The sequence below is a fragment of the Mya arenaria genome, chromosome 15 (assembly GCF_026914265.1).
Source record: "Mya arenaria isolate MELC-2E11 chromosome 15, ASM2691426v1".
In the NCBI taxonomy this organism is placed as follows: domain Eukaryota; kingdom Metazoa; phylum Mollusca; class Bivalvia; order Myida; family Myidae; genus Mya; species Mya arenaria.
The window spans coordinates 21,469,871-21,541,959 of record NC_069136.1 but is presented as its reverse complement, the minus strand read 5'-3'; the positions used below and the strand labels follow the sequence as shown (position 1 = coordinate 21,541,959).

The window sequence follows — 72,089 nt, the reverse complement described above, 5'->3', positions numbered from 1 at the left end:
ATCTTCATATTGATTCATTTCTTGGTGTTTTGTTGACGGAATGCCGTTAAGGCCATCGCCTATCAATGTGTTGATCTGAAACGCGATACTCGATACTACGATGTTGAAAACGTGAAATCACGAAACCACGATGGTGAAAACGCGACAGTTTGATGATGAAAACACGATAGTTTATAGCATTATCATCATCGTACTGTCGTATTATCGCGTTTTCATCATCGTACTGTCGCGTTTTCACCATCGTAATTTCTTGATTTTGCGTTTTCATCATCGTACTACCGGGTATCGCCTTTCAGATCAACACATTCACAGGCGATGGCCCTAATGGCATTCCGTAGTTGTTTGGTAAACACTCATCACATTAATGCAGGTTTGGCTTGTTGGTTGTTCAACACCGACATGAATAATCACACTTATCACTCTCTGGGTGTGTGTTTGGTAAAAATAATCACATGGATCCTACTCTTGGTGAGTCGGTAATTGGACGCCATTAAATGAATCCAAATCGTGGTATGTGATTACAATACAGGCGATTTCGAGTTCGTTGGATCAGAAGTTGTTGGTGATGTTTTTGGATGACAAGGGCATACAACAATGCACTGTGTTCGTGCCCTTTTCTATATGAGACAGATGCAGTGCAAGATAAACACTACTTCTACTTTTAAAAGTGATTATTTTCTCATAGACGTGGTCGCAATTGTGACCAAAGAAAGCACCCAAACGCGTTCGGTAACTCAAAACGGAATCATTGCAAAGCTTGATCGAGCACCCAATGACAATGTGTTGAACCCTCATCGGTACTGCGATCTTCAGGCCTAATACAAGTCTACCGTAAAGCCTCCTAATTTTTAATTAAGTTATTACTGTCTTGTACTAAGTCCGCGAGACGGTTAGCGAAAGTAAAACCTGTTCAAAGTGACATTAATAAAATACGGACATAGAACAGTTAAACCTTCACCCGTCAAACTGTAAACTTTAATGTGTTGGCAGGAGTTCGAGAATCACGACCATTCCTTTGGCGACGTGATGACCATACTTTCAAGCTTATGCGGTGTCAGTAGTAAAAGGGGGAGGGGGGCATGCATCGAATCCTCTGCTGATTCGTTCTTACCTTCCGATATGCTTTGGGTATCGATGTGATGCAAGAAACAATAACCGAAAGGACTTACGTTTACTCCTAGCAAGAGTTAATCCTCTTAGAAAGATATTCTTTTAAATGTAAAGTGTGTTTGAAAAAAAGAATGATTTGGTTCCCAGCATCGTAAAAGAAGCACAATGTGTGAGTGGATCACCAGATAGTATACAGCTCCAATTAAAGTTTAGTAGAGTTTAATTAACCTACCTAATAAGAGTCTAAGAAAATGGGTATCTTGGGACAACCTGCTATCGGCATAGTGAACTGATAGTACAGGTAACTGCTCTAAGCGTGAACGTTCGATGACTAAAGAGATAAAAAGAAGTGTAATTTGTCAAGTTTTGAGAAGAAAATGCTTCTCTCTCTATCTCCCCCTCCCTCCCTCCCTCCCTCCCTCCCTTCTCTCTCTCTCTCTCTCTCTCTCTCTCTCTCTCTCTGTGAATTGAGCTAGACCAAGACATGTGGTATTATAAATGTGACTGAAAGTCAAATATACCTTCATATGCAGTGATACAACCCAAGCTGTAGTGAATCGTCACCCTATCTACCGAAACAATCACTTTAACACCCAAATCTGTTATTTGTGAACTCCAACCTGAGACTGTAGATGAGACGGCTCTCGACAGGATTGATGAAGAAAGCAATAAGTATCTTACATGGCCGAGAGTGTAAGATAGGTTCATTCCGACCCGAGCGTAGGGTGTTTTGCGGAAACGAGGTTTACACAAGCGGCTATGGAAGATGCTTTTTCTCCCACCTCAGTTAAACAAAATTAAGTAAAGATGTATTTTTTGCTGGAACTCTTTTGTGCTTAGTGAAAATAATTGCGTATGGATATCCGATAATTCGCGGTTGTCATGGATATGCGCGCAGTGATTCAGATTATGTTTATAGTCAAATCGGTCTTTAAATAGTTCTGAGAAGAGTGAAGCATTAATTCTTGAAAGGTGCGTGAAAACTGTTCTATGGTGACATTTGAAGCGAGAAATAATTAGTTTGCGTTCTAAATATTGCCACAAGACAAGGTTTCGATGATGCTACAGACGACACTCTTCAACAAGGGAGGTAATTACAATGTGGTGACCATTAAAAAGGAGTTCCATACGGGCATTTTATCTTCAGCCGTGGGCAAGATAAGAATTTCTAGCGTGGTTAAATTATTGGATCTACTTATCTGTGGTGGGAAAAATAAGGATTCTCTGAATCAAGTTCACATTCATGTGGAAAAGAAGTTCGGCAAGGACAACTGCAACAGTAACTACAATGTGATAAAACAACAATCCGATTTATTTCCGAAAGATCGATAACCTTTCAAGTATGCGAATGGACGTATCCCACCACAAACGATTAATGAAACATTAGGTCACGTGCATCATGGACTTCGAACGACTTCTTGTACTGAAGAAAAAATGTGAATTGAAACTGTGTGACAATTATCAGACGTTAAATAATACAAGTGTCAAGGACGCTGCTGCCTTACCACAAATTGAGGAAGCTCTCGACCTTATCCGCGTCAGCAAGTTTTTCACCGCAATTGATACGAGACTTGAAATGTTTGAAATACCAAGTTCATGTCTGATTGAACTAGTTTGTTTTCAAGATTGGCTATTTAGTCTCTGTTGGAAACACATAGTGACACACATGTATGAATGCTACCGAAATGGAGTGCAAAAATTTAAAATAATTGAGTACAAACGATTGCACACCTCACCTATTTCTGCTGATACTGCACTGAAAATCATGCTAGTATAATGTATAAAAAATATTAGGTTTGTTGTATCCAAACGAAATGCAGGTAATTCCGTCCTTAAAACATTCAAGTTGTATAATTGTTCCAAGTCATCTTAATGACATCCTCGGCACCCAAGTCTATCATAACCTTAATGAAATATGTTATGAATACGCTTTGGAGCCGAGGATGATTTAATGAGTGCTGCGGCGAATGCTATTTTCAAGTACTTTGTGAACTGTTACGTCAGTCGGCAACCTTTCACAATGCTCCGACCGACCGCGTTATTTTATCTATCTTAAATGTTTTATTGTTTTACATATATGTGTAGCATATTTTGCCGATGAATTTACAGCCACCACGTATCTTATATCAGAACATTGTGCAGATAGTATATTTTAATCAAAGCGTGAAGGCGCTGAAAGACTATCTGCGGGAAAATATGTGAGAGTTGCAATTTTTATTTGAACAATGGGAATGGGTGAAGGACACATAGATAAAAGTGAAAACTGTGCCTAGGGCCAAGAGCGCTTGTGCCCAGATTGGGCGAGAAAACAAACATATCTGTATCTATTTTATGGCGCCTTGTGTCATTTTGTTTATGTTAACGTCACTTCAATCGTCGTAATCCCCCATCCCCGTGCATTTAATGTTATAACGCATACCCCTTTCAATCGTTTCCTTGCTTTGATTAGATATCTTACAATAGGAAAGTATATTACATCATAATTATATACCGTTTCCTTTTATGACCATACACGTTTTGTTTAAGGAAAATCATTTGTTAAAAACCAACTTCAGCAATAATTCCATTCAAAGTGCATAGCTTACACTTCAGTCGACGTATCCCCCATCCCCATGTATTTAAAGTTATAATGCATGCCTCTTTCAATCAGTTCTAAAGGTTTTTTGATTAGAAATCATACGTTAGGCAAGTTTTATGAACATAAACGTTTAAATTGTTTAAGGAAAATGATTTTATTTTACGAACAACTTTAGCAATAATTCCTTTCAAAATGCAGAGCTTATCAGATGGTCGTTTTCCCGCGATGAAGACAAACATGTGGTCAGTTAATGTAAGAAGAATCTATGTTTAGAATATCGGTCAGTTAATGTAGATGAAACTATTTTTAGATTATCGGAAATTGTTTGTGCTAAGAATGAGATTGAACATGATTGTGCTTTTCCAAGTTTTATTGATAATATGTTATTTGTGTTTTATGTAATTTAAGTATCTTTGAAGAAATAGTACTAGTGTTGTTATGAATGCTTCGCACTCTTTGGATTTTTTACAGGTTTTTTTTCGAACTACTTTGCTTCACCAAACGTATGCATAACTCACTGTCGTGTCAGGGCATGTGTGCTAATATAAATTAAAAGCCTACTGTCTAAAGCTTTGTCAAACACCGGAACAAAGCTTTTATGCAAAAAAATGTAATCATCTTAGTAATAATATAAACGCATAAAATCATAGAATGAATAGTTTTTTGTTATTGTGTAGCAGGCAAATCATAGTATTTGAAGCATTAGCAACGCGAAACCTGAGATACAACTATTTTGACACTCAGACAATCATTTTTGTTTCTTATCTCATAAAAGTTATATAAGATATGCACCATTACAAATAAACGTGCTTATGGGTCACGTCAGGTTAAAATAACAAACCCTGCAGGCGATTGGACACTTGCGGTCGGTAAAAATATCTGGAACATCTTTGGCTAAACTCAGATTGAATATCATTATGTATCCTTCATTCCAGAGCCTCCATTATTTTGACCCACATTAATCTGATAAATATAGCGATCTAAAAATAGTTTTATTCTGCTCAAAATAAAACGCCGGGATACAGAAATACAGCGCGGAAATAGCCGAACAAGCAAGAGCTCATACTCGGACTGCAATACAAGTAATCTATTTTTATGGTTTCGACGTCATTCTGCTAAACATAGAGCGCATTGAGACAAAAAAATGGTTTAAAATGACATGAATAGAAGTAGTTCTTTGGAGTTCGCGGTCTAAAGACTACCTGCGCGCATGCGAAGATAGTCTAAAAATCAATGGCATCAAGGCATTTTTGGACTAGGGCACTTGTGGCCTAGTTCATAGCGGTAAACACGCGATCTGCATTCTCAAGCCGTATCTGGGGGTTCACTGACGTAATGTATTCATGCGCTGTATTTTGATTGGATTGCCGTTAGCGAATTTGAATAATCAAAGTAGTACCAGAACTGATTGCAATGAAAACATCCAATAAAAATTGTTCTCCTAATAAGACAAGCTAATTGCATGTTCTTTTAATGAAGCACAAGAAATGGATACGTAGCGAGTGAGTTAATCGGGTTAACTGCATGAATGTTCTTGCGTACGGTCAGATTAAATGCAATAAGAATATGAACATATTGGAAAAGTGCTCATCGACATTTTTCCGTTCAATGCTGTTTATTGATAGACTGGTAGCCGCTTTCTCTTTTATCCGAAAAGAGACCAGTATCAGCTAACCACGGTGCCCGTCGCGCATTCGGAATGTCTTGTGGGTACGTAAACCGAAACAATCGTGCGGTGTAAGTAGTAAACAACCAGGATATTTGATTTAAAAAAAGTATTGTTATCCTTTGTATATAATGTTGGTATTAATTTAATAACAGGGCTGTCCTTTTCAATTTATGTCGAAAAAATGTTTCCGCGACATTTTCTTTTCAAATACAAAGTTTATTTTTTAACTAATCATTGCATGGCACTTAGCACTTTTTTAAATACAGCATGATTTTTGGTATTGATTTTTTAAAACTATTAATGTAAAATAAAAACCATATGCCGCGCACCTGTATAACGTTATAACTTGTGTTTTTGAGAAAAAGTAAATTCGGGTACCAGTCTACTGTATTGACTCATTCACTCTGATCAGCGGGGCCGAATGATTCACACATCCGTACATGTTATCACTACTTCCGGATGCTGATGATGTGAATTTTATACGTGTTTTATTGAAGAAATTTATCAATAAAGTCGCCATTGAATGCTTACCACCATCAAACGGATTTATTGTCATCTTACCGTGGGTAGCATGTTTAATTTGACACATAGAATTTCAAGCAATACAAGTTCGTTTGATAAAATCATGTGATTTCAATTTGGCAAAATGGCGATAAAGAAATATCAAATATGCGCATACTTATTGATTGAGTTTCATTCTAAATGAAGCCAAATGTATGAATATGTACACAGCATCTGGCTTATGAAAATGATGAGTGTTTACCTATGTGCATAGAAAAGTCGTGGAGCCATTCTCAGTGTAAGTACATTTTGTTCAATGACATTGTGATAAACCATCGCCATTTGTAAAACAATCTTGCTTGCTCACTTTTGATTTCCACTCTTATAATGCATCAGTCAATTGTTACCACACTCCCTCGGGGTATACTAGGGAAAAGGGCAGTGTTTTCACCTTTCAGGTGTCCTCGCAGTGCCTGATGATTGCGGTGGTATTGTCTTCCCGCAAAATATAGCGGGGAATTACCCTTACCTAAGATCCTTGGGGTGTGAGGTTATTTGGCAGGGATTTTACCACCAGTTCGTTCCCGCAGGGCAGGGCAGGGATTTTATAGGGGATTGGTTGGACTGAAAGTCAAAGTATTCCCCAGACCTGGGGGGGGGGGGGGTGCGTGGTTACATTTGACTGGTGCATAAATTACAAGTTCTTTTTCTGAAGACGCTTTTAGCTCACTTTTTGTTTCCTAGCCAAGAATAAAAATCAATAATCAGTCAGAGATACAGTATGATGATGCATTGTTGATAGATCAATATAAATTTGTTAAATATTTGAGGGAAAGGTATTTGGTTAAATAATTTACAAATGTAACTTTTGAGGAACAATGCAGTGCTGAAAATTGTGGATAAAGACTTGAACTTGTATAAATCATCTGGCTTGTGACATTAAGGGAACAAAATGAAAATCAACATATTCAATAAAGTTCCCTTATCACCCAATGTTGTGGCATATTGAAGTAATGAAGATTTAACCTCACAACAGTCTTTCTCAAATTCTGTCCAGGCTTTTTTTTATGCTTAAGAATAACTTACCTGGCGATGTCAGACCAGAAATCGTCTTGGCATGAGATTGGATCACTATGGATCAGTATGCACCAGTCAATTGTAACCACGGCCACCACATCCGGGGGTATACCGGGGAAATGGGCCGTGTTTTTACCTTTCAGATGGCCTCGCAGTGCCGGGTCTTCGTGGTAAAATACAGTGTGGATGTGGCTTAACCTAATGTCCCTTGGGTGCTGGGGGGATTTGGTGGGGACTTTGCCATCAGATCATCTCCGCAGGGCGGGGATTTTAGCTTGGGTTGGCTGGACCGAAAGTAAAAAGTCCCCGCTATTACCTGGACCAGGGGGTGGGGGGTGGAGGGTGCATGGTTAAAATTGACTTATGCATAAGCTTGCGTATACATTCAGATTCAGGGTTTTGGTGCGCAGTTGCCAAATTAACTAATTACTTATTAGAAGTTAAGAATATATATTTATTAATATAAGTTATACTTTGCAATCTAAATCATATATTTGAAAAAGGTAACCTGTATCATTAAATGCAATTATACATAAATAACTGTGCAAATCTTTATGAATCATCCAAGTATGAGTTTCTTGCAGGGTCAATTTTATTTTAATAAATTATACTAAGGGAGCTTTCAAGGTTAGCTTTCCAATCGCATACACAATGCAGTTTGAAACCTTGATAATTCAAACAAATCTTGGTTGCAGACCTTTACTATTAAATATTTGATAAGTCACAGACATTATAAGGTACATTTTAAAGGGGCTGTACTCAGTTAATAATGAAAAAAACAAACTTGTTTATTGTTTATCAGGAAAATGTTGAAATCTCATGTTTAGGACTATAGTGATCATACTTGATTGCTATGTTATTGCAAAAAATTTTATTCATTGCAATATTAATGTAACACATTTTTATGTTGACTTAAGTTTGTAGATAAGAACTAATGGTATAGGTGATGTGAGGATGATCTCCTAAGTCTTTAAAACCCCTTTTGGTATTGTTTTGGTTTTTTTTGCTCCAGTCTTGATCAGTTTAGCTTTTGAAGATTTTCAAAGTAACTGCAAAACAAGTCCAGCTGTCTAGAAGACTATGTCAAACCCTTGCCAGATAAAATTTCTAGTGTCTTCAAATTACCAACTTGGCAATGGTTTTATCATAACATATGATATTTATGCTATTGGTTTTAAAGAAAATGCTAGTGTTTTTGTATGTGGAATGATGAAAGCTTTTTTTAGATTTAGATACAAGGACGGGTAAAAGTATTTGTAGTAAAGCAAATGTACTGCAACACCTGAAACATGTTGCCTAGGAATCAAACAAATTCTAGGCACTCCAAATGTTACAGTTCTATTCAATTCGGAGTGCCTGAAATGAAAGCTTCTTGATTCTACATTCAACATCTTCTTTCTGTATGACCAATGACCAGGAGAATCATGAACCTACAACCATTTGCAACCATTGAGATAGGGAGCTATCAGGACAGAGACAGAAGACAATACAAGAATGGCCAACTGTTGCATTTATTGATGTCTTTTACAAATATTGTCCAAAGTATGGCCCTGTGGTTTAAAGCTCCCCTGAAAAAGAGGTGACAGGTTTTCTATATAGGATATAATTACATCATTGAAAATCTTCCCTGAAACTGCAAATAACAGACCTTTGATATAAAATGATTTGATCAAATTAAAGAAGTATGTGTACTTTGGTTAACATACGCCAACCACGTAAATTAATTTGTATAGGTCTGATTTAACGACATTGAGAAATTCAAAAGAACTATGACTCTATCTGATTAAATGCTTTAGTCCCCCCTCCCTCTACCCACACTTAACAAGACTTTTCAAATTTCCTTTGCAGCTTGCAAGCAGTTTTAGTCTAAAGTTTAAGCTAGCCCATTAAACAGTGACCCCTTGTGATGTGAGCCGATTTGTTTAATGCTTAGAACATGGTTATCAACATTCCCCTAAATGAAGCACTAGTCCATCAGTGCTTTCAGCACTTTGATTAATGAAAGCTACGACGGAATGCATTAACAATTCATGCTTGTATAATGAATAACAAACATAAGGGTATGTTGCATCCGAACTTAATACAGCTTATTTTGTTTGTAAAACATTGAATTTGGACCGTTCTTTCAATGGAATGGCATTTCTTGAACTGTTACCTCAGTTGGAAGTTTTCTACAGACAGACCGCAATTTTTGTTGTTGTTGTTTTTTTCTTCAATTTTTCATTGTTTTTCTTGCATGTAAAGCATATCTTGCCAATGAATAACAGCTTCCATGTGTCTTTTATACGAACATAATGCAGATAGTATTGTTTGATAAACATTGAATTTTGACAGGCATCAGGGAATATGCTATGGAAGCTACGATAAAATGCACTTACAATTAATTTTAGTAAACTCAATAACAAGTACCAGGTATGTTTTATTCGAACGAAAGGCATATAATCATTTGTAAAACATCATTTGGACCGTTCTTTCAAGTTGTTTAAATGTTTATTGTAAACAGAGCTACTGTGGAATGGTATTGTGTGAAATGTTACGTCAACTGGTAGTTTTCTAATAATGCTCGGACAGACCGCGTTTTTATTTTTCTTTAAAGTTTATATAATTTTTTTTTATTGTATTGCATGCATGTGTAGCATATCTTTCTAATAAAAAAAAGCTAACAGGGGCTTTGTATCCGACAACTATTCACCATCGTTGGGAAAACATTGAAAAACATCCAGGCGGCAGTCTTCTAAAAATGCTCCGACAGACCAAGTTTTTCTTTGTCTTTAATTGTTCGTTGTTTTGCATGTATATATAGCATAATTTGCCAATGAATAACCGCTACAAGGTGCATGTATCCGAACATATGCAAATTGTTTGAAAACATTGAATTTGGACCGGTGTCAGGGAATTTTTTTGGTGAAAGCTTCAACGGAATACGCTAACAATTCATTCTTGTATAATGAATAACAACTATCACGTATGTTGTATCCGTACAAAAGACAAACAATTCGATTTGTAAAGCATTGAACTGGGACCATTGCTCCAAGTTATTAAATGAGAGTTGCGGCGGGATGGTATTTTGTGAACTGCTAGATCATGCGTAAGTCGTCTAACAATGCTACGACAGACCCAGTTCTAATTTTGTTTGAATATTTTACAGTTTTGCATGCATGTTGCGCATATCTTGCCAATGAAAACATCGACCTAATGTCTTATATCCTAACATAATGCAGTTAGTTTTGTTCGAAAAACATTATAATAATAATAATAATAATAACAACTTTATTTAACGAAGGTTACATACTAAGTGTACAATCATTACAGACATACTACTTATTTCCAGCATGGCCTTCACACAAAAAGTATTACAAAAACACATGTACTATACATATTAAGCAACATACAAAACATACATTCACACTATCACTATCATACATTTCTTCGACAAACACAACTCAGTTTAATATGATGATTATAAATTGCAATAATTTCATACTGTAAATAATGTAGATATATTCAGTAAAACCACATTCAATCAATATATTTACATATTTGGTAGTATCCATTACAAGTTGTTGCAAGAATGTCATATACGTACATTAACACAATTCATGTAAACAATGAACTATTTATTATAATGTGATTTAAATAAAGTGTCAAGATTTTTTGTTCATGTTAATAATTGAATCTGAACCGACATAAAGGTTATGAAAGCTACGACGGAATGCTCTTAAATGTCTTGGTTGTATTATGTTTAATCAGGTATTCTGTAAACAAACAAAATAGCGATAATTATGTTTATAAAACATTGGATTTGGACCGTTGTTCAAATATTTTTTAATGAGAGCTGCGGCGGAAGGCTATTTTGTGGACTGTTACGTCAGGCGACAGTCTTCTAAGTATACTCCGACAAAACATGGTCTTATATTCCTTTAATTTTTCATTGTTTTGCATGCATGTGTAGCATATCTTGTCAATGAAAAACAGCTACCAGGTGCCTTGTATCCGAACATAATGCAGATTGAATCTGGACCGTTGTATCATATATTGAAATATAAGGCTGATACCACAGTTATTATTACTATATATTTCATGCAGAAACTAACCTGTCTGTTCACTTTAAAACAGTCCCAATTGAAAAACAAGCAACTGGCTGCTGTAGAACATCCAAGACCCAAATTTTAATCACTAGAATACATAAGGTTGACAAATGCAGTGCCTCACAAAATTTAATAGATATACATGATATTGAGGACAAAACGGGAAAAGGCTACAAACAACCACAGTTCCACAGGCAATAGTTTTTGATAACCATAATTTTTGTTTGAATGTAGTGTAAAATTATGCTAAGCTCTATGCAAAATGAACACCCGTTGCTTATCTTTCATTCATTTTTATTAACTTATTGATACTTTAACTCAATCACTCTTTTTTCTGTATTAACATTCGGATCTTGGTCAACAAGGGGGCAGATAACTGTTGTCTTGAGCCATGAGCTGCTGTATTCTGTGAATTGTTACGTCAGGCGGTAGCCTTCTAAGAATGCTCTGACAGACCGCGGTATTATTTTCTTGAATTTTGTATTGTTTTACATTTATGTGTAGCATAACTTGCCAATGAATAACAGCTACCAGGTGCCTTATACCCAAACATAATGAAAATCCTATTGTTTTGAATACATTCAATTTGTACTACCAAATATATTATTTGTATTAAGTATTTTGTAAAAAAACCCCAGTGTTATAGCGAAATAAGGGCGTTTCTTGTGCCATGTGAAGTAAAGTTTCTACAAAATATGAACTGTCGGATCATCAACAAACAGTGATGAAACTATTTATCAAGAGATGTTTGTTGACACCGAAACAATGCCAGACCGAGATTAAAACACATTCCAAGAAATACAGTGGTGGAAAAAGTCTATACATACATCTCTTGAGAATTATTTTCATCACTGGATCAGGGTAGAATCATAAACGATCATTTTATGGCATATTGCAAACAAATAAATATTGATAATGACGTTTTATCTGCACTCCTCTTCGAATTGTACATATGCTGTGAATACATTTAAAGCAAATATTGATGTAACAATCTTTATATACGGTACCAAAGTATATGTTTATAAATATTTTAATTTTACCTCCAAATATTGTCCAATCAGGCGCATATATTTCCAATAATAAAAATTATCTTACTAATGTGAATATGGTCAAGTTAACCGTTTAATTTCCTATTTGCTTTGCCTGCGTTAAATCAATAATTTAAGTCAATGTCAAAATAACAAAGAAACACACAAATGTTTTACTGGTGAAGAATCAAGTCCCATGGTTGAAAATATCTATTTATTTCATAAGCCACAGTAATGGAAAAGAAAACGGTTTTATTCAAAAGGGTTGGTAAACGTGGCCATTGAGGCATGCTTTGTGGACTCATACGATCAGTTTCATGTTAAACCGTTGGTGTTGTCCTTATCCAGGTCCATTTTGCAACGAACATTAAACATTGGTCATATAAGTGAACTTCTCAGCAACTAATTGATGTTTGCATTGAAACTTTTTCCCATGAAGTGCGATAACTCTGTCTTGCATATAATGTCAAGTATTGCTCTTTATCATTCGACTTAGAAATGCTGGTGAGGTTTTGCATGATGCACACCTAAGTAATTATCTCAGCAACTCCTCCATGTATTGGATTGGAACTTTGTAAAAGGATTTTCAACCATTCATCGTACCTTATTTATCGCTTAAAATATTATGCAATTTATGACCCTTTAATATTTGACAAGAAACAAAGTTTGCTGAATTCTCGAAAATAGCATGCTGTTGACTAACACGTATGAAGCACTGGTATATTGGTTACAAAATATTTTACCTAAAGCTACATTCAGTTGCTGTTATTTTGTGATTAAAATATCTGCCTATTAGAGACAGACTAAATTTACAAATGAAACAAACCCCCGTTAAAACACAGAGAAAGTGACCTGATTCTTAAAAACGTAATATCTACACAATACAAACTCGAATCTCAGTAAAATGTGTTTAGAATGAATTCAGCATAAGTAACGGAAATTCAGGCTTTTGAAAACGTTCAAGACAAAAATAACTTATTGACATTTATGAAAAAGCAATTTGATCAGCATAAATATATTGGTTAGTGCGGGGCACATCCATGTCTAACATTGGTCCTCAGTATATTAACACATACAATTAAAACAATAATTCTAGCCTTAAAAAAGAAAGGCCGTGTAAACAAGCGTTTATTTTATTGGTGTTTGGTATGGTTTAATTTATTATATTCAACATTTAATTAATAAATAAAGTTTGACTTTACTATAGAAACAAGAAATGTTATAAGAAATAAGCACACTCTTCGTTGGCAATTGTTTCAGACATGTACCATGTTGTTATATTCATTACTGAATTTATAATACAATTTTCATATTCCCTTGGCTTACTTTTAGAGAAACCAACCGTCCCCGGGAAAACCGTATAAAGGTGGTACGATCAGAGGACGTTTAGCTTGCTGAAGGAGGCCTTCAGGAGAGGACTGATGCCTACTGTTAGGAAACGGGACTGTTGGACTAGATGGCGTCTCACTCTATACTTCGCTTTAGGCGGACTTGAATGAGTGTCTGCTGTATACTGTTAGGGAAGATCGGACTGTTGGACTAGATGACGTCTCATTTTATAGTCCAGTGAAGGCATTTTATGGGCAGCTGATATGTAGAATGCTTTAGGCGGACTTGAGTGAGTCTGAAATTATCTGTTAGGTACGATAGAACTATTGAACTAGATGGCGTCTATAGGTATGTTAGGTATAGTGAGGGTCAGTTCATTTGTAGGGTGCTTTAAGCGGACTGTGCTGTTTGTGGAATTTTGTGCTGTTGTTTCATGTTTCTAGTTTGTGATTTTTCGTTTTTGTGTTCTATGTCTTTGGCGTTTACAAAGTGTGATTAAACGGGGTTTATGTTTAAACCTTTGGCAACTGAGCTTGTTTCTGTAGTTCTGTAGTATTGAAGATAGTCTGATCTTTACTCTTTGGAAAGACGGTTGTGTTTGACTTGATGGCGTCTCACTGTATGGCACAATATTGGTATAGTAAGGGTCAGCTGATATGTAGGATGCTGAAGATGAGGACTGATGTTTACTATTAGAAAATACGGGACTGTTGGACAATATGACGTCTTACTGTACAGTTCATTGTAAGTATAGTTATGGTCAGTTGATATATAGGTTGTTGAAGATAAGGACTGAAGTTTATTGTTAGAACAGCTATGTTTAATGTGTTTGGTGATGCAATCAATAGGGTCATGAAAAAGTATAATTTCGCAGAATACTAGTGAATTAGAGTAAGCAGGCATTTAGAAGAGGGATAATGTTTCACTGTACGTTTTGACAAAGGGATTATGTTGCACAAAATAGGAAATACCGAATATATCATAACCACATACTAACGTAGGAAACATGGAACAAAATAATAATTTTATAATGTGAACATATGAACAAGTTTTTTTCTGCATTTGAAACAAAGTTTTAATGATCCTGGAGCGCATTATGATTTTGACGACAGTCTAGCTACAAATGTGACCGTTAAATTCTCAAGGGGAAGAACATTGGAGAACATTGATAGGCACATAATTGTGCGTGAATGTGCTTTGTTTCTGTATAACTGAAGTTTTACCATTATTTTAGGCAGAGGCTGCCATTTCGATCGAACTACAATAAATACATACAGAAGGTGAAAACAGAACTGGCAGCCACAGGCATCACAGAGGCGGACATAGATCCGACAGAGAAGTTGGAAGGCAGCTTCTTTATTGATGGTCCGTAACATCCGTCGGTATTCTGTTTTTGTTATTCTTCCCGTCTGTGCACTTTAGTTTTAACATCTACATATTTATGAAGTCATATGATGATACTGCTATATATATGAAAAGGTTGGATATTTTAATGATTGCAAGTATAAGGGACCGGCTTTATAACAAATAACTTACTGTGAACTAGTTAAATAAGATAGGGATCTAGAAGACATGAGAAATAACACCAACAAGCAAACCGTGTAAATGTACTAGGGCATACTATATACGTTGAATGCTATCTAGTGTTGTGTAAATTTGTTATGGTAAGCGATGCAAGATTTTGGTCATACTATTCTTAGAGAGGTTACGAAACCCCATGTGTACGAGTAATTGTACGAGTGTGCTTCTCTGTGAGTAATCCTTCATCAACTTACATTTTACAAGTTAGGAATGATATTTACGTGAGAATACGCATGTCAGAAGTGAGTCTACTAGTTAAGACTTAAAATACGCAAACGACTTTTAAAATCCAATGACCCTTTTATATGTACGTGAAGCTGCACATAGAAGTACACATACATTTTTTGTTATGCCATTACTTTATAATCAGTTTTGGAATTTTAACTATAAACTTTATGATATTTTCTCTTTACATTCATTGAATGTATATATTATCATACAATGTTGATAGAGTTGTTGCAAATTGTGTAAATGTATTACCACTTGATGTCATGTTTGTATTTGTATCTAGCGATATACTCGGAATATAAAGCCCAAAATACCCTAACCATGTAAAACTTTAAAAAAATATAAATAATGGAATACGAGGAAAATGTTATATCTAGACTGTTGACCGTATTGTTAGGCCTAAAAAAAATATGTCTGTTTCGGGTAACCCGACCCTACCTATAAAAATGCGCCGACCCTGACTATTTTTTCCGTTTCTGATTAAAAAAAATAAATTAGTTAGCGAATAGAGAGTTACGAAGGGCGGATAAATGCAGATTTTAATCAGAATTATTGTTTATATGATAAAACAAAGTCAGGCAATGACAGTAATGTAGAAAAGACTGCAGTGTGCAAGAAAATACACTGAACTTACGACAGATTTTGAAGAAAAAAAAATATAAAAAATAAAAAAAATCCCTACCTACCCTACCTAGAAATTTTGGGAAGGTTACCCTAAACAATTTTTTTTGGGCCTTATAATGAATATCTTAACTGACGGCTCCATGCTTTCCTATAAAAAAATATTAGTAAGCGAATAGAGAGTTACGAAGGGCGGATAAATGCAGATTTTAATCAGAATTATTGTTTATATGATGAAACAAAGTCAGGCAATGGCAGTAATGTAGGAAAGACTGCCATGTGCAAGAAAACACTCTGAACTTACGACAGATTTTGAAGAAAAAAAAATATAAAAAATAAAAAAAAATCCCTACCTACCCTACCTAGAAATTTTGGGAAGGTTACCCTAAACAATTTTTTTGGGCCTTATAATGAATATCTTAACTGACGGCTCCATGCTTTCCTATAAAAAAATATTAGTTAGCGAATAGAGAGTTACGAAGGGGGGATAAATGCAGATTTTAATCAGAATTATTGTTTATATGATAAAACAAAGTCAGGCAATGGCAGTAATGTAGGAAAGACTGCCATGTGCAAGAAAACACTCTGAACTTACGACAGATTTTGAAGAATTTTTTTTATAAAAAATCAAAAAAATCCCTACCTACCCTACCTAGAAATTTTGGGAAGGTTACCCTAAACAATTTATTTTTGGCCTTATAATGAATATCTTAACTGACGGCTCCATGCTTTCCTATCAGACACTAGTCCGAATTTGTTTATATATAATATATTGTTGTTGTTAACTTTTGGTATTTCGTTTTATCACGTATGTATGTTATGAATAGTAACTGCCATTATCATATAAAAACAAGCTGTCAACTACATATATATATATATATGTGTTCTATTCTCTTACATAATAAATGAGGTGTTCATTTTTAATTTGTTTCCATTCATCCAACTGTTTATTGTCAATGCCTATTGTTCTCGTTGTTTGATCGAATTCAGTTAATTTGTAACTGAAAACGTGTGTTTTCAATGTGGTCATATGCGAATCCATAGACCGAAATGGATGTTTGGATACTATCGATTAATGTTCCAACAAATGTGAGATAGAGCCAGGGACCTTGTGGTAAACTGCATTCCAATATACATGGATAGGTAAGAGTTCCGGTGTCGGACTGCACTCTCACAGATTTACCGTTTTGACAGCTTTTTTCATATTTTGTATTTGAATGAGCCAATTTTGCGTAAATATCAGAAAACAAGTGATAAAAGACTGCTGACAAAAGATAAGATCGCAGTTTTTTCATATTTCTGTTCGAAAATTAATGATTTGAGGCTAAAAGCGTTACTTACGCTTTAAGAAAAATACAATAAACGTCGCTTTTTATCGTAACTATGAAAACTGTTTTCTGATTTTTTGTCAGCAGTCTAATATCACTGGATTCCATGCATTTTTACAAAAAAAATGGCTCGTTCCAAGACAAAAAGATATAAAAGTTGTCAAAACTATCTATCTGTGAGTGTTAAGCTTGAACTGAGGGATTTTTATCACGCAACAAATAATTAAAAGAAAACATTACAAATGCTTTTTATTGTACACAAATCAAAATGGCTTTTATCATTATCGGTAAAATGAGTTAAACATTATAATGCATTTTGCATTAATCGTAATAAAATAGTTTGAGCCTATAAACATTGGACAGTAAATTTCTTATTTAAACGCCCAATGCCAACTTACCGTGTAATGAACAATATAAGTCACAGTCATTTTAAAAGGAATGATCTCCTGTTTTGTTGTCATATGACATGTTAAACATTTAATTACATATAACCTAAGATTTTTTTTCAGATTTATCAAAGGGGTCACTCCTACCAACGATCTATCATAACATTACTATGAATTACTGCAGTTTTCAAATTTTGTCAGATAACCTTGAAAGGCTTAATTTGAAATAGCCTTCTGCCTCAATGCAAATATTATAGACGACGTTTTCATCAATACGAAAGTTGGCGAAAGCCACAGCGGGAATGTCTAATTGTTCTGCAAATAATAACAAGTTACTGATTAGGCAAAGGGCGTCCAAAAGCAGACGATAACAGTGAGGCGAACACAAACCGGTAGAGCTAAAATTTCTTTTTGATATTAAATATTTTAATATCTTATATAGACACATTAATACAAAACACACGTGCAGTTTAGAAGAACTTTGAAATAATTTTGATAATGTATATACACATATTAAATTTTGATGATGATGCTGGATAATAGTTTCTAACCGGCAGATAATCTGTACTTTCTTTTTAAATCAATTATTTTAATACCTTTAAAAGATATATTCACAAAAACGTTTTCATTTTGAAAAGTAAATTGCGTTTTCAATGATACAGTGTTAACATTAAATACAACATCTGATTAAAAAATACTCTAGACATTTCTGTATATGGAAATAAAAACTACATAAAATATGCCAGAATAAATTAAATTTCTGTCAGGAAGCTGCACAGAATGTTGAAAAGGAAATGTAAAACTCAATTATAGAACAATTAATATCAATCATAATACACGTTATTATTGCAAGTTATCTGAAATGAAGTCCTTTGTACAACATCCAAGAGCCGAGGACTGACCTTTGTCCAAACTACATTTGGTAGGTGTCTACTAACATTTTGCAATAATATTGAATGCTGATTACTCCGGGCCAAATTTCAATATGCCACTTCAGTTAATCTTATGGTCATACATGATTGATCTAATTCACTGTATATGCCCGTTATTCATATCGTGCAATCCGATTAGCTGTATCTTCTAGCATCCAGTCAAGATGTATATCGAATACGCAAGACATCTTTGTTGTGTATCTGCGCTTCATGAGAGTCCTCAGTGCGAGCAACAATGTTACGTGCAGAATCGACACGATATATGATAAGTCTTACAATATGTTTATTGAAACGAAGTACGACGCCAAACACGGTCTATCGCCTGGACAATTTCGATCTAAAATCGAACGATCTTAACTGAGACCATGGACCGTGACAAATCATTACTGTTCAAATTCCATCAAATGCGTTTTCATTCAATCATTTCACCAGGGAACAGGAAATTGCCGTCAACCCAACGTATCCAATAATCCGCGTATTATTAATTCAGAATCAAATTGGATTTGAATGGCAATTGATGGTTCGAGCGCAAAGTTCATTTCTTGCGTGATAAAAATGAAAATTATGTATAGGTTACAGTCATTTTAGATATCCATCTTCAAGTCAAGATAAACGATTATCTTTATATAGACATACAATTATAAGAATAACGTACATAATGTTTGATTTTTTTGTATTACCTCTTGTCGTCTTTTATCACTGGTCATATGCTTGCGTAAGAATCAGTAAATTAAATTTAAAGCGGCAAGTTAAAAGACTGCCATTTCTCACATAAAACCAAAGACAAACTATATGTAGTCAATACACGACCAATATCTTGGTGATTTAACCTACGTAACGCGACGGCCAATTAGACGTCGACCAACATGACAATTTAACGTTGAATAATTTAAAAAATACAGTCATCCCATTGTTTCATAAATGATTTAAACCATAATATATAATATGAATATGGAATTGCCAGTAAAGTCAGCAAAAACAAGAACACCATTTTACAAACATGACTTGATATTTAACATTTAAATACAGCTTTATTATTACAAGTAGGGTAACAATACATAAAGGGATAAGTTGCATTTACAATGAATCTTTAAAACAACTTAGTTATTAAGACGTCCGTGTTTTGGTTTAGTTTAGTTTAGTCATTGTATTGTATCTACTCATAATTGCTGTGTGAATATATAATAAAAAACACGCCACGATTTAACGCACACCGAACGTGCACACTCCTGTCCAATATGAGTAGGTTTAGTGATAGTTTCTAATTAGAATTGTTGAACGAGTAAATAATAATAATAATAATAATAATAATAATAATAATAATAATAATAATCACACAACGATTTAACGCACACAAAACGCGCAAATTCCTGTACAAGATGAGTAGGTTTAGTAATAGTTTCTAATTATAATTGTTAAACGAGTAAATAATACACAACGATTTAACGCACACAAATCGCGCAAACTCGTGTCCAATGTCTACATAAAGTTGTTTTTTATCAAGCCATTTACGACAATGTTTTTTTTTAACAAATGTATATTTCTTTCCTGTTTATTTTGCTCAAATATTATAAGACTTAAACATAAAGTATGTGGTTGACTTTTGCACTATTTTTTTCGTTGTAAAATATTGTTATTCTTCTGTAGTACATTTATCCATTTCCAATGATTACAACATAAAATGGGGTCACCAGGTCATCAACGTTTTACATCAACATCAAAAAAGCACTCTTACTCCCAAAAAAGATTAACCACAATTAATTCAATTGTTTTCATTTACCGAAAGGGGTGAATAAATATCGAAACAATGATTTTTCTTATGAAGCATACCGTGTTTAATTTGAAAGAAAGGTCCAGAAAACACGGTTTTTTTTACCTCATGAGACGGTAGTTGAACACGGTAATTCTTGAAGAACCCATCATTGAGTTAAATTTTTTTCGTTTTCAGGTATTGAATACACGGTTACAAACTCCTTATCAGTATTTAATATTTCCCACAAATGGATCATTCAGCTAACAGTTAAAGGATTATCACCTGAAATATATACATGTGTATGCATTTGTTTCAAATACGAGTGTCAATTTAAAACAATATTCCAGGATGAATGTTCATTAACATAAGTATGCCATAAATTGCTGAATGAGAGCTTGAAATGCCTTGTTGACTGGATGAATACCACTTGTCTCCAGGGTAACACTTGGTGACCACGTGTCAAGAAATGTCACGTGGTTGTGTAAAGGTGCAAACTCTTGAAACGCGATTTCCATGTAGGTAATGCTCATTTTGTTATCAAACCAATGAGTGTCATCGAACGTAAATGTCGGTCCTTTGAAGAATAACTGCGCTGATGGTTTAACTGTAAGAAGCCGGGTAAAAGACTTGACAAGTTTTCGGATACGCCCGCGATATACGGCCAATGGGTATAATTGGAAATGCGCATGGTAGCCAGCAATGATAATAATTTGAGAATCAGTTATGTTACTAGAAGCTATTGCTTCCAATTCGGTTACAAAGCCTGTGATTTCTTTAATTGGTGCATTATGATTCGTGAATGGCATTGCGTGTTTTAAGTAGACCACATTAATTCCGTATTTATAAAATGTTTTTCGAAAGTGGTATGTTCTGTCCGGCCCAAATCTGCGAAGGTCGATTCTGGGTTTATATTCAAGGACCGTGTTGATGAAGTATTCGGCGTACTGCCGAATGGTTGAATCACCCAAAATATACATCCTTTTACCATTCAAGCATTTTCTATAGGATACAGCTGAATGAAAAGAATTAGAGAAACAGCTGAAACAAATCCATGTTCCATTTATCCAAAATCCGCTTGGGAATTCATAGATATCACGCCACGTGTCACGTTTTGGCCTAGTTTTGCAGCTGTTGTTTTGTTGCCATGACACTTCCTTGACATTTGAAACATTCACTACAAATGATTCTTTCATATATGCCACCGTTGGGGACACAATTTTCTCGTGCTTTTCAACATGAGGCATAATTGGTATGAAACTCATAAATTGGCCAGAGTGAAAAGTAAAGATATCGTTACATGAAATCGACTTGTTTTCCGGTCGTCCACAGAACCACGACATACCGTCATTATTGTTTGTGTAATTACAGAAATCCCGTACCCCATACACGTAGGCGGAAGCACTACATGGCGTGTATTCTTCTAAACCAGGCGCTTTATATCTTCCTCGAATACCCCAAACATTTTTCATAACATACACAGAAAGGCCGTATTTTTCAATAGCACTATACCTTAAACAAGTGTTCTCAAACATAGCACCTATTTTAATCTTGACTCGAGTCTGTCCTGTCCACCATAATTCTAACTGACCGGTGTAAGATCCATTTTTGTGGTCCACAACTTTGCCTACAACCTTCCCATCGCCGTTTATTTGATATCCTAAAACAACGAGTAAATCACCGCCGTATGATTTAGTTGTATTTCTGGCATTAAACGTTCTTATGAGCAGATTTATCACATTGCTTGAACCAGATTCAGTTATCTTTATCCGCGAAAACCTGGCACTTGTCACAGGTTTTGCAATGCTTTTATTAGCAGTGTTGCCAATACAATCCTGCATTTGTGAATCAAGAAACACGGACATTTCCCCATTCAGAATTTCCTTCGAAGAAATAACGTTTTGATGTTCGGTAGGAGATCCGACATTTTGGTAAGTCAAAACGTATAGCGATAAGCAGGTAAGTGAAATGACGGTCACAATGCGTGTCGTATTCCAATGCTTTGATTCTAAATTACTCATAGTTTATCCATTGTCTTGCATATGAGATCACTTTAAATACTCATAGTTTATCAGTTATTAATTACATATGGTATCACTATCTAAGTACAAGAGCCGATCATGTGTTGATGCCGCCAATGATTGTCTGGAACTTCGTTTACACTATAGGTATCCATTTTATTATCATTTTGAGTCATTGTCGATATACAATTATCCTTTTCAAGAAAGAACGGCGGTCACTGATGTTAGGGACGTCTTTCACGACAATGAATTATACGATAATAGAATATTTACCCTCCTCCTTGATCAATTATACGGATATGAAAAAGCTTTTAATTCACCGATACGATCTATATCAAGCACAAGTTATAAAAGACCAATAGTCCAGAAACTGTACACTCGTGAGTACAGCCTTTCATGGAATAATATTTCAATGAAGTGTTCAACAAAGTAGACCGTTGTGCCAACCCAGGTGTGTACACACTATATACGTTCCATTTTCACTGAAATGTATGCCAGTAACCAACTATTTTTTCTTTGTTTTTGGTTTACACATGTTTTTCTTATTTCATAAATGTTGATATACATCTATGGAAGTACATCCAAACATCACGAATTTTTAGATTTATTTCGATCGCTTTATATGTTCCTTGAACTATCTAGTATTGAAAAGGTCTATAACGTTATGGCGTTATGATATCTCTAAAGTATCATACATTACGCGAATGCTCACTGAATATAGTTATGAGCGTACGTCAAACTAACAATATTCACGTTTTATTCGCGTCCTCTGTCAGGGACATCATCGTGGCTGTCAAGCGTTTAACATCTTTATATCATTCATTTTAATTTAGCTTTTGACAAAGGGAGAGAAGTAATAGTCGTTTAAGGTTATATATCTTAATGATGCACTCTTCTTCCCGAATAAGATTTACCAAAATCAAAACAATTGTTTTAGTATACCAAAAAAGATGAATAAACTTCGAAAACAATGGTTCTTATGAAGGATAACGAGTTTAATTTGAAATAGTTGCAGAAAACACAGTATTTCTTCCATGTGAGACTATAATAGAGCACAGTAAATATTTTAGCACTCACCAACCATTTAATAGTTGTGCGTTTAAGCAATCAAATACACGGTTACTTTCTTGTTATCAGTAAAATATTTTTTTTCCTATAAACCCATTATTTAGTTAGTAGTTAAAGGTTTATAACTCAAATTTATGTTTGTTATACATGTTTATGTATTAATTTTGAATAAAAGTGTCACTTTAAGCATTTGACAGCGTTGAGCGTTAAGCTATTCTGTTTATCATTGTTCATTGAAAATGATTGACTTAAATTTGATTAATTTAACTTTGTATTTCTCAAGGTCTGTTTCGTTACAGAGAACAATTTATGGGGAAACAGGGACGGCTCCATAATATTATTAATATTAAAAACAATTTGTATACATTTAAATGGGATAGCGAAAACAAATATCTATATACACAATCGCTTAATAGTGTGACATTTAAGACACTTATGGCAAATTTAGAAAATAATGTTGAACAGGCGTCTTCGGGAAATGATATTGATAGTAATTTAAATAAGTTTGTTACAGGTATTGATAGTATTTGCCAACCTTTATTTTCGAGAAAATCAAAATCTAGTGTGAACACTAACACATTTACTAAGAATAAGCAAGATACGCTGTTGTTTAATAATATATGTTCTGATGATAAAAATATGTTTTACCAAGCACTAAATAAATACAGAAGAAACAAGTCTCAAGAAAACAGGCGTCTAATGATTGAAGCTAGAAGTAAATATAAGGCTAGCGTTCGAAAGTTCAACTTTCAGAAAATGAAAGAGAACACTAATAAACTCTATAAAGCAAAACATAAAAAATGCAAAAGATTATTGGAAGCTATTAAAAGAAGGCACGACTCACCAAACACCAAAAAATATAAGCATGGACTCTTTTACGGAATACTTTCAGGCAATAAATGATCCCAATGATAGGTTTTTTCAAGCTGACGACGATGTAGTTTATTTTAACAATGAAGTAATGCAGACTGAATTAAATAGCATGTTTGTAGAATTGGACATTCCATTTACTTCAAACGAGTTACAAAAAGGTATTTCAAATCTCAATACTGGAAAGAGTGCAGGACCAGATCTAATGTTAAATGAATTTTTTTATCAACGGTAAAACTGAACTTTCACCTTTCTTGTTAAAACTGTGCAATAAAATACTTTTCCTTGGATATTTTCCGGATAAATGGACCGAAGGCTTTATTGTTCCAATACACAAAAAAGGGAGTATCAATGATCCAAACAATTTTAGAGGTATTACTTTGTTAAGCGTCCTTGGAAAATTATTTACAAATTTAATTAATAGTAGGCTTTCAAACTGGGCCGAAAATTACCGTGCATAACTAGAGGCACAGGCAGGATTTAGGGCAACTACCGACAATATTTTTGCTTTGCATGGACTAATAACTCATTTTATTAATCAAAACAAGCAATTATTCTGTACGTTTATTGATTTTACTAAAGCTTTTGACTACATTGTAAGGGAAAATCTTTGGTTTAAAATATATAGACTTGGTATTCAGGGTAGACTTTTTAAAGTTATAAAATCCATGTATAGTCATGCATATTATACAAGAGTTAAGCTTCAGAATGACATAGGTACTATATTCGAAAGTCATCTAGGGTTACGACAAGTTGAATGTCTTTCGCCAATATTGTTTTCTCTTTATATTAATGACTTGGAAGATACACTTTATCTTAAAGGGGCAAAAGGGGTGGATACTAATTTATTGAAATTTTTCTTACTTATGTATGCAGACGATATTGTAATTTTTGCAAATTCTGCGGAAGAACTCCAATTTAATCTTGATATACTAGGTGAGTACTGCAAACAATGGAAATTAAAAGTTAATATAAATAAAACAAAAGTGTTAATTTTTAGAAAAGGTGGAAGAGTGATTAGAAATCTGGAGATTTTATATGACGATGCCACCATTGAAATTGTAAATAATTTTACGTACTTAGGAATAGCTTTTACAACAGGAGGATCGTTTATGCAGGCCACAAAAACCTTAGCTGGTCAAGCGTAAAAGGCGATATACAAATTAAGAAAATATTTAAATAAATTCGTTAATATTACTCCAGACCATAAAATTGAGCTCTTCGATAAACTTATTAAGCCAATTTTGTTGTATGGGTCTGAAGTATGGGGATTTATTAAAAGAATTCATATAGAAAGGATACATACTTAATTTATCAAATATATACTATCTGTGAAAACTAGTACACAAAATGATTTTATCCTAGCAGAGACCGGTAGACTAGATATTCAGACACACAGCACTATAAGCATGATTAAGTACTGGTTTAAGGTTATTTGTTCTCCGGAACACAAATACATTAATCTTATTTATAAACTCATGTTAGATGATATTGAAATTCGTCCTTTAAAGCATAACATGTTAAAAGTGTTCTAAGCTCATTGGGTTTCTATCATGTCTGGTTAGCACAAGGTGTAGGAGACTACACGAGTTTTCATTTTTTAAACAAAGACTAACGGATAATTGTGTTCAAAACTTTCAGAGTAGGCTAATAGAATCTTCTAGAGCATTGTTTTATAGAAATATTTTTTACTTTAATTTTCAGTTTTATTTAAAATGCGTTAATATTGAAAAATATAGGATTGCTCTCAGCAAATTGAGGTTATCATCTCATAGATTAAGTATTGAAACCGGTCGATGGAACCGTACAGATATTGATAATAGGATATGTCCATCTTGTAACATTTTAGAAGATGAATTCCACTTTCTTTTTGAATATCCCATGTATGTCAATGTATTGCTAATAAACAATTATTACTTGTTGCTACCTTTTATACCCCACCCACACTCAACAGTCAGGGCTTTTTTTCACATTTAGGTGAAGCGGCCCTAGCCCTTTTGGAGGGAAAAAATCGCGCGTTTGTTTTTTTCTAATCTAAGACTCACGATGTCTATTTTTTTCATGTTCTTGAAATCCCCCACTTGATTGTTATGGTTCACAGTGGCAGATCCCGTAATTCATAACTGGGGAACACAAGTGGGTTGGAGGGCTGTTCTTCCATCCAAATGGATATTTTGTTTCAATGATGTATTGAAATTATACGTTTACACCATACATGCTTATTAAGATAGTAAATGTATAACATCAGACAAAACTAGGTGGATATCATTATGAGGTCCATCAAAAATTTCATGGGTTTGCTGGAGCAGGTTTTGAACAGGGACTTGCGCTAGAGGGGCGTTACTTAGGGGCACAACTTTTTGGACATGATCCCTCGAGTGGGCATGACATTAATATGTTTAAAATGTGGGAAGTGGGGTTTAGGGGTACTCCCCCTAGAATATTTTAAATATTTTTTTTTAGTCTGAATTGGTGCATTATGGCGTAATTAAGTACTTTTTTTCTGAGAAATATTGACAAAACAATTAACCTTTAAGTTTACGTGCGGGCCAACTGGAGGTGGGGGGTGGGACACAGGCCCTACAGCTCCCCCCACTTAACGACCCGCCCATGGTCCACTTGTAAATAAAATAAATGAACAATTTTTGCTTGCTTGTGTATATAAGTAAAAAAAAACTGACAGTGGCAGTATAAATCTGGGTCCGTGAGCTCAGCTCAGATACACCCAACTGCAATTGACTGAATAATATGGTGATTTATAACCCATTTAGGAACATTGATCGTCAAAATAAAATAAAAGATGAAGTTAATTTTAGTTTTTATTGTGAAATAAAGAGAGAGTACTCGGACTTACAACCGGGAATTTACAGGAAGAAGGCAAAGATGTTATTTCCCTTGCTTGATTCGACGGAAATAAACGAAAGAAAATCCAATTCGTTAGCTCCGCCCATTCACCTTCGTTTCTTTCGGTGACATTTACCATATAAGGTATAGGCGAAATCGTCTATCCTTGTAATTCTGAACTTGTCAATTCACTTTTGTAAACCTGGACTTGTTGGACTGCAAATGTTCATTTTACGAATGCGAGTGTCGACTGTAGAATTGCAGTTTTACATATGCATGATTCGGCTTTCTAAATTACATCATCATATTGTTAAAGGCAAGTTATACGTTCTATGTTTTAGTGAGTTTATACAGGGTAGATCTGACAAATATACATTTTGACTTCTATAATGACAAATGACAAATCAATACGGAAAAACTGACAAATAGAAACAACAAATAGCACGTCTACATTGACAAATGTAAGAGATATTTAGTACGATTAAGAAGCACATTGTGGGAATTACACGTCTGGACTTTTGGCAACGAATAGCCTCCATACAGGGGAGCATCCTCAGTGCTTTAGATTGCAACGATGTGTTCATTAGCTGTGTTAACGGGAATAAAATGTAGAGGGGGGGGGGGGGTAGGGAGGTGCAGCAGGCTAGAGAGGCTAGGGTGCAATTCAGTGCTCGTTCGCAATGTTGTGAGAAAATTGACTAACCTCAGTGCTCTAGAATGCAACTATGGGTGCAATAGCAGTAGAAACGGGAATAAAAAATAATCGCTGGGGGTTAAGCGCAGCGGCAGGTTAGGGTGAACATCAGTGCTCGGTGGCAATGCTGTGCGTGAACTGTCCAGGGGCTATGCTTAGTGCTTTAAAATACCACTGTGGGTGCATTAGCGTTGTAAACGAAAGAGAGACAAATATTTATATGTGTACCTATTTTGTTGCCAATAACAACATGCATTTACTTATGAACGTATAAGTGTTTATCGCTGTAATTTATCAGCACGATAGTAATTGCACGATAATCTCCATCTTCTTCTTGTCGTTCTGATTTGAGATTTGATGTATTGACGAAATATACTCTCAGACATAGTACAATTCATATTAAACGAACTTGCATTCATTGACGCCCGCTTTGTTTAAACTACATGTAGATTATAGTGTTTTATTTTTACTTTTTACAAATTGACTTAGCATTTTATGGTTTTGAAGCATTGAACAATTTTGGCTATAGCTCCGCCCCATTCCACCAAGCGAATTTCAAAACAATTACATGTTATATTGCTAGTCAAAAGTCTTCACACATCAGACAGATTCACTGCCAGAATAAGGGATTTTGGCGAATTCGTTTACGTTTTATAGCAAATTATATTTAATTTGGATTTATTTTCTATTTCTGAATAGTTTCAAGCAGTGTGTGTGCTTTACCTCAATATGGCCATTAACTGAACAAAAGCAGTTGAACGCTACTTCCTTTTTTGAAGAATTAATCAATTCTACTTTTTTGCTCTTAAACATATTTTATCAAAAGCTTTGTCCGAAAATGTCTAAATCAACAAAATACGTGAGAAAATGTAATTTTAGCGAAGTAAAATAATTTCTGTTTGTGTTCAATTCTAGTGCGTAGTTGAGTGAGTAATAAAGTAATAGCCGCTGTATGGTTGCGAGACCTGAGCCGGATCTAAACGGGTTATTTAATATATGCAAATATAAATCACGCTACCCGACCTGCAAACGGGTGAATAAATATAAGGTAACAAGTATTTATCACGATGTCACAAACATGGTTAACCATTAACATCAATAAGGTGTTTACTCCTTAATAAGATATTTTAGATATAGATATATTTTTTGAAGATACTTAATGTTACTAAAGTTTGAATATTTTTAAAGTTTTCAACGAGGGCTTTCTTATATAGATAGCAGGGGCGTAGCGTGGGCAAAATTGAGTTTACTCGAAATATGGAATTTGATTGCGGGGAGTCCGGGGGTCCTTCCCCGGGATTTTTTTTTAAAAGAACGCAAAATCAGGGGTTTAGGGGCTTAAATTGATTTCAATTGTATTGTTTTTTAAGCTGATTTTTTTGTATATTTTTTTCTATGACTAGCCAGACTTTTAACAAAACACGTTTTCATACGATCTAATATATCAAGGTTCAAATTCATGATCTACTTCAAATGTATAACAATCAGTCGTCATAGTTTGGTAAGTATAAATGACTACAGACGTTATATATAAGTTATATTTAATTGATCTATTCTTCTTTTTCATTGTTTAAACACGAAAGATAATAGCTCGTCTTCTGCTCTTGCGCCTAGCAAAGATGTCGACCACTCTCTCGAAACTGATCTCCCTTTCTCTGTAAATGTTCATCAAGCCTAACCCAGAGAGCCGCTCTGTCGTCATGGTGTTTATGAGATACGTTTTCACGCGCTCCATCGTTGAAAACGACCTTTCTGCTGTTGCCGTAGAAACTGGCATAGCCAGTAAAATTGACAGGCACATTCTTATGTTTGGATACAATTCCAACGGGGCTCTTTTTTATAGTTATTTCAAGTGAGTTGGGGACATCTTCCGGCGTCGCTGCTGTCCATCTAGTTTCCAAACGTCTAACTTCGTTGCAGAGTTGATCATTTTCGCCGATGATATCAGCCTCAAATTCTGTAAAGATTTGCTGCACCGTCTCATTTTCCAGCACACCAACCTGGTTTTGAAAGAGGTACTGCGCCCAAAAAGGCCCATGTGCAACAAGAAAAGGGTCCCTTAATTCTGTAATGAGATTGTCTACGAATGGATTATACATGTTTCGTCTCCAGAAGTCTGATGGTGTTGCTGCTGGAGCATTAGGCCTGTTTTCCTGCCCTTTAGCGCGACGAGGAATCGAAGGCTCCATTCCAACTTGCTGCGCCAAAACCGACGCCTAAGTCCCAAGTACCATCATCGTTCCTATCAGTATCTAGTTGGGCTGTTAAAACCCTTGCCTCTAACGAAGCTTGACAAGATCGCATTTTCCTTCTGCAATATCTTTGACAGAGGGACGACGCCACTGAGAATGTACCAGACAGCTACAAGAGTGATGATGAAGTCGAAGCTTAAGATCCCGCTTCTGTATGATGCAGCCTTTGTGTCTCCATGTCCAGTTTCGAGCTCATTCGGCGCTGATTCAAGGCTGTAAATGCGGACACAAACGTGAATAGAGCGTCAGCCCTGGCAGCCCAACGCGTTGCACAGAGATACTGAAGTTTGGTTCTTTTCTCCATCTCTTGCTTGCTAGCCTGATCTCCTGCTAGCTGCTCTTTAAAGCAAAGCATTCGCTTAGCAAAATAGTTAAACGCAAATGCGATGGTTTGCGCAAGATCCTTCATATTCCTTGCGTTAACAATGGCAATATTCAGTGTGCCTTACAGTGTGTGTATACAACTCCTGGATACTGTTGTCTTATCCTTGCTTGAACACCTCTGAACCTATATATCAAAGATGAAATAAAGTAGGATTAGCAATAAACAAATCATATATTGTCTATGTGTGTAAGTGCATATCAAAGCCCTAAATTACACATAAACATGACATTTTCCCCATGAGATTTACTTAAACTTACGCAAAGATATCGATACTAATACTAGCTATAATTAGCTTTTTTGAAAATCACCGAACAGTTCGGGTGACTCTTTCGCGTATCGAGATTCAAATCCAAACATCCCAATTGAAAGAAAACGTTTTTATATGCTAACGGGAACGTTTTAAATGCAATGGCTGTTGTATAATAACCTTTAAGCATGTGTTATATATACTACTCAAAATTTGATAGGGATCATGTTTTTTAATATAAAGTACATACGTATATCAAGAAAACGATATTTCAACACTAAATTTTATCAAATGGCATTGTTTCAGGTTTCAAATGTCATAAGATATCAGTACCAAACCAATTCCGTTCAAGCGTAACGTACTCCTAAACATGATAGGGGTCAAAAGCAGGCGTATATCAGGTTGTCTACAAATTTGGAAAGTCAACAGAATATCTTTGAACTTTTCTTAAACCTATGTTAGTAGCGTGTGTGATGTCCACGAGAGTCAATAACAGCTTGACATCGCCTCCGCAAGTTGCTGATAAGCCTCCGGAGCTGTTGCTGAGGGAGTCTGGCCCAATCCTCCTAAAGCGCCGTTCTGAGCCGAGGAACTGTTGTTGGCTGGACTGGACGAGCAGAAACACCTTTCTAAAGCATGTCCCAAGCATGCTTGGTCGGGTTCATGTCTGGGGAAAGAGCTGGCCAGTCCCTTCTCTCGATGGTAGCATTTTCCAGAAATTGGTTTGTGATGTTTGCTCTGTGTGGGCGCGCATTATCATCCATAAGAATGAAATCAGGACCGATTGCATCTGCATACGGTCGAACATAAACGTCCAGGTTCTCGATACAATAACGAACAGCCGTCAACGTACCGTTTTCAATTACGTATAAGACTGTTTTCCCGTGCATGCTGATTCCGGCCAATACCATGACTGAGCCCTTGTCATAACGTTCATGTTCGGCGACACAAACTTGAGCAAAACGTTCATTACGTAACCTCCACAATCTGGAACGTCGATCTGTAAAGTCAATACAACACTTTGACTCGTCTGTAAAAAGCCCTGTGGTCCATTAGTCTAACGTCCATCCAACGTGTTGACGTGGCCAGTCCAAACGCTCCTGGATGGGGTATCGGGTCAATGGGATGCGAATTGCCGGTCGTCGTGCCATCAAGCCAGCACTATGCAAACGATTTCTGATGGTTTGCGTTTAAACTCTTACGTTTGTGGCGATCTGGAAGTCATTGCGTAACGAAGTGGCGTTACGAAAGCGGTAACGTCTGGCTAAAACCGCACCTGAACGTCAGATGTAGCCTTTGCACGACCACCACCATGTCGATGTTGAGCATTTCCATTCGTTTGATAACGATTCCACATCCTGCAAACTACTGTTTGTGACACATTCAGGTGTTCTGCTACAGTCCTCTGAGACAACCCTGCCACCAGCATTCCAATGCCAACATGCATTTCATCAGGAGTTAAACGTCTTCTGTTTGGCATTTTGAAAACAATGTGGTAGATGGTCCGGGTAAAAATCGAATACACGAAGCGAAAAACAAGAAACGACCACATGTTTAAGATGTTACATGTATGCCAAAAGGCCTTATTTCGTGGGTATGCAGGTTTCCGTGCCGCCCGTGCACGCGCTGGTTGAAATACAATCAAAATCATCGAACATTCTAGAGGCCTACGAAGGGATAAAACTAATGCTTTGAAATAAAATAAGCATGCTTATTTGGTTAAGTTTTTACAAATAACTAATCAAGTGATCCTTATCAATTTTGAGTAGTATATAAGACAGCCATACCTCGTATCCGTTTCTTTGGTGTTTATATTGCAGGTTTGGCACAGTGTTGCTTAATGATACCTTTAACGATTTGTTTTAAAAGTAAAATTACCGTCCGCACATGTTAGCAGCGCCGTCATAGCCCTGACTTCTCATCTTGTCGAGTTGAATGTTCAAGGCGCGCAGATTGCCCAAAACGGCTGCGGTCAGCGTGGCACTGTCTGTGTCTTAACATTCGGCATGATACTCGAGCTAGCTTACTGGTCTTAAACAATATTGACACAGCGCTAGCACTACTGAGCAACTAAAAAATTGGCGTATTTTGTTATAAGAGATGGAACACTAACTAGTATTTTGTATCCGTTTTATACTTACAGTAAGTAAGAATTCATCTATGATAGACTCCCCTACATCCATTCGAAATATTTTTATTGTCTTTTTCGTTTTTAAAGTACTGGTTAACGACAATTATACCACTAGACGACTCTACCACTGGCTGGGCTCGAACCCACGACCTCTTGGACGAGATGCGGACAATTATACCACCAGACCACTCTATCACTGGCTGGGCTCGAACCCACGACCTCTTGGACGAGATGCGGACAATTATACCACTAGACCACTCTACCACTGGCGTGGCTCGAACCCACGACCTCTTGGATGATATGTGGACAGTGATACCACTAGACCACTCTACCACTGGCGTGGCTCGAACTCACGACCTCTTGGACGAGATGCGGACAATTATACCACTAGACCACTCTACCACTGGCGTGGCTCGAACCCACGACCTCTTGGATGATATGTGGACAGTGATACCACTAGACCACTCTACCACTGGCGTGGCTCGAACCCACGACCTCTTGGATGAGATGCGGACAATTATACCACTAGACCACTCTACCACTGGCGTGGCTCGAACCCACGACCTCTTGGATGAGATGCGGACAATTATACCACTAGACCACTCTACCACTGGCGTGGCTCGAACCCACGACCTCTTGGACGAGATGCGGACAATTATACCACTAGACCACTCTACCACTTGCGTGGCTCGAACCCACGACCTCTTGGACGAGATGCGGACAATTATACCACTAGACCATTCCACCACTGGCGTGGCTCGAACCCACGACCTCTTGGGCGAGATGCGGACAAATATACCACTAGACCACTCTACCACTGGCGTGGCTCGAACCCACGACCTCTTGGACGAGATGCGGACAATTATACCACTAGACCACTCTACCATTGGCTGGGCTCGAACCCACGACCTCTTGGATGAGATGCGGACAATTATACCACTAGACCACTCTACCACTGGCTGGGCTCGAACCCACGACCTCTTGGATGAGATGCGGACAATTATACCACTAGACCACTCTACCACTAGCTGGGCTCGAACCCACGACCTCTTGGACGAGATGCGGACAATTATATAACAGGACCACTCTACCCCGAGTAGGGCTCGAATCCACGACCTCTTTGGTAAGACGCAGATAATAGTACCTAGTCGACTCTATCCCTGTTTTGGCTCGACCCCACAACCTCTTAGGTGAGATGCTGAAAATTATACCACTTTACCACTCTAGCACTAGTTGGGCTCGAATACACGACCTCTTGGTTGCGATGCAGACACTTAAACCACTACACCACTCTACCCAATGTTGGCTCGAACCCAACACCTCTTGGGTGAGATGCGAATAATTGATTCTCTCTAGACAACTCTTCCCCTTGGTGGGGTGCGAACCTACGACCTCTTGTGAGAAATGCGGATATTTAAACCACTCGACCCGATTAGGGGATCGCAACCACGACCTCTTGGGAAGGATGCGGTCAATTAACCGCTAGAAAACTGTAGCCTCATGGGTGAAATGCAACATTCAATCCATTAGACCTCTATACATGTGGTGGGGCTCGAACCTTCGACCTCTTGTGTATGATGCGGACAGTTACACCACAAGACCACACTATTTCATATGGGGCTTGAAACCACGACCTCTGTGGTGAGATGCGGAAAATATATCCACTAGACCACTCTAACCCATGTTGGGGCTCGAACCATTGACCTCTTGAGGATGCGGACAGTTTTACAACAAGACCACTCTATCCAATGTGGGGATCGAACCCAACACCTCTTGGGTGCGATGCGGAAACTTGATCCACTAGACCATTACTTTTGGTTGGACTCGAACCAACCACCTCATGGCTGTCTCCTGAACCATTAGACATGCCTCATCTTTTTCAGTTAACTATGGTGCAAGGGTAAGCGGCAGCGTGACCCTGTTGTATATTGTTATCGGGTACAACAACAAACGAAGAAAAGAAATAAGACTTTGTTATGCTATTTATTAAATAGATAGTAAAACGTAAAATTTCACATTGCATAACTTTTAAAGTTTTATAGGTCAATATATTCAACGATGAAAAATAAATTTACAAACTATAAAACAGATATTTACAAAATGTAACGATAAAACATCCCTTAGTGTTCGACATTAGATTTTGTCAAATGGATGGCAGTTTGGTAATTTTCACGTCTGGCGTGCCATAATTTAAGTAAATCAGCCTCAATTGGTTACAATGAGGTTAATAGATATAATTCAACAACGGCTATTTCGGTAGACAACATATAATTTCAAACACTAAGTTTGTTAAAGGGTAATAAGTATGCACTTTCCAAATAAATGACATTGCGTCTTTTTCGCAATATACCCATTTATTGTGATAAATGCATATTTATAACCTTATAATATTAATATTTGCACACTTATGTTTTGACAAAAGCTTTTGTGAGTATTATAACAATAACTATGATGTTTAAACACAGATGCCAGATTTTACCATGGCACATTTCGATGTTTTTTCGAGTATGTCTTTAAATGGCCGATACCATCATTGCGCAGGAATCACTTTTACTTGGAACAGTTTAAAATCCTTTTTCCAAAGGCATCTTTACATCAAATGATAAAGATTAAGCTGCAAAAAGTGTTCAAAATGATTTAATTTCAGGTACATTCGAACCCCGTTAACTCGAACTCGCTTGGCTCGAATTCCTCGTTTAGCTCGAACTAGATGTTAAGGGCCGATTTACTTTAACTAAAGGTAAACATTCCCGCCTGGCTCGATGTTTCCGAGGCTGGAGGTATTTTCGCCGTTTTTATTGGAATTCGAGCCAAAGTAGTTCGACTTCATTCAACTTTCGAATGTTACCACTATGTTTGAAACAATAGATGTGGGCGCCTTATGTTTCCTTCTTCTTTGCATTTTAAAACACCAAACGAATCTATTAACAATTTTAACCAACATCTGGTTCTAAAGCCTTGTATGGATCGAGTCCGTACTAATATCATTCGTAGAACCGTTTACGAAGACAGGGTTTATTTCACCGTTTTTCTTTTCATTGTCTTCATTTAGCTGATATTGTTTCCCGTGTTTAGCATCGACCAGTTCGTCCTTGCCTTCCTTTGCGTATTTGCAGCATCCAAGTGCTATGCAGCAGCGGAATCCGCAAGCAATGAACATCACCACACGGTCATACGGCTCCAGGGAGCGCAGCGGCAGAGGCAGCCATTTCCACGTGCGCAGTTTTGCTGGCAGAAGACTTGGTCGCTTGTGTTGTATGAGTTTTATAATAAACACAATGAGCATTAACAGTGCTATAGGTATAAGAACGGCAGCCAGCACGATCCAACTAGCCAGGGAGAGCGCAAACACTGCTAACGGGAGCAAGCCGAATGCAAACAAAAGGTATACGAATGCAAACCATCTGTACTTGGATGTGCGAACTCCTAGAAACTTGGCAGCTGCGATAGGCGGCCGGAAGAAGGGCAGAGGGTAGAATATGAGAATGCCGCATATGTTGAAGAGGAGATGACAGATGGCTATCTGCATGGCCAAGTGGACGTTAGATTTTTGAGCGAAGGCAGCTAAGATGCCCGTGGCGGTAGTCCCAATGTTCGAGCCGAGTGTGAGCGGGTACATCCGGTCTAGACCAAGCACGCCGATACCGACCAGTGGTGTGATGGATGACGTAAAGATTGAGCTAGATTGTACGAGCACTGTCATTCCTGCCCCTATAAGGATAGCTAAGTAACCGGTGAAGTATTTGGCACATCCGGGAAACTCGGCATTAATGAACTTCCGGAGGATGTGCGCGATCTGTCCCCGGAAGAGTGAGCTGAGCAGTTTCACGATTACGACGAGGCACACACACAGGAGTACTAGGGAAATGAAGAGCAGGATGATGCCGACGGCCGTGTCACTCATCTGGCTGTCTCCCCGGAGCGGATGCGTCCCGTATTCGAACATGAACGTACCTTGAAACATATAAAATCATAACATTGATAAGGTCAACGGAATAAGCAAGGATTTTTAATAAAAAAATCTAGTTCTATGACGTACGCGGTCCAAAAGACTGTTAAATTGCCATAACAAATTTTGTTGGGTAACACTAAATGTATTTTCAAAATGTAAGATTTATAACACACCACTTCAAGCCATGTGGCATTACAAGGACTTGCCAGTGAATTGAACTCGGCTAACGCCTCGATCAATACACATCATCGGGGGCTGACTGGCCGGGCGGGATACTTATACATGTAATGTCGTATGACCCTCTGTCGTATGTAATATATTTTTTAATATTGTCCAATGGGAACATTTCTACGTACATTTTGAGTGTTTGTCGTCCCCGCATACGTCGTGTTTTATAATCGATACGTTGGTTTCCAACTCGTTATGGGCGATTTTCTGTATTACTTTTTTGTCAAGCTGAAAAAGGAAGATAAAGAATATTTTATCATTTAATATTAAATTTTGAACATCAGAAAGCATTTTTCTCGAGTAAGATTTATACTGGATTAATTTATAATTTTTGGTGAATTTGATGATCTTTGATTTTTCCAAAACCATGTAAAGGATTAATGAAATCCAGCCCGACAAATAGTCGACGTCAACTTTTGTCAGTGGTCGAAAGCATTAGGCACAGGTTGTGAGCATTGCGAACGAGCTCTTCTTAATCATTAAGAAATTATTTCAGGTCATCTAATGCACTTGTCAATTGTAACCACGGCCCCAAGGTCCGGGGGTATACTAGGGATAGCCGGGAAATGGGCCGTGTTTTTACCTTCCAGGTGGCCCCACAGTGCCGGTAAAATGCGGTGGTTTTGTCTCCGTGCAAAATATAGTGGGGAATGGGCGTTACATAGGGTCCCTGTGGTGCGGGGGCATTTGGCAGGGATTTTACCATCAGTTCGTCTCCGCAGGGCGGGGATTTTACCCGGGGTTTCTGGACCGAAAATCAAAGTCCCCGCTATTCCCCTTGTGGGGCCGTGGTTAAAATTAACTGGTGCATAATAACTAACTAAGAATACAACCTCATTGGCTGATAGATTGACAGCGCAAATTATGACACAGTGGGTGTGTATCGGATGAGTGGCAGTAGGTGGACCTTTAAACACCCGCTAATTGAAATTCTTAATGATTAAGTCCAGTTATGTACTTAATGACTTCATATCTGCAAATTAATGGCTAAAAAAACGTTGAATTCTAAGAGAGGTTTTATATACATGCATACATGAGTAAACCAATTTAAACGCACATTACCTGTATAACAAGTTTTACGAGAGGATCCGTGATCACTTTCAGGTAGTCCTGGTCATGGCTGTCGTCCGTTTCCGGTTCCATGGCCGCCACCAATTTCCCGCTTATATATTCTAGCCATCCTGAAACCGTAAAGAAAACGTGAAGGGTCTTTCTTGCCGGTCGGGTACGCGGTCTGTATTTTACTCTGCAGAATTGTAAATGCATATATGCACTAACCTTTTTAGCATGAGCACGAAGCGTCTATTAGTGATGCCTTTAACGTTCATATTCTTTTAAAATTTCGAAAATTAAACCTAACATAAATCTGGAGTGGCATTCAATATTGGTCTTAATTGAATCTAAGAATGATGTAGCTAATCGGATCACTAGATATAAATAACGGACCTACACAGTGAATAAAGTCAATGATGTGTGACCATAACATTGACTTAAGTTGGATATTGAACACAACCTCTGTTCAAAAAATGGTCTAGTTATATAACCGTCCGCCTTGCGCCCGGTGTGAGTGAGGTGTTTCTTTCATATCAAATCATATTTATAATCGAAACTTCTGTCAAAATAATTGAAAATATACAAGATACCGCAAAGGGTCAACCAGAAAATGCACTTCATAACCATGAAATCAGATAACACTTAATTTATGATTATGATTGTTAATATAAATTTATAAGATATAATACAAAAGAGTGGTGATTTAATCACTTATGCAACTAACTTTTTTAAAGAAGTATACTTGAACGCGAAGTTGTTTGCCATGCTGATGTTAGAAGTATCTATCGTTTAAGCAATGTTGAAAACATACTGAATAGCAAAAGAAATTTATATCAAAACGATCGTATTACCATGTGCATCTGGTGTGCAAGAGATGTATAATTTATTTTGGGTGTGCTGTTTGATGAAAAGAAAAAAAAAACATTAAAAAGTTTCAATTCAATTTGATTGCCCATAAAAAGTTGCAGCTTTTGATTGGAGTTCGTGCGATTCAATGAATGTTCATTCCTGTTTTAAAAGTCCCAATAAACAACATTAAGAGCTGAATAAATGTTTATCAGATATATCTTTATTGCGGGCCGCTGAAGTGTACGTAAAGACGGATGTTTGTGTATTTTTATTGAAAATGGCAGTTCATTGAAATGAATTGAGTATTTTTTTTGCTGGTTTGGTGAAAAGATGAGAAGATATCACGGATTTAATTACTTTTTGAGGTGTTTCATTTACAATTGTTTGAACCAATTATTTTAATTGTAAATGTAGCTTTAAATGTTAGCCTCACAACTTGTGGAAAACTATCTGCACTACATCAATGAACGATCAAAAGAATGTTGCCTGCCAATCCATTATTGATCATTTTAATTAAGAAATGATTTCTCTTAAATCTGTTGTATAGACATCAATATCTGAGTTGTTGTTCTTTTGCTTTTAATGGTTTATACAAATGAACTAGTTCATGTATATGGAAAGGAATTACTTTAAACCCATTGACAGCTGTGCTTGTGCAAGAACTGTAACTTTGGTTTGCCTTATTTATGTTTATTCTCGAGTAAGCAAGAGACATATTGATTTAGTGCTGTCTGTCTGTCTGTCACAAAACTTTGTACCCTGTAAAACTTATAGTTGTACTAAAACCTGGAAGAAGTGTTTAATATAAACTGTAGTTGTGCATAGACCAATGTTTTACCAAAATAGGTCTCTTTGAATTCCTTCATAGCCTTGACTCGACAACAGCCATCACCAACTTCAAAATATTTACATGGTAGATCTGTTTGTGGGCCCGCTGTGATACTTTGTATCACAGTTATTCTTGTTAGTGAATTAGCACCCATATAGGTGACAGTTTCAGTACGGGATGGTTAAAAACATCTTGTTTATATAACTATACTTCCACCAATGAGTGCATATCTAGTAAAAATCAAATAAACTTTACATTTGGTTATTTATAGAAATAACCGCATCAATTAAGATGATCTTTAAACAGATAGTGACAAAGATAATTAATTTGGATCTGATTCATAAATGTTAGAGCTATAAACAGTTCAACGTGAAAATACCGATTAGAGCTGTAAACAGTTCAACGTGAAAATACCGGTAAAATTTATAACCAATTAATTCAATATATACAACATTTAGTGTTCGAAATTATTTTTGTCTACCAGGATTGCATTTTTTTAAAAAAATCTGCCGTATTGTTTTTGACCAGCTGTCAGCCGTTATAAATTTCAATCAGATGAACCTGCATATTTAAACGGAGGCTAGGTCATTAGACACAATATAGTCTGAAACACATACATTGTTGAACCATTTATTTTGGTAAAACCATACCAATAACCTTTAACCATTACTAAAACATACCTTTACCGAAGATCGCCTTTACAATAACTTCCACCGGAAGTAGCACGAGCACGGCCATCCAGTTAAACATATCGTGGACGGTGGCTCCCGCAAATGCGCGCCGGAAGTCGTGTTTGTTGGTGATCTGGCCGATGGCGACTATTGTGTTGGTAACGGAAGTGCCGATGTTGGCGCCCATCACGATTGGAATGGCTTGGGGGACGCTTAGCACTGAAACACAAAAACAAAACAATGCTAAAATAACGGTAGCCGGTGGCCTGCATATTTCACTTGACTCCGTCACCTGGAAAAAAACCTGGGGCGGTATTCATAAAACATCTTTTAGACTCACAATGATGGTTGATGCACTTTTTTTTATTTAAATGCATTTTCGTGTTTTACTCATTAGACTGTAAAGCTGCACTCTCAGAGACAGCCAATGAGTATTTTTAGTCAGTTAGATTACTTGAGGTTATATCTTAATGATTATGTAGGGCCCGTTAAGAGTTTACTTCATGTCATCCAGCTATGGTATATTGTACTTTAGTTTTCGAAAGAGAGTAGTAATAATATCGAAAAAGCCAGGACTTTTGGCTTGAATTTACAATGTTCTGTTAAAATATGTAACTGTTACTTTTTTATTTTGTATTTGTTAATGATAATCATTTAAATCTATTATAGAAAACAAAGCAAAAACAAAATCATCATTTGTATCACATAGTTTCAAAAAGTACCTGTTATCTGATGTAATATTTTTAAAATGTAATAAACGTAGTGACTAGAGAGCACACCCGTAGATGCCACGAAATGTAGAACACGTTAACACCCTGTCCTGTCGCCCCCAGACACCGAAATGAAGAATGCTCATGCGTGACTTAGTTATATAAGAAATTTTAAAATGCCATAAAAACTTTAAACAATACACATACGATTTCAACAAGAACTATCTATAAAGTCAGGGTGATTGGGCATAAAACTTTCACTTACGTCCGCCGCCGCCGACCATTGAAACGACGATGGAGGTGGTGGTTGAGGAGCTCTGAAGGAGCACGGTTGCTAGGACACCAAGCATGAGACCCGCGACGGGGTTCGACAGCAGCTCGCTGTTTGTGAACGCCTTGCCCGCGGCTTTGCCTGAAAGGAGATCCGGGTTATTAACATCAAAATGCTTATCTGCGATGTTTATTACGAATTCATATGGAGGGCCAGCGCGAGTGCATGGAAACATATCACGAGGTGCGCCATGACGCTCAAGAGGAGCTTGCTGTTATCGAGCATCATGTCCCTAGTCTTAAAATTCAACAGGTTAGATAATGTTCAACATTGCTCGGACCCAAAAACTTAGGGCCCGTCACGGTGTTTAAAATGAGCTGTTTATGGACTGTTTTATTGTCGTAATGCATGAATGTAAATAAATACTAGCTAAGTAATGAGCATACACTTTAAATATGATCCAAAAAGCTGATGTATTTATGATTTGTGTGTGTGTATACCACGTGGCAAATGATTTCATAAGAGCTACTTCAGAAGGCAACATTTTGCTTCAAATGAAGACTTTAAACAAAGATAACTTTTCTTTTTCTTCACTATTTTGGGTGAGAAAGGGGCATTCTATGTCGTTTAAAGAGCCCCGCCTTCGTTTTATTACCTGAATTTGATAAGGTGAAAACTTAGACAAACATGTTTCCAATAATGTTTTGACAGTGCTCAATCAGGCGGCAATTTTGTCGAAGTATCTTAAGAAACTAAACTCTCAGTCAAACTCTGGTTGAAGTTTATAAGCGGCGTATTCTGCGCTATGTTTCATTTAAAATGGTGAAGAAATAGTTATCTTTGTTTAAATTCATAGTAATACATTGCCTTCCGACGTAGCATTTATGACGCAATTTATGACGTTAAATACACATACACACACACTGATAGTTAAACGTTACTAGTATGTGTTAACCCAAAACATGATTTAATTTGATGTAGTCGCATAACCGTTTACTTCGTTCAATACATACTAAAAACTGTTTTAGTGTTCGTGTTATAGTTTGTTTAGTGAGCCAGCTTCTATTGAACTGATTAACAATACATCAATAACAACTGGAAAATAAATGATCGAGAGATTTAAAAATACTACCACCCTATTGGACAAAATATAATTTCGAACACTAAGCCGCACAAGCGCGTCTTTTCAGTGCGAAAAAATCACGGATCAAAGGTCAATGATTCAGATGATATCGTAAGGTGGATACATGTTGATCACATACAGATATTTTTCACTGAGATTTTTAACACTGGTATATTAGCTGCGTTAAAACAGCTATAAACAAGTTTAATTATGCATGTACAGAACAGATACGATATACTCGAATAAGTTTTAAGTAACTTGTATAATACTGTGGCAGAGGCATTAAAATTGCCTTAAAGCTAGGCCAAGTCAAATGGATTCTACGTTTAGTGTCCTCTGCCTATCAGGTTTTGGGTATTTCAAATAGTAAACTTAGTTAAAGATGCACTCTTACTCCCAAATAAGATAATATAATTATTTCAATATACAAAAAAATAATGAATAAATGTTATAGAACAGTGGTTCTTATCAAGGATACCGAGTTTAATTTGAAAGAAAGGTGCAGAAAACACGGTTTTCCTACCTAATGAGACGATAAAAGATCACAGTAAATCTTTTAGCACTCACCAATCATTTAATATGTACGCGTTTCCAGTTTTTTCAATACGGTTACAATCTGATTTTCAGTATGATATTTTTCATAAATGCATTATTTAGGAGGTAGTTAAAGGTTTACCACTCAAAAATTATGTTATACTTGTGTATATATTGATTTTGAATAAGAGTGTCACTTTAATGAACTAATACAATGAAAAATAATTGTTAGACAAATTTCAAAAAAAAAAATACTGCCACCCCATTGGACAAAACATAATTTCGCGCACTGGGCATAAGCAATTATGCCTTATGATAAAAAAACATGCTAAAATTCAGATAACTGTACAGTAAGGGAAAACTACACCATTTTGGAAGTGAGTCCTTATTGTTACTTGTGTTTTTTCTTCTTCGTTCTATTTTACACATGACAGAGAATCGAATGGCCGAGCGAGGTGTTCCGAATGTTCTGAGCGTCTACTGTCATCACGTTTCTGTTTAGTTAGTTAGTTTTGAAATTTAAACAAAGAATGAATATTGTTTGGCCTTACAAAAAATAAGGAAGATTGTGATTGGTGAAAGCGGGTATTAAATTGACGAATGAATATAAGATGTAACATGATATAAAATTAAATGTTGGAAAAATACACACGAAGACACGGGCTAGACGCATGATTCATTTAAATTAGAAACCATTTGGGATAGTTCTTTGCCTGCACTTGTGTGACCCAGGCTTAAAAGTATAATGTTTGATCATGATTTAGTGGTAAAACTAAGATAAAAAATCGATTATTTTATTGATTGGTAATATCGTCTTATTTCGATCACCGCCGAAACTACTTATTCATTTCTGATACATGTATGTCAATTGCGTATTTTAATATATATCTATTAGGGCGATTGTAACTATATTGTTTAAGTTAACAAAGTTCAAATATTCATTTCTATTAAAAATGCACTCTTACTCCCAAATAAAAATTACCACAAATAATACAAATGTTTTATATAGCAAAAAGGATGAATAAATTTCGTAAACAATGGTTCTTATGGAAAATAAAGGGCATAAATCACGGTTTTTATACCTTAGGAGACAAAAATAGATCAAAGTAAATCTTTCAGTATTCACCAATAATTTAATATGTTTGTGTTTTCTATAAATGCATTATTTAGTAAGAAGTTAAAGGTTTTTCACTCAAAAGTTATTGTTATTCATGTGTATGTATTGATTTTGAATAAGCGTGTCACTTTAAACTAAAATGGACACATTAGTGATCTGCAGTATTTCTAACATTCAAGACACCTGTTTCACCTGTTCATTTATAATAAAAGACGCCTTTCGTTTGAATCTTTTAATACTTTAAAACGGAATTGTTTTGAAACTGATTTTGTATCAATGAACAAATTCTTTAAAACAGCACATATAATTGCTGACTTGAGACTTCATAAATATGTGAGTGGCGGATCCGTGGTCTAGTGGTTTCAAACATGACTGTAAATCCAGAGGTCACAGGCGCGATTCCCCGCCACACCATTAAAATACTAATCGTCTCCTAGGAGGGACTAACGACAATACCATACACTGGTGCACGTTAAAGAACCAGGGTATTTCTAACAAGGGTTTCATTATGTACGTGAACTATTCTCCAAAAACATGATATGACTAACAATCTTATCCGAGCACTTGCCGAATAGGTCTTACCCGAGTGCGAGTTTAAATAATTTCAAAACCTGACCTCATACAAATGTCACTCTTTCATCCCCGATCATGAGTGCATGACTGATCACTTTATGTCTATGATGGTGCAATGGGATTAAATTTAGAATTATTTAGGTACAGAAAAACCATATAGCTGTCACACGCTCAGCCATCTTTTGAAAATATCGATCCATTTTCAGTGTTAAATTACTATACCTAAAAAGGGACCGAAACAGGGTACAATTCACAATTTACAAAACGCTGATTTGTTCTAAACAGGTGTTTAGGTCTTGAATCCGAACGTTATTATGTATAAAAACAAATTGCTCCATCATTCTGTTAAGTGACATTTGTAAATTTGTTTTAATTTAGCATAGAAGTCACAGTAACTAATAAAAAATGAATGACTTTCACAATTTAGTGTTACCATTTTCCAAGGCTCTTGGCCCCATTCGCAAAAATGTGAGAAAATCCCCCAACAATGATCCGGAAATGGCGCAGAAGTTGCGATAACTCACCTCCTAGGAGTTTGAAAGCGTCTCCGAGAAAACTGAGGGAACAGATGAAGATGTAAAGCGCCGCGAGGAGCCCGAGTATCTTTATAGTGTAGTGGAGGAGCACCCTCTTCAGCCGGCCCGCCGTGTCCAGCTCTGAAAAACATGGGGTATCGTTAAGTCGTAAATGTTCGCGAGGTGTAATTATTACAAAGACTTATTTTGCAAAGAACAAGGGCGCCGCCTTGCGAGCATTTTTTGCCCGTCAAAAACCCTATCAATATAAGTTATGATAACTAATAGGATACCACTGTCATATAATTTCGTGGAAGACAGAAAAAAATAAGTACCATTGACGACTAGCTCTTGATCATTGTTACAATATCTTGTTTGCATTAGGCCAAAAAAAAAAATTGTTTGTTTAGGGTAACCTTCCCAAAATTTCTAGGTAGGGTAGGTAGGGATTTTTAAAAAAAAAATCTGTCGTAAGTTCAGAGTGTTTCCTTGCACATGGCAGTCTTTCCTACATAACTGTCATTGCCTGACTTTGTTTTATCATATAAACAATAATTCTGATTAAAATCTGCATTTATCCGCCCTTCGTAACTCTCTATTCGCTAACAAATATTTTTTTTTGCTCAGTAACGGAAAAAAATAGTTAGGTTCGGCGCATTCTTATAGGTAGGGTCGGGTTACCCGAAACGGACATATTTTTTTAGGCCTTAGCAAAATTAAGAACACATTAAAAATGATATAAATGATAAATTGGAGTGTTTTATTTTGGTTCCCATAACTACAAACACAGCAGACCGGATGCAGCCCGGTGCCGAAGCAAATGTTGGTGTTGAGCGCGAAATACCTCTAACCAACGCGCACACACGGCCACTTAACCCAACCCATTACTGACTTAATGGAAATTTGGTGGTTGTTATTTGCGCTACGGTGGTCGGTTTCGGATGAGCTAAGATATTTTATCGATTGTGTAGAATCGTTGTGAAATAATCGTGGAATAATTACGATGCTAAATACCTTTCCATGGTGTGTACTCTTCCTTCAGCTCCGGCAACGCCCAAATGTCTACTTCGTCTTGTTCCAAAGTAACTGTAATTTCCTGAAACAAAACACTCACTCAGATGTACCTTAAGGCAACACAGTTTCCAGCTGTTGTTATGGTATTACATACTAGTACAAGGTTTGACGACAAGTCAGAGATCTATGGATACTTTAAAAAATATTTTCCTAATTTTCTTACCAACCCATTGTAGTGGTCATCATTTTCTCTTGTCAAAAAAGAAGGCAGTACTTCTCAAGTTTTCCAAAACATTAATTTCAGCAAGTCAGCATAATGCCGTGTATTGATTTAAATCAGGTGAAGTGATATATATGAACACTGGCTGGCCCAGTTAGTGGGTAGTTTACATGATATAATGTAGACCACTAAAAACTTAAACTTAACCATAACGTATATAAATTCTTTTAAAAAATATGATTGCATATTATATTGAATTGTATTCGAATTTTACAATGTATGTTTAACATTCTTCGTATCGTTTCGTTAAATCGTATTTTCTTTTTAGGTAATCGCATATTTTCGTTTTAAACAAGCAAAAATATACTGTGTAAATAATGAATAAACCGTTTAATTGCAAAGCTGTTAAGGGCGTCGTTGATTCAAAATCACATTAAAAACATTTTAAAAGAAACCGCGGCATTGCGCTTGAACTCCCTTGAAAACGTTTGCAAACTATTGTTAAAAATGTGTGGCTTTCATATTTACACAAATGAAAGACATTACAAATGTGGCGAATAGAAATCTTTTTAGTGCTCGATTTTTATCTATTCTATCTATCAAAATGTCAGCATTTTTCAAATCTGCCCTACTTTTTTATATAACCAGTAACCAGGTCAATCGGGCAGGGTCAGCAGACAAAATGTTTTATGACCTTGTACACTAAGCGGGTTTAAGTGCTATTAGTATGTATTTGCGACGAAAAATAGACTGGGTCGCTTTAACCCATTCATCTTGGTATTAAGTCCTAATAACTTGTAATCATTACATATTAATGGCGTTTTTTTAAGTCATTGAGCTTTTATTTAATCGGGTATGTGCAAAAATAAATGCTAACTTTTTTGAGTGTTGAAGGCGAAATGAAATGCCTATATTGTGACCAACGCGCAAACGCGAGCTTCTACAATGTGTGTTTACCACATAATAAACTGCGTCATAAATGCTACGTCGGAAGGCAACATGTTGCTTCGAATTAAGACTTTAAACAAAGATAACTTCAATATATCTTCACCATTTTAACTAAAACATAGCGCAGTCCGAATGTCAGAAAGTTAGCAATCATTTTCTGGTCTTCTTAACGATACCTCGGCACCAGACTAAGCCATGGCAGCCGTCTTAATTGTTTAAAAGACCAATAATAAACACTAACTATTACACAGTATGACATACAATTATAAAGGACATACCAAAAGTTATTTAATTCAAAACCACACGGCAATGTAAAAGCGTTTAGGGTCATTTCGCTCGTGTCCGTTTATAGCATTCGGAGTTCATTCGGCTGTGGTCGGGTGTTTTTCGGTCAAATTCGAGATTACCGAACGCATGTTGACTTACAAAAAGTCGAACGCAGCACGCAACGAACTTATGGTTTATAATTAAACATCAGGCAGATGTGACATGATAGGCGATACGCATATTTGAATTCATTATATACCAAAAATAAACCCACACGCCGGACAAGAACGGGTTCTCCGGTAACGCCCCCACCCACCCACCCCGCCCTGCAAATCGTCGGCAACCATGGTACTTTCTTCCGTTACACTTCATAGATACCGTCGGGCAATTGACTGACACAATCTGGTTTTAATGCATTGCATGAGGCAGGAGAGACAACTCATCTTCCAATGATTAGTAGCCTCCGTGGTCGTGTGGTCTTGACTACTCTCAAATATTATTGTACTTAGCAGGCGGACCCGGTTCAATTCCGGCAATCGCCAGAATATTTTTTAACTGTAAAGCATCTGGTACTTTGTGGAACGAATGAACCTGCCTCACTAATCATTCATGATTACAAGACTTTTTTTAGCCAAATTGCCCACGGTACACAACGAAGCATAGCGAAGTGTGTATCGGGGAAATCCGACGACGATTAACCAGTTATGTATGCAATAAAGGGTTAATATTACTGCGTTGATCCGGGCTGTCGTATTCGACTTTTTATGTAATTTTACAGGCCTCGCGAAATCTGATTTTGCCAAATTCCACTCGAGTCGAATGCAACCCCCGGATCAAAACTCTGTACTAATAACCCTATTTTATACAATACGTTGTACTGCGATGCACACTAGATTCAAAAGATTTTATCGGATTTTAGTTAGTTTTAAACACGAATATACTTAATATATGGCATATATTAAGGCCATTTTTTTCCTTTCTGCACTTGATATTTTCGTCACTTACGATTGCAAATATTTGACACAAAAACTAGTTCACTAGCACAGTTTATATTTAATAACGCATCAATGAAAGGAAACCGCGAGTGGAGCATCTAACATCTAGTTACAACTACTAGTATTACATAAGTAAATCCATCCAAACTTTGCAGCGGCCATAACACACGCGTGTCTTTAACCATTTGGCTGGTTATCGTAATCATTCGAGAGCGTATGGCAAATACAAATTTTAAAACAAGTCTGTAAATATTGGACAACGAGTCACAATTATCACATGGGTAAAAAACTTTGCAACGTAACAACTTTTTTTGTCTTGGAATGAGCCAATTTTTGCCTAAATATCTGCAAACCAGTGATATAAGACTGCTGACAAAATATCATATAACAGATTTTTATATTTCCTTTCTAAAATTAATATTTTATGGCTAAGAGCGTTACTAACGGTTTAAGAAAAATGCATAAGACATCAATTTTTGAACCTATATATAACAATTTGCGATCTGTTTTTTTTGTCAGCAGTCTTATATCACTGGTTTGCATGCATTTTCACATAAATTGCCTCGTTCTAAAACAAAAAAATAAAAAAGTTGTCAAAACCTTCGATCTGTGATAGTGCAACTTTTAGCCATTTTACTGGTTATCGTAATCATTCGAGAGCGCTTGTCAAATGCAGAACAACAAAAATCGGTAACTATTGGATAAAAAGTCAGAAAGCAGCAGCCAATTGAATACAAACTTGATAAGATGGTCACATGTCATCATTAGTCTTGTTATAATTCAAAGTATATGATTGGTTTGAAATCATTATTGCATATATTGACCAATCGATCACTATTTTGGATAACTTTGACGAAACCCAAAAAAAATTGAACCGTTTCATACAATTTGCTTCAAAAGGGACATCATAATTTCTTTTAACATGGCCCTTTTTGCACGGCCCTAATAGAGATGCTGGTGAATAATAGTGTCATGCAGTTCACTTTTCGTATTTTGTATGAAAACTGAATAAGATGATGTAAACAATGGTTCCATTCGGAACTCCTCGGCCATTTTTATCGAAAACAACCTCTGATGTATGGCGGTACATCAGTAGAAGTTGTTCGTAATTTTTGAGTTATATCGTTAATTAAATGTAATGTAAACATAATTAAGATTCCAAAGAGTTATGTCATAAAGTTTAACTGCTAAATTAAATAACTAAACGATCTACGTAAAGCGGACTTAAACGTTCCGATTTCTGAGTATGTAAAATGTCAATATACATCCGAGGTTGTTTTCGATAAAAATGGCCGAGGGGTTCCGAATGAAATGGTTTGTCACCATCAATAAAAGGCAGGGGCGGATCCAGGAATATTCGATGCCGCTTCCCTTTTAGTAAAACTGAAGTAAAAGTGTGTGAAGAGGTAGTATTAACGTATTGTATGATGAGTGAACATATCCGGTTGTCCGGTTAGCGCAGTGGTCAGCGCACTCGCTCCTCGCCCAGGTTCGATTTTCGGCCGGGGGGCATGTGAGTTTGGTTTGCGGCCACCAAGCCGTACAAGTGGGTTTCTTCCGGGTAGAGTACCCGGTTTCCTTTAGCCACAATAATGCGCGTATAGGGAACCTTTTTTAACATTTGGATATTCATTTTTTCCCCTTAACGTCACAAGTCGACTGGTTCATACCAATGTAAAATATATTCTTCAACTGTAACTCCACAATATTTAACACACATCGATGTATTGTGTGGATATGTCACGTAATCAGGCGAAGAAGACAAAATTTAAGCTACCGTAGATTCAGTACATTCATGCATTTCTATTTATATAAACTTTTATAAATTGCAAATAAAAAATCAGTTCTATATTATGAAATTTAGAACTACTTTCTCAAAACTAGAAACGCAACTTTTTCAGCACAGCATAACAATTTTCGCCAATTATCACCCATCAGCTCTATTGTTACTACACACAATACATCTCACCAACCCCAACCTCAATTTCTATAGGACGACATAGCGATTGTAAAAGTGGGAACACACCGTTTCAATTTTCCATGACCAAAAATATCGATACGAAACATTTGCAAAATGGTAGATTTTAAGTTTGAGACATAGCTTGCGATTAATGGCTCACGTGTTGGATCTTAATAAAACACCATTCGGAATTCCTCGGTCATTTTCCATCGAAAACAACCTCGGATGTATGCCGGTATATCAGTAGAAGTAGTTTTATTAATAGTAGCAGTTAATTGTTGTGTATTAACGTGCAATTTGTATTACTGATTTCCCACTGAAGTGTACTATTAATTAAATAATTAAGATTCCCAAGAATAAAGTCATAAAGTTTAACGTCTTAATTGAAATTACTACGCGATCTACTTGAGGCGTAGTTCGATGTAAAATTTTCATACATTGTAAACCGTCCATTTACATTCGAGATTTTTTTCGATGGAAAGTGGCCGAGGAGTTCCGAATGATAAAACACATTCTTAAACTGATTGGTATTTGATTTTAAACATAATAAACCCTATACGAATTATAAATGATGTGTTTAAAACGTATTTAGTACAACGCCCTGCTTCTTCTATGTATCAAGTATTAATTAATGTATTTCATAAATTCGTTCGAAACTCAATGAAATCGTTGTACCAAGTAAGTTTTTTAATTTTATTTATTTCGGCTTTACTTAATAATCAAATCGACATTAGCCATGCGCAGCACGTCCGTCCATTCAAAGTTTCATAATGAAAGCAAAAATATACAATTACCATCTTACATGTTGGCGCAATGCTAGACAGCGCATGCGTGAAACGCTGCGGCTTTATTAATATTAACCAATTAAAATCTTAAATGAAATTTGGCGGTTGTTTTCGTAAGAGACTTTTTAAATGATAAAATGAAATAGTTTCGGCGTTCCCATCGACAGAAGCATGGGCGTTAACATGTATAAATGTAATTGCATGTTACTAAACGTAAGCTGTAATAAGTTTTAAATGTCCGACCTTTACTTAATTTAGATATAAAACACATCCTTAAAATATTTAAAAGTTTAAATGAACATAATGCCATGTAACTTCCAATAAAAGATCATCGCAGCGCAAAAGAATGCTAACACAAAATCTACAATGAATTTAATCACAAAAAATCACGAAATATAATACTTAATAAATAAAAAAAACAATAATTAAAGATCAAATCATCGTAGCGCAAACGAATTGCAACACTTATTAAACAAAAACAATTATACGATTAGTATTATAGAAAAACAGACACACGAAGCAATACTATATAATAACGTATCAACTGTATAATTGTAGCGATCAGAATTGTACATTTAGAGCTTACTTTGTATGATGGCCCATGGGGCCAGGTGTTATCCTTTTGTCCGTCCTAATCCATTTACTGATGTATATAGCACAGGTCACGGTAATAAGCAATTTACTAAAATACCTTCTTATACTTACTAACTTATTAATACGCAATAGATATGCATAAAAAATAAATAATAACAAACAATATTTTACCTTCTTATCGTCATCCATCCTGGTGTATCTGTGTATTGGTTGAAATGTAAACTTGAAAGGACCGCGCCGATATTATACTCGACGACATGGTCCAGGGGTTCTCTGTACATTAGCTGGTCACAAGTGTAGATCGATGGTACAAAGACATGATCATGCTTCTATCAGCAGAACTCTAATCCCCTTTGTTAAAAAAGAAAACATGCGTTTTAAGCAAACAACTTGCCATTGTTTGTAACTTTGTTTATGTAACAGTTTAGTTTTTATATTTCTGTTGAAATAAGATGCTAATAAGGTGCATTTAGACTTGGGCTACTAGCAATTTTGTTTATTTGAGTTTATCAAGGTTTGTCGGCGCCCCTTGGCTGCATTATGGCTTGACCCCGCCGTGACGCCATCACGACTTAAATTGTGTTTAAATGCCATAAGTGACATGAGATAGAAGTGACAGCAATTCGCAGTCAAAATCAGACATTGGAAGACTTGAAGAAACAGAGTGAGATACAAGAGATCCGGGTGCGATACCCTAGCTCTTTGCGAAAAGACCTCGTGCTTCTTAACGTGCTCGGTGTAAAGCACCGATACAACTTTCCTGGGTTGAACCAGTACGGAGTACACCACCTTTCCAAGCACTACCCTTTAAATGCCGAGCGCCAGGCAAGGGAGCTACTTGTACCAACTTTTAACGTCTTTCGGTATGATGCGGCCCGGGATCGAACCCACGACCTCCCGCTCCGTATGCGGCTGCCTTGTCCATAAGGCCACGGAGACGGTGGGCTAATTTTAACCCATTCTCCAAGATTTAGGGCATAGCGAACAGCGCGACATAGGTCACAGACCACTAATACGTTTTCAATCAATTTCATGGCGAATTGACCGATTTGCATGAGAGATAACAGTCAGTTTTAATGTAACACTACTGCCAACACCATGCATGAGAAGAATAGTTCCCCGTGTATTTAATAGCTGGAAGCGCACAAATATTAAATGAGTGGTGGGTTCTAAAAGATTTACAGTGACCAACTATCGTCTCATAAGGTAGAAATACCATGTTTTCTGCACGTTTCTTTCAAATTAAACACAATGTCCATCATAAGAACCATTGTTTTCGATGATTATTCATCCTTTGCGGTAATTAAAACAATTGTATTAAATAATCGTGATATTTTATTATTTGACTTTAGGGTGCATCTCTAGAAACGAAGAAATTTTATGAGAAAATTAAATTTGTAATAGTTGAGTGTTTCAGCAATGATTTCGATTTTATATAATTGGGGTTAACATCCGCTATTTGAAATGTACAATTTTGTGTAAATGGAGTCAGATAAAACACCTCCCCCCCGGAAAAATCACCTCACGCTCATTTTTGTACAGGCGGTCAAAATCCATCTCTTGACCAAAAAACACCCTATTGTCATATATAATTATTCCTAAGGATTCTGATGAACAGTAATTTCATTAAGTTATACTGAAAATAAAAGATTCGCCAATTTGATAGATGATTTAAATTATAGTTTGTTTCCAATAATTTTATTAAACATGTTTAAGTTAAACAGAAACTTGTTATCGCTAATTAAAATTCCTATGAAAATATTAATATGTTATGTCAATTATCCTCTTAAAGCTGCACTCTCACAGATTTACCGTTTTTACATTTTTTTGTCTTGGAATGAGCAAATTTCTGCGTAAATATCTGTAAACCAGTGATAAAAGACTGCTGACAAAAGATCAGATCGCAGATGCTCATATTTTCGTTCCAAAATTAATGTTTTATGGCTAAAACCGTTACTAACGGTTTAAGAAAAATGCATAAAACATCATTTTTCGAACTTAAAAATAAAAATCTGCGATCATTTTTTATCAGCAGTCTTCTATGACTGGTTTACATGCATTTTTGCATAAATTGGCTCGTTCCAAGACAAAAAATTAAAAACATGTCAAAACGTTCAATCTGTGAGAGTGCAGCTTTAAAGCAATGCACCAGATAAGTTTTATAATTTGCTTTACAATAAACGAAAAAGCAAAAAAATATTGCATTGCCATAGGGGCGTTTTGTCCACCAGTTGAAAAGGGAGTGTTTCGGACTACAATCGTGTTTTTAAGATGTTGATTTTATCCAAACAAAGGAAGTGTCAAACAGTTGAATTGTTTCTCTTTACCTATTGTAGCAACCTGTTATATGTTTTCATAGAGAATATTTCGAAATCCTAAAGGATAAGTCTGACCTGAATGTGAGAAAATGACAAGTCAGCCATTTTGAATAATTATGCTTTTTATTTCTATTCATCGGTACGGCTAGACGCCAGTGCTAAATAAAAAAGATAGACTGTAGACTGTATTGGCACTCGGCGCGCGTCCCGCCCCCCTTAAAATCGTCAATAGATGAGACAAATAGCAATAAAATACGACCAAAATGCACCATTTCTGACTAGATATTCTTAAAATATTTTTGGGGGAGTAACCCCCTCCCCTGCCAACACTTTAAATCAAATAAATTTCGGTTCTGAGGAATGGCCGCAAGTCTATAGGTTACGCCCCTAAATTACACCCCCTCTAACGTTTAATCCTGGAGCCGCCCGTGATACTCATTTAATACAAAAAGTCAGTGAAAACCCAGCGAGTGCCGACTGGTAAGATATCTCTTATGACCCTGACTCTTTGTTACTCTGACCTCTGTTATGAAGTTTACCTTTTTTACTGATTTACTGGAGAGAACTAAAATAATGGAAACAAATAGCAATTCTTGACTTTTTATTATTTTACATTAATTTTTAGAGTTTGGATTAAATGGCGAGGCTCCTTTCATTATTAGTAGCAACAAACCAAGCATAACACAACACATCATACAAATATCGCACGTAACAAGCAAAGCATATGAGCAGCACAGAAGCACAAGACCGAACTCGGTCGGGTCACCTGCCAAATTGGCCTAGACTGGCGACCACGCTAAAATTATTTGTAGCCCCAATCGGCTTTAGAATTAGAAAATAAAGAGCATAATTATTCATCATTTGAAACTTTGAGATGCCCGACCGATTTTTGTTCAGTCACGTTAATCTATGATCGGAATATAGCAATTAGCTTTTGGACTGGTAATTTTAATTTTGATAACTGCGTGACTTCTGTCACAGTATGTTTATGATCGGAAGTGAGGAATTACATTTAAATATATAGTCATAAGATATTAAACTTAGTTTAACCAAATTGCATCTAATTCAAGTGCTGCCGAACGCAACAGATCAAGCAGAATACACAATACCGTCGATAGTAAAGGGCCTCGCCGGAAAGTCAGAGTTCATATGTTCTTGATTAGTCCTGCGGATTTGAGACCTTTCGACGTCGAAGCACAGGTACTTAACTCCAATTTGTGGCTTGCCGCACTGATAACGCAAACACTGGTGGTAGTGTTTGTAGTTTATACTCCGGGTCCCGGCGCGAGCACATTGAAGGGTCCCAGAGTGACAGTTCAACCACCGCACACGTATCCTGGGCAGAACCAGTACTAGGTGCCTTCACCTCTGCAAGGAACTGACAACTTCTGTACATACCAGGGGCAGTGGTACAGTGCGAATGGTCGTAGAAAGGATTTTATGACCAATCACAACAGAAGGCACCTAGTCCGCCCGGGAATCGAACCCGGGTTGTCCGATTCAGAACCCAAACACTTCCATGCTGATTGGAACGAATTGGCCAGCTGACGAAGGTGAGGCGCCCGACCGAATCTATGTTGGTGTAAGTATGTAGCAAAGGACAGCGCAGACAAAAAAAAAATAAAGCCATTTCTGTGGAACATTTATCTAGCATTGAGTGGCGGTTTGAATTACATATTTAAACTAAAGCTATGCAGAAAAGCTTTAGAAATAGGAGAGGGTTGGCGGGTAACTTTTTGTTTGCACAGCGGGTTAAACTACTCTCTCAGAAAAAAACTGACCTTTTCCCTTTGGTGGTTGAAGCGAGAGTGAGCAAGCTTGGTAGTGCGCAAGCTAGGGGCGGGGGGGGTGTAAGCTTATTTATACTCGCACTCGGGCCTTGCCCATTCGGCGAGTGCTCCGGTAAGATTGTAAGTCATTTGAGTGTGTTTTTTTGGGAGCATAGTGCACAGACAGAATATAACCCTGGTTAGAGCTACCCTGGTTCTTTAACGTGCACCAGTGCACTGTCACACGGGACCCCTATTTAACGTCCCTCCCGGAAGACGATTAGTATTTTTTAGTGATGCGACGGGGAATCGAACCTGCGACCCCTGGATTGATAATCAAGTGTGTTACCACTAGACGACGGATCCGCCACTTGCGCGAGCTACTGCGCATGTACGCATATAGCTTTAAGGCTTTAGGCAATGAAATTGTGTTATTTAAGTTTGTATACAAGCGTGTTAAGTGTTGCATGTCATGTTTAAATGTGTAAACTAGAATGTGTATTAGGATTGACTGATTTGGAGCAAAGAACATGTTCATTAGATCTGATAACCGCAACTGTCCTTTAGTTCATAGCTGGAAGTAATTCAAAAATTATCTTAAATTAAACGAAAAAATAAGAAGACCATTTTTTACCCGTTTTTAATCAAACTCAAAGGAACGAAAACAAAAACGTGATAGATGTTATAATGGTGTTGTATTATCTTATTATTATTACCTTATTATTTTTTTTGCATTTTGGTAGTGTTAGTTTTTTCCCCACACAAGTCAAATCCAAAAATTTGGTCATGTTGGTTCTTATCTTACCGACGGACAAAGATAAAAAGTACCCCTATGGAACTATTTTTATTGTCAACCTCCCTTGTCGTCTGTAGCACCATGGAAACTTTGTCTTGTTGCAATATTTAAAAAAACAAAACATCACCAAATAAACCATTCTCTCTTCAAATTGCACCAACAAAGTTTTCACGCTGTATTCTTGGAATAATGCTGCACTTTCCAAAACTATTTAAAGAACGATTTGACTATTTGCATATTTTGAATCACTGCGCGCATATCAATGGCGACAACACGTCGTCTCATATCTATACGCAAATTCTTTTCACTACGCACACAAGAGTTCCAGAATTATTTTTTTTATCTTTATTTTGTTTTACTGTGGTGGGAGAAAAAGCATCTACCATAGCCGCTGGTGAAAGATCCAAACCCGTTTTGTAAAACGATGCAACGCTGAAATTTTGGCCAAGGATTGCGTTATTTAAATACAAGACAATCTAAAATATTTCACATGTGTTGAAGCAGAATATGGCAAAGATATTATAGGCTAAGAAATATTTTTGTATCTTTCTGTCAAAAGGGTTATTTAGATATTGACGCAACTTTCTTGATTGTTTACTTCGGTTGTGACCAGTGGTGACCCATGTGATAAGTCACGTGATTCCTTCCTCACCCTGGTACAGAGTTAGTCAATAGGTTTAGTGGAAGGGGTTAAGCCAACTATCTCGGGGATAATGACACATGCAGTTTAAGACGTGGAACATAATTTTCAGAAGTAATTTCAACAGTTGGTTTTGAAACACAATTTTAGAAAGTAAGATATCTTTAAACAACCCTGTCTGTGAAGAGGTTAAAAAACACTATTTTCTATATGAGTTAGGGGAGGTAACCGCATGGGATTTATATGGGAGTGTTGAAGTGGGTATCTGCCCGCAACCTGATTCGGAATTTGAATATGATATCTGCTACAATTTTAACTAGGCAGCTAGCTTGAACTGGCAAATAATGTTCCTTTGCCCGAGATTGACTCACGCGAAGTGATTTTACGTGTCCAAATTATTGAAGTTCTTGTTGGTAGGTTATCTTAACAAGAAAATAATCACATCTGGTGATCTCCTCCAGTCATTTATGGACAAATTATGATTCTTTGACCAAGCTTTTCGCTCAAGTGAAGCTTTTCTAGAAGATTTTTACCATGTCATGTCCGGATTGGTAATGAAAATATTTTCATTAGGCTAAAGATAGATCAAAATATGCTCTAAGATATTAGAATGTGGCTGTTTTTTTCGACATGCTGCTTAGACTTCTTTTTTGGCGAGTTCAGCCAAGCTTGTCTTTGCTTCACACTACCCGGCCTTACCAACACTGTCTTAGTCTTGATCATATAAACATTTGTGCTTGTTTTATATGAAAATGATAAGAAACACCGTATCTTTTTGATGATTGAATTGCGTCCCCCTCCTCTGCTGTTTTATTCGGATATGTTCAGTTACGCCATTCCATTGAAGCAGATGTCTGACGCTGGTGACCCGATTCAGAACGTCAATGTATACAACGCGTTCTCGAAATCGCCAGACGCATCATCCAAACCCAAGACCGGTGAGGCTCCAAAGGATTTATTAAACATTATGTGATATTTGACTTAAAAACAGAACAAGCACTTTAGTTAATGTGTTTTATGTTTTTGTGTACATGCCCTAGTACGTCGAATGCCACGTCTATCCTTGTTGCACGTACCACATTTGGTAAGCATTCGGCAGCAACATGTATATCTTAAAAAGTTTTTTTAAATAATTTATTCATAAATTAGTAATCTAATGAAGCGGAACGCAACGAATCGACCAAAATTCCGAAAAGACCGAATCGAAATTATAACCGACTTAGTGTTAGCCCCTCCAAAATTAAATCAACTTTTAGATTATAAAGTGTGCCTATCGAAAAGACTTGTCAATAACTGCATGTCCCCCACTTCAGTTTTTTTTCTTTTCAGTCATACATGATATTATAATATTTACATTAAAGTCAACACTCATGACTGTAATTGATATACTAGTACAGCATGGATACGAGTATATATAGCGTGAGTATCAAAAAGAAACGCTAATGAAATGTATACGTCTCTAAATCCGGTAATTGGGTCATCAATCGGAGATTCACATGTGCACGATATAAGCTCTAAACCGTCTGTGCACTTTGTCCAATACTCTAACATCATTGGTACTCCTTGCGGGGCTGACGCCAATGGCGGCATTAACAACCGTTTACCCACTTATCTTAGGCAGTCGTCTAGACTAAATTCATGACTTCAAAGCGGACCAAATATACTGCTTTGAATTTGTGCTCGCCGAATGGGTATTACCCGATGGCGAGGGCAAATAAGCTTACCCCCCTTCCCCGCTTGGAATTCAGAATGAAGGAGGATCTTGGCTGAGGTTAACCAAGACGGTACACTTTCTAAAATTAAGGATTTCATAACCGACATCAGGAACATTGGCGGAACTAAGTCCTGGATTCGCTCGGCTATAACAGTCAACATGACTGGACAGGAGTGCGCCCATGCCGTCATTGTACTGTAGTCACAATTTCAGAAATGGCTGGCTGCTTTGATGGATGTTATAAGTGCTTCATAACATGCATTGTTCAGAATTGTTAGATAACGAAAATTCAGAACACAATTAATGTGGTGAAAGGCAGATATTTGAAGATTAGATTTGTATACAACAAAATTATCAATCTTTGAGAATATAACCAATCTGGCCATTAACTTGAAAATATAATAATTTGAATATAACATCATAAACAATAGAGCCGGGTTCGATTCCCGGTCTCGGCGCATGTGAGTTTAGTAAGTGGTCACCAAGCCGGACAAGTGGGTTTTCTCCGGATACTCCGGTTTCCCCCACAACACAAGACCACACTCTCGTGCAACATCGTGCCAACGAGAGTGACTTAGTATAAGTTGCAATAGCTTGTTTCACAATCGTTGTAAAATTAAATAAGTTGAATATAATAGAGCCAATGTAACTTTCATGAAGTTAACTATATAAGAGGTACAGGTCACTTAGGCGACCCGGGTTCAATTCCTGGCATTGGGCGCATGTGAGTTTGATAAGTGGTCACCAATCCCGACCAGTTCAAGAAGATACAATTGTAAAAAGTCTACAAGCCTCGAACCGAATGCACTAACAATCTTCAAATATTTTTTTTACCAAAAAGTTGTCCTAAAAAATCCAAGCAATTCCTTGTTATAACACCTCATTAAACAAAGATATCGCATTCAAATAAAAAAAGCATTTCATTTTTATATTGTTATCATGTTGTTTCAATTTTGTATGAGAGAAAAAAACACACAATTAAAAGCAAAAATAGAATGCTGAAAATATAACTAACAAATTGTGTCACAATTTTCTTTTGGTTTCAGCCAATAATGCTACCATCATTATTACACTGAAGACACCACTCATGAGTGTAACTGATGTTTACAGATATTGTTTACTTTATGAAATTGATACATTCCTTTGTCTGTTATATACTTAACCCGATCAGTTCTAAAAAAAGATAAATTCCTTGTCAAGGTTACATTATACAATAAATTGTGCGTGTTTTGGGATTCAAGTACATTGCTAGTGTTTGGAAACCAAAGCTTTGTCGGGCACAGCACTTATGATAACCGTGTTCTAGATTGCTTTGTGAGAATATAGCTTAACTTAAATGCATAGTATGCATAGTATGCGTTGCCTCATAAAGGAGGTGTTCTCTTTCATAGCTATATCATATATATAGCTTAGTAACCTCTACTTCCCTTCAATCTCTATTTCCGCTATTTTGCTTCACGCCTGTTCTATGTTTCGCTCTACACACTGTCAAACCTAAGTAGTTACCTTCACTCTCTCCACTCTATTCCTTCACGCCTGTTCTATGTTCCGCACTACACAATGTTAAACCCAAGTAACAACTCCTTCCCTTCAATCTCTGTTCCCGTTCTATTCCTTCACGCCTGTTCTATTTTCCGCTCTACATAATGCCAAACCTAAGTAACCTCTCCTTCCCTTCAATCTCTCTTCCCGCTCTATTCCTTCACACCAGTTCTATGTTCCGCTTTACACATTGTCAAACCTAACTAACCTCTCCTTCCATTAAATCCCACTTCCCGCTCAATTCCTTCACGCATGTTCAATGTTCAGCTCTAAACAATGTCAAACCTTAGTAACCTCTCCTTCCCTTCAATCTCTCTTCCCGCTCTATTCATTCACGCCTATTCTATGTTCAGCTTTCCACAATGTCAAACCTAAGTAACCTATCCTTCCCTTCAATCACTCTTTCCGCTATATTCCTTCACGCCTGTTCTATGTTCCGCTATACACAATGTCAAACCTAAGTAACCTCTCTATCCCTTCAACCTCTCTTTCAGCTCTATTCCTTCACGCCTGTTCTATGTTCCGCTCTACACAATGTCAAACTTAGGTAACCTCTCCTACCCTTTAACCTCTCTTTCCGCTCTATTCATTCACGCATGTTATATGTTCCGATCTACACAATGTCAAATCTAAATAACCATTCCTTCCCTTCACTCTCTCTTTCCGCTCTTTTCCTTCACGCCTATTCTATCTTCCGCACTTCACAATGTCATACCTAAATTACCATTCATTCCCTTTAGTCTATCTTTCCGCTCTATTCCTCCACGCCTGTTCTATGTTCCAACCTTCACAATGTCAAACCTTAGTAACCGATCCTTCCCTTCAATCTCTCTTCCCGCTCTATTCCTTCACGCCTGTTCTATGAGCCGATCTACACAATGTCAAATCTAAATAACTATTCCTTCCCTTCAATCTCTCTTTCCGCTCTTTTCCTTCACGCCTGTTCTATGTTCCGCACTACACAATGTCATACCTAATTTACCATTCCTTCTCTTCAATCTATCTTTCCGCTCTATTCCTTCACGCCTGTTCTATGATCCGCTCTTCACAATGTCAAACTTTAGGAACCTCTCATTCCCTTCAAATCTCTTTCCCCGCTCTGTTCCTTCACGCCTGTTTATTTTCCGCTCTAAACAATGTCAAACCTAAGTAACCTCTCCTTTCCTTCAATCCCTGTTCCCGCCCTATTCATTCATGCCTGTTTTATGCTATACTCTACACAATGTGAAGTAACAACTCCTTCACTGCAATCTCTTTTCCCGCTCTATTCCTTCACGCCTGTTCAATGTTTCGCTCTACACAATGTCAAACCTAACATACCTCTCATTCCTTTCAATCTCCTTTTCCCCTCTACTCCTTCACACCTGTTCTATGTTCCGCTTTAGACAATGTCAAACCTAAGTAACCTCTCATTTCCTTCAATCTTTCTTCCTGCTCTATTCCTTCACGCCTGTGCTATGTTCCGCTCTACATAATTTCAAACCTAAGTAACCTCTCCCTCCCTTTAATCTCTCTTCCTGCTCTATTCCTTCACGACTGTTCTATGTTCCGCTTTACACAGTAGCAAACCTAAGTAATCACTCCTTCCCTTTAATGTCTCTTTCCGCTTTATTCATTTACGCCTGCCCTATGTTCCGCTCTACATAATTTCAAACCTAGGTAACCTCTCCTTCCCTTCAATCTCTCTTTTCGCTTTATTCCTTCACGCATTTTCTACATTCCGCGATACACAGTGCCAAACCTTTCTTTTATTTATACTTATATAAGTACATGTAAATTCAATTCTCCTTTGCGTCATGATTACGGTAACAGTCATCCATGCTTGTTTATTTTTCTTTAGTGTAATATTGTGAATTATGAATCAAATATGACACGGTGTCAAATCTGGTATTTTTACACCAAATGCCAATTCTTCTAATGGTATACTGATGAGAGACTTAGAAAAAGCATTTAAGCTTACTTCTCAATTCTGTAAATGTATACTTTAATTGCTAGTAGCACTAATTCTTGATACCTTATTCTTCCAAACCAAATAAATAAAGCCTTATGCTATTTATAAATATATAAACTCTAAAACTCATATTATGTTATGTAGATTTACTGAGTATCAATGAGTGCAATTATACAATTAACATTTCCAGGGAAAAGAATATAGAGTTCTGTGAGTTAAACCTCCTAGTTTTGAACTATGGCACACAATACCCCAGGGTTTAAAATCTTGGACGAATTTTTACGGGAACTGGCTCATTCAACTGTTCCACTCCTTTCTTCGTTCTTCTTCTCCATTTCATCTTATCTTTCTTTTCTCCTTTTCATCAGCTAAAAATCACCCCTGTTCTCATCTCTTAGCCCTTTCTCGCCGCATCACTTTCGTCATCTCTATCGCCACTACGCCTGTATCTTTTTTCACCTCCCCAACCCCTCTCCTTTCGTCGATTGCCTCTTGCGCACTCACTATCTCACCCTCCTTCCCTCCTTTGATATCCTCAACCTCTACCATTTGATTTCCCTTCTATGACAACATTGTCCTGCTTTTTATATCCATTTCAAAATAACTAACCTGTTTTACTAAATGACGACAAAGGGTGTTAAGACATGTTCTTTTTATTACATTATACCTTGATAACTACGTTTCTTGTTTTAAAGGTGAGGGAGGGGTGCCCAATCCCATTTGTTTATCCATCGAAAAGCACATATACAATTAACCAGATTGTTTACAGGAAGCTAAAGGGAATTAAAAGAGAACTTCAAAACATCTTAATTTCAAACAATACGCATTTCTCCCTTAAAACGGTATTCTTGACTACCGGAAAATCGAAGTTGATTTTCTAAAAAAAATAAACTTTTATTTAAAACCTTCTAAAAAACGTGACAACTTGAAATATCTTTATATTGAAATTAAAGAAGACATTCTATATTGACTCCGGCTGTGTCTGTGAAAATAAACGTTTATAAGTTATTATGTGTTTTTATGTGCCGTAAAAGCAGTACCCGTACAAACATCCGCCGAAGAATACTATCGAAGGGACTCGCTCATGTCTTTGGACCATTTTTTTCACGGTAAAAATCTGAAACCACTTCTACTATATGTATTTTATTCTTTACTACCGAAATTGCAGGAAAAATACAACTAATGAATAAAAAAACTCTGGTTTTTACGGGGAGGAAACACTCAATTACAATCGAGTTTAATTTAGAACTGTCAACAAAACAGCTCGACTGCAATGTGATCTTTAGAAACTGGAGGCATTTGCTCGGCCTGCGGGAAAGTGTAAGATGTATAACATATATCTATTACTGAAAATGGTATCGTATTCATAAATGTGTCAAACACCGTCGAGTAGTCATAAAAATAAATGATATTTAATTTCATTGTCGTAATCATTGACACTGAAATACTAGTTGGTAGATGATAATAAATCCGATTTAAATCCGGTAGCTGAGGGTATCATACTCTGAAATAAAGTCGGCGTACAAACAACGAAGTGGTCATTTAAAATTGTTTGTCATACCGTCATATAGGTAGTCCATTCACAGTTTATATTAGCAGAACAGAACAGAACAGAAAGTTTATCAAACTTAAGCACATAGCTCATCGTTATAAACACAAAAATAAATATACATAATGAATATTGCATGCATGAAAGAACAAAATGAATTATTTTGCAATATATTATTTACAATCAAGTTATACAAAACCGCGATAAAAAACTAAAGCTAATTTAAGAAGCTAGATAATGGGGGGGGGGGGGGGGGGCAAAAGCCAGGAGCCAAAAGCCAGGAGCCGTAAACCAGGTGCCATAAACCAAGATTTTTTTAAAGCAAATTTCCATCTTGATACAAGTATGACGTAATCGAGCTAACCCTTACTCGAGTCCTTAACCTCGACCTTAACCCTAGAGGTGAGGATGTATATTGTCATACGTGACGAGCGTAATACCAGGAGAGGTAACTGCGTACTCCGATTTCGCTTTACGCGCGATAGAGTCGCTTATCTTAGATCATATAGCTTATGAACTCGGTTAAATGTATTAACGCAGTATAAACTTAAATATGTTTATAACTAAGTGTACCTAACCCATGAGTGTATGTTCACTGTTATTTATAAAACACGTTCTCACAGACAACTATTTTCCAATTCGTTTAGATAAACAAAAGTTTAGGTTTATAATTATATTTTATTTAGAAAAAAAAACAATATCAAAGGCATTCCTTGATTTTACAATGTCATCGTGTCACAAAGGGCATACAAAGATGCGTCATTTTTAAAACTGTTACCATGTATACAGTGGCAGTGAATATATGAGTCGAAATAAGGTGATATATGACCGCGTTCTAGTTTACACCCACATAAATGAACAACTTTAAAAAGTATTTGAAATGAAAACGCTTTTCTAGAGGAGGTAATGAGGAGGGATGAGGAGGCAATATGGAGGGATGAGAATGCAATGAGGAGGGATGAAGAGGCAATGATGAGGTAGTGATGAAACAATGCGGAAGCAATGAGGAGGCAATGATGAGGCAATGAGGAGACAGGCAAAAGAGAGCCATGCCTCGCTTCCTGACCTCTAACTCCTTAACTAACCTCATAAAGACTAAAAACGTTTTATATAACATAACTGAGAAACGTCTTCGTTAACGGGACTGAAAATGCACCCTCCTCATACATACACCCAATTGCTAAAAATGTCGCTGTAAACATAACATCAGATATCGTTACTGTTTTAAAACTAATTCATCTTTGTATGCCCTTTGTGACACGATTAATATCGCGAAATCAACGTAAGTTGCGTCATTCCATCGTGTTATAACATTCAAAAAAAGGAAACCGAGAATATCATTACGAAATTATTAAATAAGTATAATTGAATACAAATGAGTATACGCGCGAAAACGAAATCATAAGTATCGTTGAGTCATGAAAGCTTATCACGCGAATATCATTCTGAAATACCAAATACTCGATTCGAAATTAGACGTCTGATTTGGTTAATGTATTATAAGTATTAAATTTAGCCTAAGATACGTTTTAAACAGCCGTATAATTATGTTCCTTTATTATACATAAACCCGGAAATAATACCATTAGGTTAGTTTAAAACGGCTGTTTAGATTCCACTAATATACATTGCATTTTCCCTTCGTTAAACGGGAAACAATCGCTTATATTTTAACATAAACATTAATTTATAATAACTCGTTCAATACCTTTCAACCGAATCTGTTTTATCAATGAGTAAAGAAACTTAATACTGTTTAGTGTTTAAAACCAAGGTAAACGTAACCGTAGAAAGTAGTATGAATAGATAACATGACAACTGGGTCAATACACATTTTACAAAGTATGACTAATACTCAAAATACTATCTCATATTCTTAAACCCTTTGCTATTGTATGACTTCATGGCTCTCTATTGCCTGCCTCCTTGTACCTCCTCATTGCCTCCTCATCCCTCCTCATTGCCTCCTCATCCCTCCTCATTGCCTCCTCATACCTCCTCATTGCCTCCTCATACCTCCTCCTTATCCCTCCTCATTGCCTCCTCATACCTCCTCATTGCCTCCTCATCCCTCCTCATTTCCTCCTCATACCTCCTCATTGCCTTCTCATCCCTCCTCATTGCCTCCTCATTGTTTCATCATAACAATAAGACGGACTTTTGAGGGATAGAAAACGTCCGCAAAAATAGAACGAAATGCGCAAGAAAATAGCATATTTCAATATGCGCCTACGTGTTCTTCTTTTGGAGAAATCTTTTGCATCATTTAAGAATATGGCATACTAGCGCGTATTATTCTAATAAATGCGTATGCTGCGATAAAACGCTTAAAGATAGGAGAACATTTTTTGATCATTTGAAACTTTAGACTGGAAACTAAAATCTCGTGACACAATGCTGGCGGATGTCGAGAGGTAAAGACGTGTATTTAAAAATGGATTTGTTCGATAAAAATAACAAGACGGCGAATAGGAAGTTTAAAAAGGGTGTTCGCAAAACAAATCAGGTGCCTTATTCCAAAATGGTAATAAGAATGGTTTTACCAGCTGAGCAGACGACGGCTATCGCCAAGAGTATGCTAGAACGTCAGTCAAAGCCTACCCGGACATTGATAGATCTGGAGTTACATCGAATGGCGGAAGCCAGTAAAAGACGAAATCGCAAAAGTCCCGGGGCCAAGTCGGAAAGCCTTCGTAAGAAGAACAACAAACGATCTAGAAAAGAGGCGTCCTCTAAGGAAGGAAAGCCCAGGCAGAACTCCAGCAAGCTCGAGTCCAACACGACCATTGGAGAAATATTAAGCTGAATGCTGTCCCGACTCCTCCTCAGTATCGTTCGAAACGTTGAGGACAATGCACCAGTGCGATATTTGTTTAAAGTATTTTGGAAGGCAAGATAATATGTTACGACACAAAAAGTCTGCTCATTCCGACGTGGACTCTGAAGAAGACGCGATGTCGGATACTAGTGTTCAAGAGGATATTTTTGGGCCTGTCCCCGAAACCGTTTCCGATAGCAGCGACGACGAAGACGATGACGTATCTGTTGCCTCTGAGGACTCTGTCGATATTGATCCCTGGCAAGACATTGTTGAGGAAGCGTTTGATAAGTGTCAGTCACAATACGAGGCTGATGTAAATGGACTAATGGAGGAGGATGCAAATATGAGTGAGCGTGAAGCTAAGGAACATGTCTTTGAAGACATGAAAAACACTTTTCGAAAAGCTATGATGAACGTTTTTGGTAGCAAACTAGGCTGGTTCACCGTTATGAAAAAAGATCCGGTGTATAAAGCTGTGAAAAATACAGCGAATAAGCTCATAGCGGAAGAAAACTATGAACCGGAGGAAGCTTTAAAGTACGCCATTCTGAAGCGGAGATTCCTCTTTGACAAAGTCTTGGATACTTACGATATTCCTCAGTTAGAAAACGACGAAGACATGGAACAAGAATAAAAGTCCAGAGTGACTTTGATACGGCTCATGTTATGCTGCCCTTTGAACATTTGCGAGTACTTTCTCTCGCAAAAGCGCCAAGAGGACTATAATTATATATTTATACTCGATTAAAGTTGTGACTTTAATCTGAGACGACTATGTGTTCTATTACAAAATGTGGATGCTGCGTAAACGTTTTTAACATGTTGCATATATTTGGCATATATCGCATTATAACAAATACACATGAAATAGCATGTACATTTTGCTGCCAATGATATAACATGTTATGTTAGCAGCTATTATTATAATACTTATACTTGCGCGGTATCATTCGACTTATAATATCGAGAATAAAGCTATATTTTCTAAGTCTCACCTGTGCAGAATTGCTTTCATGCTAACAAACTGACGTTTATAGACAAATGCATTTGATATAAACGGTTAAAAGAAAAGAATAAATAGTGAACAAAATACGGTGTTTGCCTTTGTTTGTTTTTTTATTCAGCATATACAATTAGGATGGATTGCCAAAAAACAACGCTAGCAAACGCATAACCGAACACAGTATGAATCGAATTGAACCGAAATAATTTAAAAAAGTCAACTGAGAAATTGTTTAAAAATTCGTAACATATTATTGATTCAAACCAAGAACTAACGAGTTGAATGAATCCCTTATCAAATAAAGTCTATACCTGAAAGCGCGACCCTATAGTATCTCACGTATAAAACTTGATTGATTTTTAAAAATGACCGCGCTTTACATGGTCTACCCTTACATTAGTTTAAAGCGGTTAGATATATTCCACATTTATATATAAGCTAACCAGACTGTACAATAACACATTTCAATGTCCTTTTGTTAATCGGGAAACTAATCGCTCGTATTTTAAACGGGCTGTCTCACGTATTGGCACCAAGAATAAATAATTTCTTTAACGAATCTCAGGACAATTGTGTAATAGAATGTGTTACGCTTTGATATCATAATTATAAAAAAAGAGTCCCAAAATGTAAAAATAAAAATTGTGTCGGAGACCGGGTTCGAACCCGTGTCGCCAAAATGCAGTCCAGCGCCGTACTTACAAAGCTACGGAGGCTTGTTCTAATCGGGTGACATAATTAAGCTATACACCTAACTCGGTAATATCACGTGATAACACCGACTAGCCAATCACGCATAAGGCATGAATTCTACCTGGTAGACATACCCGGTCTTTTTAAATGGAAAAATATGAATAATCTACGAAAAATGATTTAATTGTAAACAATGTGATTCTCCAGTAAGTTAGTTTCAATAAAATTTGTTTTATTTTTATATACATGTCACGGTAATAAACAATTTACTTACTTTACTTACTTTATTTCCCCTGGATCAACCGTACTGTACTTGCTTTCAAAACCAGATTGATCAGTTAGAATATTTTACTTATACGTCAGTAGTGATAGCTTTATCAATATCAGGGTTTTTGACACAAACTATTGGTACTTTACTATAGCATTAGGTTTTCTCCGTAATCAAAATTATGAAAACTTCTCGAGTGACCCCAAAAAACTATTGGAATTTTACTAAAACATCGTTTTTTTCCCCATTAATATGTGAAAACTACCCGGGTGGCAAATGGCTAGTCAGTGTATAACTGACACCCACACCTCGCCCGGTGCTAAGTTTACCCCATGCAAGGGCGTAGCCAGCGTTACGCACTAACGCATGTGCGTATCATCAATTTTAAAAATGGAAAAATAAATATGGCCAAAAATGGCATCAAAGTCGAGGGCTTAGCTAAATATTGATATCACCCCTCCCACACACCCCTTTCGTGCATAACAATTAGTAAAGCCTGGCTACGCCCCTGCCATGGACAAAGGCTGGGTATTTCAACTCAGTACAAGTATGTTATCCACATTTAAAACCTGAACAGCCAGGTTTTAATCTGCCCAATGTATTTTTTTTTTTAATACATTTATTTAAGGATTAAAATTCGACATGTTGCATTTTATTGGGGGTATTGTATGCAATGGGGCTGTTCAAAATGGGTGGAGTCCGAAGGATATATAATGTAGCTGCATACAAATACCAAAACAGGAAATAAAGCACAAAAGTCATATAACTTACATATTTTCTGCTGAGTTGTTCTGGCAAGCTGATGTGTTTACCAATTTTTTTTTGCTGTTGTTTTGGCTATTAAAAGCACTAAACTATGTCTTAAACGACTAACTCCTCCGAACTTTTAGTTATTTCTGTCGATTTTATTTAGAACATACGACTTATATGGACATGATTCCACTATGACGTATGCAATGAACAAAGACATTTCAAATATTTTTTCTCTGATGCTGAAGATGCTGTACATTTTATCAAGAACATGTTTACAAAATTTCAGGTTTAAATTAGTTATCAAAACAAATAATGGTTAAAGTAGGACTGAATAGGTAATTAATTGATTACCAAATAGGTATAGGTAAATAGGTGTGTAAATAATCCCAGTAATCCAGTCACTTTTCGAAAAAACAACACTTTCAAAACGAATGTACACTGCAAAAAATGGCGTCGAAACAAAATGCAGCTGCGGAGTTATGTTGCGGCCCGAATCGAGCTTAATGTAAAACCTTTTCAATGACATCACTCATGACGTCATACAAGCACTCGTTATAGAGGTTATTTTGAACTAAGTGTTTTCGCATTTTCGTGACATTTAACAACATTTTTAAACACATTTACGTTTCTTCAACTGTTCCATCCATCATGAAATTATCTACATTAAAATCAATCAAATTATCGTTGCTTATTTTGTTTTAACTGCTTTACTGCAGATTACAGTTTTGCATGTAGCCAATAATTGTACTACGATTTCATTAAAAAAATAGTTCCGTAGTAAATATGCCCCGCCCCTTGGTATTATTGCGCCCAATGACAGGACAGAAGTATCGAACAAACGCACGTGATATCGATGTTAAATGCCATTGTACTTTATACAGAAATAAAGTGCAATTGATAAACAACAACCATCGTTAAAGAAAGAAGTGTGAATGCAAATATTTAGAAATAAATTATTTATTACACCCACCCGGGAGAAGAAATACAAAACCACGTCTTTGCATTGTTATTAAGTACGTACATTAACATTGGTGTCGTATTTTAAGTGATAAAGTATATCACTACAGTAAAATTCGTCTTCGTGCTTCAGTACTGCTCACCCAGATTAACTTGCGATATCAAGTAACATCCGGTACTATAGACATCACAGTCGGATGAATATTTAATATATTTTGAAAAGATCTCTCAGTATGTAACATGTAATCATTCATATTACGGTCTTTAAATTGAACAATGGTTTTGAATGGTAATGGTTTTCAATGGTAAGAAGCGAGTTGAATTTTTGTAATAATATACCCATATTTTAACGCTTAATATAGAAGTGATCCGACGATAGATAAGACGCGAAGAGTATTTGTGTAATTTTTATACCCATAATTAAACGCTAAACGTAGAAGTGGTCGTGTCGTACAATCGTTTTGGACAGAATATCGCTTCATCATGCGCATGTTGCTTGTTCTTGTTCCCTTCTTAGGGTTTTGTTATGGTGTTACATTAAAAGACAATAAATATGAAGGGATATACGTCGCTGTTCATGATCTTGTGACCGAAGATCTAAGTTTAATCGACAGAATAAAGGTAACCGTGCGTTTCGGAGTGCTAATCTATCAGTGTACTTCAAATATACTCTTACTCCAGAATAAGATTTGGCACAATTTACACAATTGTTTTAATATATCAAAAAGGATTATTAAATGTCGAAAAAATGAAGGATAACGAGTTTAATTGAAAGAAATGAGCAAAAAACACGGCCTTTCTACCTAATGAGACAATAGTAGATCACAGTAAATCTTTTAGCACCAATCATTTAATAATTTTGCAGTTTCAGCTATTACATACATGATTACAATCTTGTTATCAGTAATTAATATTTAATATTTCCATAAATGCATTATTAAGTAAGGTTTATCACTCAAAATTTATGATTGTTATACATGTGTATGTTTTAATTTTGAATAAGAGTGTCACTTCAAGTTATTTTTATTAACATTCTGTTGCATTACTGCCAGAGAGTAATGTTGTCTTGTATGTTTTGTAATTCTACCATCTTATTGTGCAACGTATCGTATGTGAAGTCTTAAGCTACCTGTATTTTCATGATCCGTCGAAAACATGACAATGTTTGCAAATCAACACGATTATATGAAATATAAATATGTGGTTACATCCACGGAAAAAAATATGTGGCGTTATAGACTGCATTGTGTTTATTTTAAAGGCGAACAGTTCGCAGCTTATGGATATTGTAAATATTTAGAATCACATGAATACATTACGAAAACATTACGAATAAACAATTGAAAATAAGAGGGAAACTAGTTTCTGTAGATATTCAAATAAAGTGTA

The 72,089-nt window shown here is 36.5% G+C and overlaps 2 protein-coding genes across 2 annotated transcripts; both read right to left on the bottom strand.

The window, feature by feature from the left end:
• Positions 1-19,864: 19,864 nt before the first annotated feature.
• Positions 19,865-22,826, bottom strand: LOC128220660 (NXPE family member 3-like). Its single transcript, XM_052929143.1, has one exon. The coding sequence runs from the start codon at positions 22,225-22,227 to the stop codon at positions 20,569-20,571; it is 1,659 nt and encodes a 552-aa protein (XP_052785103.1). The 5' UTR covers positions 22,228-22,826; the 3' UTR covers positions 19,865-20,568.
• Positions 22,827-34,682: 11,856 nt separating this feature from the next.
• On the bottom strand, positions 34,683-52,172 carry LOC128220676 (sodium-dependent phosphate transport protein 2B-like). The gene is made up of 8 exons (XM_052929167.1): positions 52,098-52,172; positions 46,158-46,239; positions 45,153-45,284; positions 41,276-41,422; positions 40,310-40,519; positions 37,961-38,079; positions 37,027-37,126; positions 34,683-36,672 (listed from the first exon to the last, which is right to left on the bottom strand). The coding sequence occupies exons 1-8, from the start codon at positions 52,113-52,115 to the stop codon at positions 35,669-35,671; spliced, it is 1,812 nt and encodes a 603-aa protein (XP_052785127.1). The 5' UTR covers positions 52,116-52,172; the 3' UTR covers positions 34,683-35,668.
• Between the last annotated feature and the right edge of the window lie 19,917 nt (positions 52,173-72,089).

What these genes read in the sequence shown, in the direction of transcription:
- LOC128220660 (XM_052929143.1), bottom strand. Translation starts at nt 22,227, where the DNA reads ATGAGTAATTTAGAATCAAAGCATTGGAATACGACACGCATTGTGACC.
- LOC128220676 (XM_052929167.1), bottom strand. An exon ending in AATGGTCGGCGGCGGCGGAC is followed by an intron (nt 40,520 to 41,275) that starts GTAAGTGAAAGT and finishes TTTGTGTTTCAG; the next exon opens with TGCTAAGCGTCCCCCAAGCC. An exon ending in GGACGACAAACACTCAAAAT is followed by an intron (nt 36,673 to 37,026) that starts GTACGTAGAAAT and finishes ATATGTTTCAAG; the next exon opens with GTACGTTCATGTTCGAATAC.